Source organism: Triticum dicoccoides, chromosome 7A, assembly GCF_002162155.2.
Source record: "Triticum dicoccoides isolate Atlit2015 ecotype Zavitan chromosome 7A, WEW_v2.0, whole genome shotgun sequence".
Classification (NCBI taxonomy): domain Eukaryota; kingdom Viridiplantae; phylum Streptophyta; class Magnoliopsida; order Poales; family Poaceae; genus Triticum; species Triticum dicoccoides.
Genome location: NC_041392.1, coordinates 349,958,840 through 350,030,928, shown reverse-complemented (window position 1 = coordinate 350,030,928; position 72,089 = coordinate 349,958,840). Strand labels below are relative to the sequence as shown.

Genomic DNA, 72,089 nt, shown 5'->3' with positions numbered 1-72,089 from the left:
CTTTGGGTTTACGACTAGCCATGTCAGCCCGGGCTCCTTATCATATGGATGCTAGCGACACTGTCATATACGTGTGCCAAAAGGCGCAAACGATCCCGGGCAAAGGTAAGGCGACACCCGTGGGAATACCGTGCGTGAGGCCGCAAAGTGATATGAGGTGTTACATGCTAGATCGATGTGGCATTGAGTCGGGGTCCTGACAGCGTTGGTATCAGAGCTTGACTGCCTGTAGGATTACCAAGCCAAACTGGTCGAAGTTGAGTCTAGAAATTCTTAGTTATATGTAGGGGAATTGATTGTGGATGGAACGTAAGGCTCCTTTTACTCCTTATACATCATGCCCTTCTGATCTGAGTCATCTTATCTTTCCTACGGGGTTAAGGAACTAGGTCTTCTCATCTATCTATCAGGATCACGTGTTACTAATCCGTAGACTTATAGATTGTTGGACTTAAGCCTCGTTTCAGTTCCTAGTACTTCTGTATGTTAATTATTGATCTCGAAACCTTGATATCGTGCTTCTGAGTGGTTATGCCACCATTTTTGCGAATGTCTCAAATCCTTTCTGAGCATTTACAGCCGTTATGCTGTCCGAGTCATTCCAGGTTTCTAAATAGTCTAATGCATTTGCAAAATCCTTTTCCTCTGGTTTCGATGCTCCTTTATGCCAGCTCAATCACACTAATTTTTGAGTTGAGGTATTCTATTGCCTTGACATTATGTTGGAGTTACTATTATGGCCCTAGGTGTTTAGGGAGTCACCTAGTAATCTAGCAATGTTTTGTGATCCCAGTGTGATGATTCTGGCTTTTATTCTCGAAAGCATCCCGTGATGCTACTTAGTAATAGGTATTCTATTCCTGGGTTCTTAAACCCGATATTCACTCTACTTACATCATGTTGATAGTGTTTCTAGTTCCCTTAGGATATTAGTAACCTTTGCGATAGTCCTTAAAGTCCGTGGTATATCGTTCTTCCAAATATCATGAACCATTATGGCAGAAGTTTGTTGGATCAAAAGATCACAACAGGCCCTCTATGAGTTCTCCATGCTATATTGTGACTCTGCCAGCTCAACCTTTCTGCATGGGTTATCCGGAAGAATTATGTTGAACTTTGTTCGGCATACCAACCCATGTATCCACAACTCAGAAAGTTATATGTTCCTTTGAGTTGTCCCTCTTTAGTTGTCTACAGACCTTCGTCTATCAATTGATAGTCAAGAGTATGCGTGCGTTCGTTTATCGATGCCTATTACTCTTGTGGTCCGTCAAGCCATTCTATCGCGGAATGACTAGGAGAAACAAACTCCAGTACCTCATCCATATCTAGGATTGGGTCAAAGTAGTTGTACTCTGCAGATCAAGTTGCTAACCCAACTTTTGTTCTGTTCTACCTTGGAGTATTACCATCTTTATATCAAGAATTTCATGAGAATTGCACCATCTTTTGTGAATTCTTGACATAGTGATACTTCTCGCCATCCTTTTTCATTCCTCGGTTCCGTGTTGTTGCAGTCGGAGTGCCGACCAGTGAATCATGATGTGTGAACTCAATACTCCTAGCAACCCCATTGCTTGGTAGTTAATGGACAATAATCTTATTCTTAGTATGTTGGTTATTGAATCACCATTCTAAGATTGATCGTGCTACCTAGTCCTTATTTTGGTGCACCCTTCGATTGATGAGTTAGGATCTTGTCAAGTCCTCACTCATTTGATCATATCATCTTGCCCTGAAAAGCAAGATTGTTCTCGAGCTTAGTAACATATCGGTGGTTCGTGATTTTCCGCAGATCTTCTCGAAAGTACTACCAGGTTGTCACCTGACCGCTATGTTGAGCTCGTGATCAAGTTGGTTTATTGTGAACCACCCTTTCTCCAAAAATATGTGTTGGATATCCCGGAGCTAGTTGGTTAAGCTAGACAACAACTTGGAGAGTTGGAGGATAAAAGCTTGCCTGACTTAGTTCGTTCCAAAGGGATAATCTTGTGTAGTGTGTGTTGAAGAAAGATGATATCTTCATCGATTGGTCCCTGTGATCAGTTGCTGGACCTATTGTCTTATCAATCCTTTGATTTGAGTGTGGGCTATCGTCAAATCAAATCAGTACCAATGATGCTCGTAATGTTGTCTTATTCGTGGTTGATCCCTCGAGCATACACCATTACATCTTGGTCTGACCAATGCTATCACCGTGTTCACTTAACTATGGAATTCCTTTTAAAAGGAAACCTAGATGAATTGTTGTTGGGCCCATTGACAACATCCTTATCTCCTCCATGGTCTTGTTGGACAATAAGTTAGTGTTGGAAACTTTTGAAAGCATTATCTTCATGCTAGCTCATGAAGTATTTGTTTGATGAAAGGAGTGACTTCCTCTTATACACGTGCATTTGGTGAAAGTTGCCGCCGTGAATTTGAGAAAGTTAGTTTTGCTTCCTCTGGAATCATCCCAAGTTAGTCATGCATATGTGCGAAGTATTCTATGGTTTGGAGACTTGCAACCTTCATTCCATATGTGTTCCGAGCACACCAAGCCACTGATTGATTTGTTCAAGGAGAAGAAGTTTCTTCTTAAGAGCATGCCTTATGCAAGGACTTCAATATCCTCGATTATGGTTCCCACCTGAACTCGTTAGTGTTTTGTTGTAAGACTACCATGTGATAATGTTTTGTCTAGGACAACGTGTTCACGTGTTTGTAGCAGAACCAACTCATGTTTTGGAGCTTGCTATCGTAGTTCATCTCCCGAGAATCCCGCAACGTCATCTCATCGATTTGTGTTGCAAACTTTCATTTTTCTTCCTAGACTCGATGAGTCTGGAATATCCTGACACCAACCAGATCTGAATCTCAGGCAGATATGATGGTTGGAACATTTCCCAAGAACTATAATATTGGTCCCTCGATAACCGGTAAGGTGGATGTCGTGGCCAACACACCCAGCCGAAAGACCTATTATTGTAGTATCTTGATTGAAGAAGTTGGCCACCTTCCCATAAGGATTTCGTAGGATTTACCTCCGTAACTGTTCCTTATGGATTCTATTGCTCCCAAAGTCCGACCTTTTACTTGATGTTCTAGTTATCAAACCATATCTATGAATGGGTTACGCTAGCACATCAAGGAGAACATTAGAAGCGGAGTGCTAAATGTCTCTCGGTCGATCATCCAGATTTTATTTCCTTGGCCTCGCTAAGATGAAATCTGAGAAGTGTTATCTTCCTTTGCATCTGCATCATCCATCATCATTCATCATGGTAGCAAGTTGTGTTGCCAGGATCCTTGACACGGATGTTGGTAAAACCTTGATGAATATGGAAATGCTCAAGTTCTTGAGAGCACGCACAAGCGCTACGTGTTATCATCGGCACTAACTGGGATGCTCTCAGTTCCCTCGGCAATGCTATGACCTTCTCAAGCAGTGAATTCACTCTCTATTGTTGGGTTCTTCCCCAGTTACCAGAATCATTCCCAGCATTTGCATTTTGTTCCCAGCTTGCACCGCCAATGTGCCATTCTACCATGGGTCTCTTCCATTTCCGGTGATAAGCAAGAATCATCCATTGCGTTGTCTTCAACAAGGTAATCCACATCATCCAAGTCCGGGTATGCCATTCTACCGACCCCCTACAAACGATCGCTCGAGAATTGCCTTAGGCTGGCCTAAAGAGTTTCATTGATCTTTGAATCAAAGGTAATTCTTTTTGCCACTTAAGGAGATATTTCTACGAGTCACCTTCCCTAAGGTGCATCGTTATGGTATCATGGCAACTCAACTCCTTGCTACGTTGGCAATCGTTTACCACCTTCTTAAGTGTGGAATTATTGTCTACCTAGTGAACCTTCGTCATCTGCTTCACTCCATTCCCATGGATGTATGTTTAGTGTCTCAGCTCGAGAGAGGTTGCTATGTCTCATCCCGTGAGTTAATCCTGAGTTGTTCGATCTTCGAGAAGATCGACCCTTCTAGAGTCTCCTTCTTCTCTCCATGTCATGTTGGCAGGATTTCTCAGAGCAAGACTTCGAGACAATGATGGTGATCGAATCAACGTTCATTCGAAGCGCAACCTGGATCGTGAAGATTATACTAGTTTGCGTTTCCCCTTCATCCTACCCTACGCTTGAATCTCGAGACGAGATTCTTGTTTAGTGGGGGTGAGTTGTCACATCCCTAGCTTTACCCTGGCCTTGGACTAGCTTGGTTGCTGCATCATGTTTAAATTCAAATGAAATTTGAATTGAGGAATTTTCAAAGCCTCAGAATCCTTTAAAAAAAATGATCAAGATAAAAATTGCTTCAAATAAGTCCAAGAAAATGTTCTTGTTATCCTCTGGAAATATTGGCAAGAGGTAAAATCCAAACCAATATTTTCGGTATCTCAGAAACATTTATTTTGGGTATTTGAATTAAATCAATAGCTATTTGAATTGGACTTATATCTACTGTTAAATAAATATAGGTCCAATAATTCTGAAATATTTTTGTGGAGCATTGTTTTAATTCTTTTAGCTCCTAAAAATATTGTCAGAAGTAAAATAAATTGAATTGGTTTCAAAACCAAATTCAAAACAAACCTACAAAATAGAAAACAGAATTAAAACAAAAGAGAGAGAGAGAGAGAGAGAGAAGGACTTACCTGGCCTCACCCGTGCAGCCCACCAGAACCGGCCCAGCCCGCCACCGCTACTCCCCCCCCTGTCGTCTTCCTCTTGCCAGTGGGAGCAGCTGCGTGCTCGCACGCGCGCGGCCGAGGAGGCCACCTCCTCCCTGCCTGGCTGCCTCCTCCTTCCCTGGTCCCTCCCGCGACGCCACGCAGCCCCGACCCCCTCTCACTTCTCCCTCGCTCTCTGGACCTCCCTCCCCCTCGCTCCTCTGTTTCCCCTCCCGCGACCGAACGGAGCCGCCGCCACCGACGAGAGCCACCGTGGCTACCGGCCACCCCACGGCTCACCGACGCCCCAGGAAGCTCCGCCAGTCCTCCCTCTACCTCCTCAACGAGCCACGAGGCCCCGGACGTGCCACAACACCACCCTCGATGCCTTCTTCAACCTCGGGACCGCCGGCCATCTTCGTCAAATTCGCCGGCTCCGGACCGTCCCCGACCTCGCCGAGCGTCCCCTCGTCATCGCCGTGAGTCACTGACCCTCTCCCCTAACTCAGCATGCTCCCCTCCGTGCCGTAGCGCTGTTCCCCACGAGCACCGAAGCCACCGTCCGCCATTGCTGCTGCACGCATAGCCTCCGTGCTCCCCTGGCCTCACTGAGCTGCTCTTAGTGCTCCCCATGTCTAGCAGGTGCTGCCCAGCCTCTCCATTCGCTCACTGACGCACCGTAGCGACGCGCCCGAGCACCACCGAACACCATCGCCGCCAAAGCTCGTCGCCGGCATGAGTTCCGGCGACCCCACGACCTCCCACTCGGTCCTCTGGATGCGCGGGAGCAAGGGCCATCCCCTGGTGCCCTCAGCGCGCCAAACTGATGCCTCTAGCGCAAGTCCGGCGTGCCCCGCCGTGTTCTGTAGTCGCCGTCGGCTGGTCTCCGGCGTGCTGACGTGGCGTTGTCGTTAGGGGCTAATGACCCTGCTAACTAACCCTGTGACACTGACAGCAGGGCCCCACCTGCTAATTAATCCTAGATTAGTTTCTGTTTAGTTTTTAACTAATCCTAGTGGCCCCACGCGTCAGCTTTGACTAAGCTGACGTGGCTGTTGACTGGGCCCACATGTCAGCGACACTAATCAGCCCCAGTCACTGACCAGTGGACCCCACTGGTCAGGTTTGACCTGAACCTGCCCCGTTGACCTGCTGACGTCACTGTGACGTGGGGCTGACGCAATAAGTATTTTCTGGATTTAAAAATAATCAGGAAATTCCAGAAAATTGTATAAACTTCTAAAATTCATAGAAAATCAACCGTAACTCCAAATTAAATAAATTATATATGAAAAATTATCAGAAAAATTCAAGGAATCCATCTGTACCATTTTCATGCATGTTAGAACAACTTATAGGTGCTGTTTAGCACAAATCAATTAAATGGCATTTGAATAATCACATATGGAGTTTGAATTTGAATCTTGTATTCAAACCAACTTCATTTAATCTGTTGCTAGTTGCATTAGCCCAAAACACATTCATTTTGCCATGTCATGATCATGCATCATATTGTGCATTGCATTGATTGTGTTCCCTTCTGTGTTGCCGGTATTTGTCCCCTCTCAATAGACGTGATACCGATGATGCGATCGTTGACACTGATGAAGACTCAATGCTATCTTTAGAAGTGCCAGGCAAGCAAAACCCCCTTGTTCATTCCGATACAATCCCACTCTCTCGCTCCTGCTCTCTTTTAATGCATTAGGACAACACCGATTCATCTGTTACTTGCTGCGGTAGCTGAACCCCTTTATCCTTTGCATGACCTGTCATTGCCACAGTAAATAGATGAAACCCACTAGCATGAGTAGGAGTTGTTTGAGCCCTGTTGTGCCTACTCATTCATGCTTGTTTGTCATGCCTGCTACTGCTTAGAGTTGAGTCAGGTCCGATTCATCGGGGATGAATCAGAGGCGTGTGAACATGTCCTACTGTGTGTGAGCTAAGTGTGTGAACACGTTTTGGTAAAGGTAGCGGTGAGAGGCCATGTAGGAGTACATGGTGGGTTGTCTCATTGCAGCCGTCCTCAGGAACTGAGTTCTGTGTTTGTGATCCATGATTCAGCTACTACCACGCATTGGGCCCGAAACCAATGGACCCTCTCGGCTTCTTGATCACCCTTGTCCTCTGTCCAGGAGTTGCAAGTAGTTTCTGGTGTTTGTAGTATGCTGGAGGCCGTGCGCAGCGCTGACCGTAGGGGTGGGCTGTGATGCGGTAGGCACGTGGCCGGGTAAACCGGGCGCCCGTTTGGTGTCACGGAACCCTGTTCACATCGTTTGGGGCTGTGAGCGAAACTCCGGCCGGATCTCCTCATGGATGGAACCCGAATAGGCGATAAACCTGGACTAGAGACTTGAGTGTTTAGGCAGGCCGTGGCCGACACCCATGTTGGGCTTCCGCTTGAAGGTTGCCGAGTACATGTCGTGTAAACGGCGGTAAGTGGTGAGAGCGTGTGTGAAGAAGTACACCCCTGCAGGGTTAACATCATCTATTCGAATAGCCGTGTACGCGGAAAAGGACTTCTGGGTTGCTTATATCAGTTCATAGACAAGTGAAAGTGGATACTCTAAAATACGCAAGATAAGCGTGAGTGCTATGGATGGCGTTCTCGTAGGGAGACAGGAGTGGATCCATAGTGGTGTATTGATATGGTGAATATGTGGACTCGTGTGCGCCACCTCAAAAGAGTTACTCGCAGTCGTAGTTCAGGATAGCCACCGAGTCAAAGCTGGCTTGCTGCAGTTAAACCCCATCATCCCCTTTGTTGATAATGATGCATATGTAGATAGTTTTGATGTAAGTCTTGCTGGGTACATTTGTACTCACGTTTGCCTATTTATGTTTTTGCAGAGAGACTTCGGTCTCGCTAGTAGTTCCACGTGGACTTCGACGTTTAGCTTGATACCTCAGCTACGATCTTGTGCCCTCGGCAGGATCTGGTAGATAGTCAGGCTTCTCAGCCTTTTTCATTTATAGATGTCTGTACTCAGACATGATAGCTTCCGCTTGTGCTTTGATTTGTATGCTCTGATTGTTGGGTCATGAGACCCATGTTTGTAATATCTCGCTCCTCGGAGCCTATTGAATAAATTACTTGAGTCGTAGAGTCATGTTGTGATGCCATGTTGTATTTGCACATATCGAGCATATTGTGTGTATGCTGTTGAAATGCTTGGTATGTGTGGGATCTGACCATCTAGTTGTTTATCTTTAGTAGCCTCTCTTACCGGGAAATGTCTCCTAGTGTTTTCCACCGAGCCATGGTAGCTTGCTACTGCTCCGGAACACTTAGGCTGGCCGGCATGTGTCCTTCTTCGTTCCTGTGTCTGTCCCTTCGGGGAAATGTCACGCGATGAATACCGGAGTCCTGTTAGCCCGCTACAGCCCGGTTCACCGGAGTCCTGCTAGCCCAGTGCTACAGCCTGGATTCACTCGCTGATGACCGACACGTTCGATGTTGGGTCATGGATGCCTGTCCCTGTAAGTTTGTGCCACTTTGGGTTTACGACTAGCCATGTCAGCCCGGGCTCCTTATCATATGGATGCTAGCGACACTGTCATATACGTGTGCCAAAAGGCGCAAACGGTCCCGGGCAAAGGTAAGGCGACACCCGTGGGAATACCGTGCGTGAGGCCGCAAAGTGATATGAGGTGTTACATGCTAGATCGATGTGGCATTGAGTCGGGGTCCTGACAGTTGCCCAAGCCTTATGGCCTGCCCACTCCATGCCCGAGGGCCTTGGAGAGCTTGCGGAGAAGTTGAAGGGAGCTCGGCGGCGCTTCCGGTTGTGGAAGATATCGGCCTGCCAACAAGGCACTAGGGAGGCCTGGGCCATGGTGAAGACCCATTTTACAAAGTCTGACCCAAACCACATGGCCGAGGTCGGACCAGTGGGGCCTGACGGGAAGGAGATCCCTGTAAGCTTAATATACGGCCAAGTAGAGTTAGCCGCAAAGTATTCCCAGCAGGACTGTAAATTAGACAGCCTGTTAGATGGTATAGAGGAGGAATACAATCAGTCAGAATGACTATGTAATTTTGAATTGACATGTGTAATTCCTTCTAGCCGGATTGTAAATCGTTTGTCGTTGCCGACCTTTTCGCTTCAACCTCGGGACCTGACGGTCCGGAGTGTGTCCGAATACCATAGCGGTTATATAAGAACCGGGGTATGTGTGGAGACCAGGCGTAGGGGTCATTAGTGCTTTATCAGACAAGTGCCCAACTAGTTATGTTATATTACATGGTTAGTAAGAAACATCTTCCAGAGAGAATAGTTCCGTTAAGGGTTCCTTTCGCTAGGAGGCATGCCCTAAAGTGCATGTCTGGATTGCATGAAAAGACGCATAAAAAGCATCTGGGGGCGCATAAAATGAGTAAAAAGATAATCTTTTATTTCACCGACTGAATATTCTCTTAAGAACGCTAGCTTTCGGCTTCACCCAGTCTGAGGTACACATCCGGCTGACCCGGCAGTAACAATCGCAGAGGTGCTCCCTTTACCGCCTAGCCGAACAATCGGGAACGTAGGGGTAAGCACAGGAGCCAGGCAACCCAGCTTGGCCAAAACTTAAGTCATATCAATGCATATGATGGTGAAGAAAAAGGTACATGCGGAAGTTTGACGCATGTGTTGGGCGTGAAGCCCGTATAAATAAGCTTCTGTTAAAGAAGCCCCCAGGTTTAATGAGCGCGAGTGGCGCGTCACTAGATGAGCCTTTAAGGGCTATAAAAGAAAAGAGGGGAAGGAGAGAAATGTAAAAAAATGCAAAAAATGGACAGAGGAAGGAGATGAACACAGAGTCCGGCGCTAGGCATAGAATCTTCGGAGACGGGTGGCGTTCCACGGGTTCGGCTTGAGTCGGTTATCCGGCGCATCTCGCAGGCGGTACGCCCCACCAGTCGGGACTTGGTCGATTATGAATGGACCTTCCCACTTGGGCTTGAGTTTGTCCTTTTTCTTATCCGGCAGGCGTAGAACTAGTTCGCCAACATTGTAATTTTTGGCTCGTACTTCTCTACTTTGATATCTTCGGGCCTGCTGTTGATAAAATGCGGAACGGGCTTTTGCCATGTCAGGCTCCTCCTCCAAGGCATCCAAGTTGTCTTGCCGATCGAGCTCGGCTTCTCTTTCTTTGTACATGCGCACTCTAGGTGAATCATGAATTATGTCGCAGGGCAGAACTGCCTCTGCGCCGTACACCATAAAAAATGGTGTGTATCCGGTGGTGCGATTTGGCGTGGTCCGCAGCCCCCATAGCACGGAGTCGAGCTCCTCTACCCAGTGCGTGTTAGATTCCTTGAGGGACTGCACTAGTCTGGGTTTAATGCCGCTCATGATAAGACCATTTGCGCGTTCGACCTGGCCGTTGGTTTGTGGGTGATAGACGAAAGCATAATCGAGCTTGATGCCCATGTTTTTGCACCAGAGTTTTACCTCATCGGCAGTAAAGTTTGTACCGTTAACGGTTATGATGCTGTGGGGGGCGCCATAATGGTGTACAACCCCGGATATGAAGTCTATCACAGGTCCGGATTCGGCCGTTTTAACAGGCTTGGCTTCTATCCATTTGGTGAACTTATCCACCATGACCAGTAAGTATCTTTTCCTATTGGTCCCACTTTTAAGGGGTCCGACCATGTCAAGCCCCCAGACCGCAAAAGGCCAGGTGATGGGTATAGTTTGGAGTGCGGTGGGTGGGATATGGCTTTGGTTGGCAAAAAGTTGGCAACCAGCGCATCGTTGGACTAGGTCCTGAGCGTCTGCCCGATCCGTCGGCCAATAAAAGCCTGTACGGAAACCCTTGCTAACAAGGGACCGAGCAGCGGCGTGGTGACCACCGAGTCCGGCATGAATTTCAGCCAGAAGGTTCCTCCCTTCCTCTTCGGAGATGCACCTTTGAAGGACTCCGGTAGTGCTTTTCTTATAAAGCTCTCCCTCATGGACTCTATAGGCTTTAGATCACCGCACTATGCAGCGGGCCTCGTTTTGGTCCTCCGGGAGTTCCTGCCTAGTAAGGTAGGCTAGGAATGGTTTTGTCCACGGGGCGATAACCGCCAGTATTACGTGGGCTGAAGGTGTAATTTCATTGGCAGAGCCGCCAATTTGTGTCAGATTGTTCGGCGTCGAGTGGTGCAGCTGGGTCCGGGCTGTTATTTACGGGTTCCCCCTCCCATGCTACGGATGGCTTGAACAATCTTTCCAAAAAGATGTTTGGGGGGACTGCATCGCGTTTTGCTCCGATGCGTGCCAGGACGTCCGCTGCTTGATTGTTTTCTCGGGCTATATGGTGAAACTCCAGCCCTTCGAACCGAGCTGACATTTTTAGGAAGGCGTTGCGGTAAGCTGCCATTTTTGGGTCCTTGGCGTCGAAGTCTCCATTTATTTGGGATATCGCGAGGTTTGAATCCCCGCGTACCTCTAGGCGCTGGATACCCATGGATACTGCTATCCGGAGACCATGTAGGAGGGCCTCATATTCGGCTGCATTGTTGGAATCCGTGTACATGATCTAGAGCACATATTGGACTGTGTCTCCTGTGGGGGACGTCAGGACAACGCCAGCCCCCAGTCCGGCCAACATTTTGGAGCCGTCGAAATGCATAATCCAGTTTGAATATGTGCCGTACTCTTTAGGGAGCTCGGCCTCCGTCCATTCTGCGACGAAGTCGGCCAAAACTTGCGATTTAATAGCTCGCCGTGGCTTATAGGTTATATCGAACGGGAGAAGCTCGATGGCCCATTTTGTAATCCGGCCCGTTGCATCGCGGTTGTTGATAATATCGTTTAGTGGCACTTCCGAGGCTACTGTTATGGAACACTCTTGAAAGTAGTGTCATAGCTTCCGGGATGCCATGAATACCGCGTATGCAATCTTCTGATAATGTGGGTACCGTGATTTGCATGGAGTGAGGACAGTGGACACGTAGTATACCGGCCTTTGAAGGGGGAATTTGTGTCCGTCCGTTTCCCGCTCGACAACGAGCACTGCGCTGACAACTTGGTGTGTTGCTGCAATGTACCATAACATTGGTTCACCGGTGATTGGCACGGCCAGGACTGGGTTTGTTGCCAATATGGCTTTTTATTCATCAAGTCCGGCCGTGGCGGCATCCGTCCACTCGAAGTGTTCGGTGCGCCGAAGGAGGCGATAAAGGGGTAGTGCCTTTTCTCCCAAGCGGGAGATGAAGCGGCTTAAAGCCGCCACGCACCCGGTTAATTTTTGTATTTGTTTAAGGTCCTTTGGGACATCCAATTGTGACAAAGCTCGGATCTTGGCTGGGTTTGCTTCAATTCCTCTACCGGATACAATGAAGCCCAAGAGCTTTCCGGTTGGAACGCCGAAGACGTATTTTTCTGGGTTGAGCTTGATGTCATATTGTCGGAGGTTATCGAATGTAAGCCTCAAGTCATTTACTAGGGATTCGACATGTCTTGATTTGACGACCACATCATCCACATACGCCTCCACTGTTTTGTCGATCTGGTTTGCCAGACATGTCTGGATCATGCGCTGATATGTTGCTCCGGCATTTTTTAGCCCGAAGGGCATTGTGTTGAAGCAGAATAGGTCGTATGGTGTGATGAATGCTGTTGCAGCTTGGTCTGATTCTGCCATCTTGATTTGATGGTAACCGGAGTATGCGTCGAGGAAACACAACAAATCGTGTCCTGCGGTGGCATCGATAATTTGATCGATGCGGGGGAGGGGGAAGGGATCCTTTGGGCAAGCCTTGTTAAGGTCTTTAAAGTCGACACACAGGCGCCAGGATTTGTCCTTCTTTGGTACCATCACCAGGTTTGCTAGCCAGTCCCGATGTTTTATGTCTCTGATGAATCCGGCCTCCAATAGCTTGGCTAGCTCCTCTCCCATAGCCTGTCTCTTAGGTTCGGAAAAACGCCAAAGGGCTTGTTTGACAGGTTTAAATCCTTTTAGGATATTTAAGCTGTGTTCGGCCAGCCTGCGTGGGATCCCTGGCATGTCTGAAGGGTGCCAGGCGAAGATGTCCCAGTTCTCTCGTAGGAACTCTCGTAGTGCGGCGTCTGCATCAAGGTTCAGTCGTGCCCCGATTGAAGCTGTTTTATTGGGGTCCATTGGATGGACCTGGAATTTGACAATTTCGTCGGCTGGCTTGAAGGATGTGGATTTGGATCTCTTATCGAGTATCACATCATCCCTGTTAACCGTGGAGCGCAGCGCAGTCAGTTCCTCGGCCACTAAGGCTTCGGATAGCACCTCAAGGGCTAATGCGGCCGTCTTGTTTTCGGCGCGGAGTGCTATGTCCGGATCACTAGCTAGAGTGATAATTCCATTCGGCCCGGGCATCTTAAGCTTCATGTACCCGTAATGGGGTATTGCTTGGAAGATTGTGAATGCTTCCCGCCCTAGTAAAGCGTGATATCCGCTCTTAAATGGGGCCACCTGAAACGTGACTTCTTCGGACCTGTAATTATCCGGCGTGCCGAACACCACATCTAGTGTGATTTTCCCTGTGCAGCGCGCTTCCAGACTGGGGATTATTCCTCTAAAGGTTGTGCTGCTTCGTTCGATGCGGTTCTAGTCTATTTCCATTTTTTGAAGGGTTTCCTCATAAATGAGGTTCAGTCCGCTGCCTCCATCCATGAGCACCTTGGTGAGGCGAAAGCCGTCCACTATGGGACTGAGGACCAATGCGGCTGGTGCTCGGGCTGTTCGGAATCTAGGTTCATCACTTGCGTTGAAGGTAATAGAAGTGTCGCTCCATGGATTTATTGTTGCAACATGATAGACTTCGGCGAGGCTGCGGAGTGTTCTTTTTCGCATATTGTTTGATGCGAAAGTCTCGAAGACTGTGAGAACGGTACTGGTGTCCTCGGGCTGGCTTTCTGCGGCCTCCAGAATTAAGAGGTCCTCGCCAATTTTGGCCACCTGCCGGAGTATCCAACATGCTCTAAGGCTGTGAGTTGGTGTGGCGTCCTCTGTACTGTGAATTCTACAGGGTCCATCAAGCCACCTTTCTAGTACGGTTCCATGCCCTGTAGAGGGTTTTGGCTTTTTGGTGTTCATCCCGGGTGTCCTATGATGATGCACCCTCTTAGTTCGGATGGGATTACTATTCAAGGCCGGATTATCCCAAAAATTTATTTCGGTTTTCTAGGCGCTTTCCATCGCACAGTATTTTTGTACTATGGACGCCAAGTCAGCGAAGCGTGTAATATCACGACGACTTATGGCGTTAAGGATTCCCTCGTCTGTGCAATTACTGCAGAAAATTGAGATTGCGTCTCCTTCGCGGCAATCCTTTATCCTGTTCATAACCAGGAGGAATCTGGCCCAGTAATGATGTACTGTTTCCTCGGGCCTCTGCCTCATTTGGGAGAGATCGCTTATGTTCGGGTGGGTGGGTGTCGTTGAATCTGAAACCTCACCCAATCCAAGATTCGGAGGCCGAAGAGTTTCCGAACTCTGAAGTTCGGATTCTTGGATGTTGTCCAACGAATCTAGCCCGTTGCTTGATCCCTAAGCTCGGGTCTTAAGTTACATCCTCCTCTCTGCGGGTATCCGGTTTGGAGGAGTCGGGAATTCGGACATAGCTAGTCCTTCAAATAGATGAAGGGTCGCCGCGCTGCGCCTCTACCACGGCAACATGGTGGGTGACTTGGGGAGAGTTAATTTCTCTTAGATCGGGTTTAAGCCCAACCTGGTCGTAATCCGTAGCAACCCCCAGGGAGGCGATGCGATCCAAGAGCTCGTTTACGGAAGAGAGCTCCATTGGATCTAGCTGCTCGACGAGCTCCGAGCTGACGTGTAGGTTGCTTTTGATGACCCGAGAGGTCACCGTCGGTGCAACAGCCGAACAGGCGGTCATGAGGAAACCGCCTAGCCGGAGGGTTCGGCCGACAGCCAAGGCTCCCTTAGCAACGGCGCCGTCTTTAAAGACGGGAGGAGGCATCCTTCCTGATTGTGACAGCATAGAGGAACTCTCAATGAAAGCACCAATGTCGGTGTCAAAACCGGCGGATCTCGGGTAGTGGGTCCCGAACTGTGCGTCTAGGTCGGATGGTAACAGGAGGCAGGGAACACGATGTTTTACCCAGGTTCGGGCCCTCTTGATGGAGGTAAAACCCTACGTCCTGCTTGATTAATATTGATGATATGGGTAGTACAAGAGTAGATCTACCACGAGATCAAGGAGGCTAAACCCTAGAAGCTAGCCTATGGTATGATTGTTGTATATGGAGTTGATTGCCTACGGACTACAACCCTCCGGTTTATATAGACACCGGATAGGGTTAGGGTTACATATAGTCGGTTACAATGGTAGGAGATCTTGAATATCCGCATCGCCAAGCTTGTCTTCCACGCCAAGGAAAGTCCCATCCGGACACGGGAGGAAGTCTTCAATCTTGTATCTTCATAGTCCTGGAGTCCGGCTGAAGGTATAGTCCGGCTACCTGAACACCCCCTAATCCAGGACCCCCTCAGCCGGCCTATCTCTCCTTCTGTTGTGTTGTTCCTTCAGGACCGAGGTTGAAGACTTCCCATTCGCATTTATTTCGGTTGTAGATATCCAAGGTCCCACCGGCTCTAAAGGGAGCGGTGGCGGCGGCACGTCGACAACCTGCGATGGTTGGAGGGGCAGGTTGGTTCCCCAAAGACTAGTGTGCAATTTCCTTGTAAGTTGGGGTGCTTTGTACCACTCTTTAATTTCAATATAACTTTGTGGTCCTTTCTGAAAAATAAAAGTGTTTGAGAAAAATATAATAGCCTATTTGAAAAATGTTTAATGTGTATCATAATTTTTTTACTCGTATACACTCATAATGTACATTGTGTATTGAAAGAAAGTAGACATGTACTAAAAAGAAGAAACAGAGAAAGAACTAAAAAGACTAAAACCATTGGAAATCAAAGAAAAATGGTGAAGAAACCCCGAAATCCCCAAAAAACAATGAAAAAACAAAGAAAAATGAAACGAATAAAAACTAGAAGAAATCAAAGAAAACCCGGTTGAAACCGAAGAAAAACTAACAGCTACCGAGGAGAATGAAGGCCCTTCCTATAGGTCATTTTGCAAACGGGCGCCTGAAGCTGATGTGAGTTGTGCCACCCCATGTATATCTTTTCTTCTTCTTCTGTTTTAACGTTAAAAAATGCACCCACGGGAGTTTGAACTCACGCTCGGTTGCATCGACGCCAACATAGTTACCACTAGGCCATCGAATGACTAGTGCTTCATAACTTGCTTTTTTACTTTTATTTGTATCTTCAATCGTGAGAATCCTTTGGTTTTGGGAAGCTTCCCATGCCGGTTTTTTCTCGGTTCGCTGGTAGATTTTGGGGCGGTTTTATTCGGGTTTTCTTATTTCTTTTTTTAAATGTGTGTTCTTTTTTAATGATGAAGTGTTTTCAAATTTAGAACTTATTTTCAAGCGTGATGAATTGTTTTCAAATTCGATGGATTTTTTCAATTTCGATGAGCCTTTTTTCAACAATCAATGAACTGTCTTCAAATTCGATGATTTTTTTCAAACCCAATGGACTATTTTCAAAATCATGAACTTTTTTAAAAATTTGCTGAACTTTTTCAAAATCGATGAAAATTTTCTCACAATTGACATACTTTTTTCACTTTCGAAGAAACTTTTCATATTTTTGAACTGTTTTAAAATTTGTGATGTATATATTTTTGTGAATTTATTTTAGACAATTAATACCAGATATATAATACTCGCTTCGTCCCAAAATAAGTGTCTCAACTTTATACTAACTTTAATATAAAGTTGTACTAAGATTGTGACACTTATTTTTGGAAGGAGGGAGTATATATTTGTGTAGTACTGAAAGAAGGATCGAATAGATATTTTTTCTGGTCAGTGGAGAAGGAAGACAACTGGGTCTGGTGGTAGCAGTGGTAGCTTGTTGGTGGTCATGTCATGATTTTGAATATCTGTTCTCTCATATAATACCAGTGATCATAATTTTTTTGCTTCAGCAGGTTGCTAGGCCGGCCCAGTATGATGGCTCTACGAGCGCCAGCAATGCCAATATAGCAGGGGTTTTCCTATTTGCCGCCCGCTGCGGCAATTTGTCGGACCGACGCACAGAGGAGATCAAACGAGCATTCGGGATAGGCTGGCCTATTTAACATTTCAGTGGTTCCCAACTAGTTTTTTGCGGTTTTACGAACATTCTAGGAGGTTTTTGAACCGGTTTTCCTTTTTTTCCTTTTCCCGTTTCTTTTTCCTTTTATCTGATTCCTGTTTATTTTTTTCTTTTTTCCTTTATTGTTTTCCAGTTTATTTCCTTTTTTCAAAAACTGTTTGTGCTGCTAATAAATTGTTCAAAACTTCACAAAATGTTCTTGTTTACAAATTTTGTTCCTAAATTTTGAAAATATTCATGCTTTTAAGAAAATATTCGGAAGTTCAAAAAATGTTTCTTTTTAATTTTTGTTCAGAAAATCAAAATTGTTCTTGATTTTTAGAAATTGTTAGGAATTTGAAAAAAAAGGTTTGCTCTTCTAATTTAATTTGGGGGTTTACAAAATTTTACGAAAAATGTTCCTCTCTTTAGAATTTTGGTCATAAATTCAAAAAATGTTCGACGTTTTTTAAAAGAGTTCTGAAATTTGAGAAAATATTTGCTTTTTCCAAAGTTTGTTTGGAGTTTCAAAAATATTCAGAAGTACAGAAATGTTCCTGGTTTTTCAAATTTTGTTCAAAAATTCGAAAAATGCTCATCAAATTCAAAAAAGTGCATCTTTTCCTAAGTTGTTCACAGTTTCAAAAATTGTACACATATGGAAAAATTGTTCGCTTTTCAAATTGTTGTTCAGAGTTTCAATAAAGTTCCATTTTTTCCAAAAATATTCATGTTCTGAAAAAAGGTTAACGTTTTCAAATTTGTTAAAATATCTCCCCTTTTTCTAAATTTTGTTCAAGATTGAAAAATATTTGACATTTCCATAATTTGTTCGTGTTTTCAAACAATTTTCCAACTCGTAAAAATTTGCTCATGTTTTCAAATAATTTTCCAACTCATAAAATTTGTTCACAATTTTAAAATGTTTTGTTTCAATAAATATTCAAATTCCTAAATAAAGACGCGTTCAAAATTCCAAGTCATATTTAGATATGCCGTTCACAATTCTTATAAGCCATGATGCAATTTTTAGACACCAAACTTATGTATTCCACTGGTTGTATAGCGTTGCTTACTACGAGGAGGTGCCTAGTTTGAATCCTTGTGAGTCTATCTATTTTATCTTTCTTAGGAATTTCATGCGAGTCCAACTACTTAAATGTTTGGGCTGCTTATTGTTTATAAACGGTTGTCAGATCAAGTCGCTTGGTTCACGAAACAAGGAGTCATGCGGCGCGAGTTCGAACCCAACCCAGCACATCATTTTTGCTCACTGGATTGGTAACCTGGGACGGCCCGTTAGTTTGGCGCCTGTGCGAAGGCCTGCAAGTCTATCGCAGAATGCAGCAGATTGGAGTCTTGTATAGGAGCTTCCCAAAACGAAGGGAGCTCCTAGTTGGGGCTGTAAGCGCTGATTCCCGATATTGGCACACACTGCAACGCCCTCTTGGGCCAGCCCGCCAAGGAGCAGTTGAACTCGCGATCTTGATTGCATACCCGAGCTCACGTAACTACTAGAGCCATTATGGACTTGTGGCTAATAATTGCACCAGTAATATATGAACAAGTGTGCCCCTACTATTTACTGCACAAATGTCATCTATTGTATCACTTAGATTTTTAAATTATTCAAAAAATCATGAATTTGAAAAAGTTCTTGTATTTTGAAAGAACCTCATCATTTTTGAAGAAAAGTTCACAAACTAAAAAATGTTCATTGAATTTAAAAATAGTTCATCGCTTTTGGAAAAGGTTCATCGATTTTGAAAAATAGTTCATGAATTTGAACAAAGTTCATTGTTTCTGACAAAAAGTTCATCGAATTTGAAAATAGTTCATCGTGTTTGAAAAAAACTTCACCAATTTGAAAAAGGTTTTTTTATCATTTATGCCTATAACACCCGGATAATTAAGCTACAGTAATCTTGCATTAATGATGCCATGTCACCACGATTACTGTGGTTAATCTCGCGTTAGCTCAAAACCGATTCAAAATTCAAATAGAAAAATCAATTCAAACAAATAAAGTTTTCAAATGTTAAAACTAAAATGTTCTTAATGTGTCAAATAATTTATAGATAATTATGGTGGAGAAATTAACTTTTATAAAATATTTAAATGCCCTAAAATAACCAAAACAGTGGCTAAAACAATTAATTAAATGTTTTTTATTATAAAAAATTGCAAAGTATTTTAATTTTTGTATCAAACTTTTTCTGGCAGAGGCATATTTTGTAACACTAATTTAGGAGCCATTGATAAAACTAAAAGAAATTAAAACTAAAAAAAGAAAAGAGCAAAAACCTTCCGTGCTAGTGGGCTCTATTGCAATACGGCACTAGGCCCAGCCCAACTGGGGTCATCCCCAACCTCAGCTACAGGGAGGCGGGGTTCGCGGTGACCATCCGTCGGCCGTGGCTGCGCCATGACGCGTGCCAGCCATCCCCCGGCTCCCTTGGAGTATAAGGCCGACGCCCCCGCGCCCGTCAATCAAACCCTAGCGATATTTCCCTCTCCCACTTTCCTCGTTTTCGATCTGGAGCTCGTAACCAAGCAGGGCATCGATGTGCCGCCATCGTTCCCATGTACCGAGGACCCCCATGCCACCCCTTGATGTCCACAGTCCTCCCCGCGCTCGTCCATGCTGTCCCCACCCACCAGCTCGAGCCGCGGGGGTCTTCGTCGCCGGGCGCCTCCCTCCGCTTCGGCCGCCGTCGTCCCGCCGCGTCGCCCCGCCTCTCCGGTACACCCCGGCCTCCTCGAGCCTCTCCAACCTTGCCCACGAGCTGGTGGTGAGGCCCCCATCCGATTCCCCGGCTTGCCCCTGAAGGAAATATGCCCTAGAGGCGATAATAAAGTTGTTATTTATATTTCCTTATATCATGATAAATGTTTATTCTTCATGCTGGAATTGTATTAACCGGAAACTTAGTACATGTGTGAATACATAGACAAACAGAGTGTCCCTATTATGCCTCTACTTAACTAGCTCACTAATACAAGATGGTTAAGTTTCCTAACCATAGACATGTGTTGTCATTTGATGAACGGGATCACATCATTAGAGAATGATGTGATGGACAAGACCCATTTGTTACCTTAGCATATTGATCATTTAGTTTTATTGCTATTACTTTCTTCATGACTTATACATGTTCCTCTGACTATGAGATTATGCAACTCTTGAATATCGGAGGAACACCTTGTGTGCTATCAAATGTCACAACATAACTAGGTGATTATAAAGCTGCTCTACAGGTGTCTCCGATGGTGTTTGTTGAGTTGTCATAGATCGAGATTACGATTTGTCACTTTGAGTATCGGAGAGGTATCTCTGGGCCCTCTCGGTAATGCACATCACTATAAGCCCTGCAAGCAATGTGACTAATGAGTTAGTTACCGGATGATGCATTAGGAACGAGTAAAGAGACTTGTCAATAACGAGATTGAACTAGGTATGATGATACCGATGATCGAATCTCGAGCAAGTAACATACCGATGACAAAGGGAACAATGTATGTTGTTATGCTATTGGTTATTGACCGGAGATGTGTCTCGGTCATGTCTACATAGTTCTCGAACCCATAGGGTCTGCACGCTTAACATTCGTTGACGATTTGTATTATGGGTTATGTGATTTGCTGACCGAAGTTTGTTCGGAGTCCCGGATGAGATCACGGACATGACGAGGAGTCTCGAAATAGTCGAAGGTAAATATTGATATATTGGAAGGTTATATTCGGACACCGGAATGGTTCCGAAGTGTTTCGGGTATTTTCTGGAGTACCGGGACGTTACCAAAAACCCCGGGAGAGTAATGGGCCTTAATGGGCTTTAGGGGAAAGGAGAGAAGGGCCTCAAGGGGTGCCCCCCATGGGCTGGTCCGAATTGGACTAGGAGGGGGCGCCCCCCCCCCTCTTTCCTTCTCCCCTCTTCTCCCTTCCCTCCTTCTCCTAGTTGGAATAGGAAGGGGGGGCGAATCCTACTTGGATCGGGAATCCAAGTAGGACCCCCCCATGGCGCGCCTCCTCTTCCCCCTCCTTTATATACGTGGGAAGGGGGCACCCGAAAGGCACACCAAGTCTTCTCTTAGCCGTGTGCGGTGCCCCTCTCCACAGTTACACACCTCGGTCATATCGTTGTAGTGCTTAGGCGAAGCCCTGCGCCAGTAACTTCATCATCACCGTCAACACGTCGTCGTGCTGACGAAACTCTCCCTCGTCATCAATTGGATCAAGAGCTCGAGGGACGTCATCGAGCTGAACGTGTGCTGAACACGGAGGTGCCGTACGTTTGGTTCTTGGATCGGTTGAATCGCAAAGACGTTCAACTACATCAACCGCATTACTAAATGATTCCACTTTCGTTCTACGAGGGTGCGTGGACACACTCTCCCCTCTCGTTGCTATGCATCACCTAGATAGATCTTGCGTGATTGTAGGAAATTTTTTGAATACTGTGTTCCCCAACAATGGCATCCGAGCCAGGTCTATGCGTAGATCTTATATGCACGAGTAGAACACAATGAGTTGTGGGCGATAATAGTCATACTGCTTACCAACAACATCTTACTTTGATTCGGCGGTATTGTTGGATGAATCAGCCCGGACCGACATTACATGATCGTGTTCATGAGACTGGTTCTACCGATGTGCTTTGCACACAGGTGGTTGGCGGGTGTCTGTTTCTCCAACTTTAGTTGAATCGAGTTTGACTACGCCCGGTCCTTGTTGAAGGTTAAAACAGCACACTTGATGAAAAATCCTTGTGGTTTTGATGCGTAGGTAAGAACGGTTCTTGCTAGAAGCCCGTAGCAGCCATGTAAAACTTGCAAAAACAAAGTAGAGGTCGTCTAACTTGTTTTTGCAGGGCATGTTGTGATATGATATGGTCAAGACGTGATGAGATATAAATTGTTGTATGAGATGATCATGTTTTGTAAAAGTTATCGGCAACTGGAAGGAGCATTATGGTTGTCGCTCTATTGTATGAAATGCAATCACCATGTAATTGCTTTACTTTATCACGAAGCGGTAGCGATAGTCATAGAAGCAATAATTGGCGAGACGACAACGATGCTACGATGGAGATGAAGGTGTCAAGCCGGTGACGATGGTGATCATTACGGTGCTTTGGAGATGGAGATCAAAGGCACAAGATGATGATGGCCATATCATATCACTTTTTTTGATTGCATGTGATGCTTATGCTTTATGCATCTTATTTTGCTTAGTGCGGCGGTAGCATTATAAGATGATTCCTCACTAAATTTCAAGGTACAAGTGTTCTCCCTGAGTATGCACCATTGCTACTATTCATCGTGCCGAGACACCACGTGATGATTGGGTGTGATAAGCTCTACGTTCACATACAATGGGTGCAAGTCAGTTTTGCACGTGCAGAATACTCGGGTTAAACTTGATGAGCCTAGCATATGCAGATATGGCCTTGGAACACAAAGACCGAAAGGTCGAATGTGAATCATATAGTAGATATGATCAACATAGTGATGTTCACCATTGAAAGCTACTCCATCTCACGTGATGATCGGACATGGTTTAGTTGATGTGGGTCACATGATCATATAGATGACTAGAGTGATGTCTATCTAAGTGGGAGTTCTTAAGTAATATGATTAATTGAACTTTAATTTATCATGAACTTAGTACCTGATAGTATTTTGCATATCTATGTTGTTGTAGATCAATGTCCCGTGCTACCGTTCCCTTGAATTTTAATGCGTTCTTAGAGAAATCTAAGTTGAAATATGATGGTAGCAATTACACGGACTGGGTCCGTAACTTGAGGATTATCCTCATTGCTGCACAGAAGAATTACATCCTAGAAGCACCGCTAGGTGCAAAACCCGCTGCAGGAGCAACTCTAGATGTTATGAACGTCTGGCAGAGCAAAGCTGATGACTACTCGATAGTTCAGTGTGCCATGCTTTACGGCTTAGAATCAGGACTTCAAAGACGTTTTGAACGTCATGGAGCATATGAGATGTTCCAGGAGTTGTAGTTAATATTTCAAGAAACTGCCCGAATTGAGAGATATGAAGTCTTGATGTCTACTACACAACCTTCTTATTATAGACGTTGTTGCGCCTCCAAGTGTAGAGGTTTGTAGGACAGTAGCAAATTTCCCTCAAGTGGATGGCCTAAGGTTAATCAATCCGTGGGAGGCGTAGGATGAAGATGGTCTCTCTCAAACAACCCTGCAACCAAATAGCAAAGAGTCTCTTGTGTCCCCAACACACCCAATACAATGGTAAATTGTATAGGTGCACTAATTCGGTGAAGAGATGGTGATACAAGTGCAATATGGATGGTAGATATAGGTTTTTGTAATCTGAAAATATAAAAACAGCAAGGTAACAAGTGGTAAAAGTGAGAGTAAACGGTATTGCAATGCTAGGAAACAAGGCCTAGGGTTCATACTTTCACTAGTGCAAGTTCTCTCAACAATAATAACATAATTGGATCATATAACTATCCCTCAACATGTAACAAAGAGTCACTCCAAAGTCACTAATAGCGGAGAACAAACGAAGAGATTATTGTAGGGTACGAAACCACCTCAAAGTTATCCTTTCTAATCGATCTATTCAAGAGTCTGTAGTAAAATAACACGAAGCTATTCTTTCCGTTCAATATATCCTAGAGTTCGTACTAGAATAACACCTAAAGACACAAATCAACCAAAACCCTAATGTCACCTAGATACTCCAATGTCACCTCAAGTATCCGTGGGTATGATTATACGATATGCATCACACAATCTCAGATTCATCTATTCAACCAACACAAAGAACTTCAAAGAGTGCCCCAAAGTTTCTACCGGAGAGTCAAGAAGAAAACGTGTGCCAACCCCTATGCATAAGTTCACGAGGTCACGAAACTCGCAAGTTGATCACCAAAACATACATCAAGTGGATCACGTGATATCCCATTGTCACAACAGATAAGCACATGCAAGACATACATCAAGTGTTCTCAAATCCTTAAAGACTCAATCCGATAAGATAACTTCAAAGGGAAAACTCAAGCCATCACAAGAAAGTAGAGGGGTAGAAACATCATAAGATCCAACTATAATAGCAAAGCTCGCGATACATCAAGATCATTCCGAATCAAGAACACGAGAGATAGAGGGAGATCAAACACATAGCTGCTGGTACATACCCTCAGCCCTGAGGGTGAACTACTCCCTCGTCGTCATGGAGAGCGCTGGGATGATGAAGATGGCCACCGGAGAGGGATTCCCCCCTCCGACAGGGTGCCAGAACGGGTCTAGACTAGTTTTCGGTGGCTAGAGAGGCTTACGGCGGTGGAACTCCCGATCTAGGTTTCTTTCTGGAAGTTTTGGGTTATATAAGAGGTGTTGGAGTCGGGAACAAGTCAGCGGGGTCCCCGAGGCGGCCACGAGGTAGGGGGGCGCGCCTAGGGGGTAGGGCGCGCCCCCACCCTCGTGGTGGCCTGGGGACTCTTCTGGTCCATCTCCGGTACTCCGTGGGCTTCTTTTGGTCCAAAAATGATCTCCGTGAAATTTCAGGTCAATTGGACTCCGTTTGGTTTTCCTTTTCTGCGATACTCAAAAACAAGGAAAAACATAAACTGGCACTGGCACTGGGCTCTAGGTTAATAGGTTAGTCCCAAAAATCATATAAAATAGCATATAAATGCATATAAAACATCCAAGGTTGATAATATAATAGTAGGGAAAATCAAAAATTATAGATACGTTGGAGACATATCAAGTCTCCAATAAGTTCTATAACTTGAAGATGGAGGACAATAGTTCTGTCAGTGAACATATACTCAGAATGTCTGGGTACCACAATCACTCGAGTCAACTGGGAGTTAATCTTCCTGATGATAGTGTCATTGACAGAGTTCTTCAATCACCGCCACCAAGCGACAAAAGCTTCGTGATGAACTATAATATGCAAGGGATGGATAAGACAATTCCCGAGCTCTTCCCAATGCTAAAGGTTGCGGAGGTAGAAATCAAGAAGGAGCATCAAGTGTTGATGGTTAACAAGACCACCAGTTTCAACAAAAAGGGCAAAGGGAAGAAGGGGAACTTCAAGAAGAATGGCAAGCAAGTTGCTGCTCAAGTGAAGAAGCCCAAGTATGGACCTAAGCCCGAGACTGAATGCTTCTATTGCAAAGGGACTGGTCACTGGAAGCAGAACTGCCCCAAGTATTTGGCGGATAAGAAGGATGGCAAAGTGAAAGGTATATTTGATATACATGTTATTGATGTGTACCTTACTAATGCTCGTAGTAGTGCCTGGGTATTTGATACTGGTTCTATTGCTCATATTTGCAACTCGAAATAGGGGCTGCAGATTAAATGAAGATTAGCTAAGGACGAGGTGACGATGCGCGTGGGAAATGGTTCCAAAGTCGATGTGATCGACGTCGGCACGCTACCTCTACATCTACCTTCGAGATTAGTTTTAGATGTGAATAATTGTTATTTGGCGCGAGCGTTAAGCATGAACATTATATCTGGATCTTGTTTGTTGCGAGACGGTTATTCATTTAAATCAGATAATAATGGTCGTTCTATTTATATGAGTAATATCTTTTATGATCATGCACCCTTGAGAGTGGTCTATTTTTGTTGAATCTCGATATTAATGCTACACATATTCATAATATTGAAGCCAAAAGATACAAGTTTAATAATGATAGTGCAACTTATTTGTGGCACTGTCGTTTAGGTCATATTGGTGTAAAGCGCATGAAGAAACTCCATGCTGATGGGCTTTTGGAATCACTTGATTATGAATCACTTGATGCTTGTGAACCATGCCTCATGGGCAAGATGATTAAAACTCCGTTCTCCGGAACAATGGAACGAGCAACTGACTTATTGGAAATAATACATACTAATGTATGCGATCTAATGAATGTTGAGGCTCACAGTGGGTATCGTTATTTTCTGACCTTCACAGTTAATTTGAGCAGATATGGGTATATCTGCTTGATGAAAAATAAATCTGAAACATTTGAAAAGTTCAAAGAATTTTAGAGTGAAGTGGAAAATCATCGTAACAAGAAAATAAAGTTTCTACGCTCTGATCGTGGAGGTGAATATTTGAGTTATGAGTTTGGTCTTCATATGAAACAATGTGGAATAGTTTCACAACTCACGCTACCTGGAACACCACAACGTAATGGTGTGTCCGAATGTCGTAACCACACTTTATTAGATATGGTGCGATCTATGATGTCTCTTACTGGTTTAGCGCTATCGTTTTGGGGTTATGCTTTAGAGACGGTTGCATTCACGTTAAACAGGGCACCATCTAAATCCGTTGAGACGACACCATATGAATTGTGGTTTGACAAGAAACCCAAGTTGTCATTTCTTAAAGTTTGGGGTTGCGATGCTTATGTGAAAAAGCTTCAACCTGATAAGCTCGAACCCAAATCGGAGAAATGTGTCTTCATAAGATACCCAAAGGAGACAGTTGGGTACAGCTTCTATCACAGATCCAAAGGCAAGATATTCGTTGCTAAAAATGGATCCTTTCTATAGAAGGAGTTTCTCTCGAAAGAAGTGAGTGGGAGGAAAGTAGAACTTGATGAGGTAATTGTACCTTCTCCCTTATTGGAAAGTAGTTCATCACAAAAATCAGTTCCAGTGATTCCTACACTAATCAGTGAGGAAGCTAATGATGATGATCATGAAACTTCTAATCAAGTTACTACTGAACCTCGTAGGTCAACCAGAGTAAGGTCCGTACCAGAGTGGTACGATAATCCTATTCTGGAGGTTATGTTACTTGACCACGACGAACCTACGAACTATGAGGAAGCGATGATGAGCCCAGATTCCGCGAAATGGTTTGAGGCCATGAAATCTGAGATGAGATCCATGTATGAGAACAAAGTATGGACTTTGGTTGACTTTCCCGATGATCGGCAAGCCATAGAGAATAAATGGATCTTCAATAAGAAGACTGACGCTGACGGTAATGGTACTGTCTATAAAGCTCGACTTGTTGCAAAAGGTTTTCGACAGGTTCAGGAGTTGACTACAATGAGACCTTCTCACCCGTAGCGATGCTTAAGTCTGTCCAAATCATGTTAGCAATTGCCGCATTTTATGATTATGAAATTTGGCAAATGGATGTCAAAACTGCATTCCTTAATGGATATCTTAAAGAAGAGTTGTATATGATGCAACCAGAAGGTTTTGTCGATCCAAAAGGTGCTAACAAAGTGTGCAAGATCCAGTTATCCATTTATGGACTGGTGCAAGCCTCTCGGAGTTGGAATATACACTTTGATAGTGTGATCAAAGCATATGGTTTATACAGACTTTTGGAGAAGCATGTATTTACAAGAAAGTGAGTGGGAGCTCTGTCGCATTTCTAATATTATATGTGATGAAATATTGTTGATTGGAAATAATACATAATTTTTGGATAGCATAAAACGATACTTGAATAAGAATTTTTCAATGAAAGACCTCGATGAAGCTACTTATATATTGGGCATCAAGATCTATAGAGATAGATCAAGACGCTTAATTGGACTTTCACAAAGCACATACCTTGATAAAGTTTTGAAGAAGTTCAAAATGGATCAGTCAAAGAAAGGGTTCTTGCCTGTGTTACAAGGTGTGAAGTTGAGTCAGACTCAATGTCCGACCACTGCAGAAAATAAAGAGAATGAAAGTCATTCCCTATGCCTCAGCCATAGGTTCTATCATGTATGCAATGTTGTGTACCATACCTGATGTGTGCCTTGCTATTAGTTTAGCAGGGAGGTACCAAAGTAATCCAGGAGTGGATCACTTGACAGCAGGCAAGAACATCCTGAAATACCTGAAAAGGACTAAGGATATGTTTCTCATTTATGGAGGTGACAAAGAGCTCGTCGTAAATGGTTACGTTGATGCAAGCTTTGACACTGATCCAAATGACTCGAAGCCACAAACCAGATACGTATTTATATTGAATGGTGGAGCTGTCAGTTGGTGCAGTTCCAAGAAGAGCATCGTGGTGGGATCTGCATGTGAAACGGAGTACATAGCAGCTTCAGAAGCAGCAAATGAAGGAGTTCATATCCGATCTAGGTGTAATACCTAGTGCATCGGGTCCAATGTAAATCTTTTGTGACAATACTGGTGCAATTGCCTTGGCAAAGGAATCCAGATTTCAGAAGAGAACCAAGCACATCAAAAGATGCTTCAATTCCATCCGCAATCAAGTCAAGGAGGGAGACATAGAGATTGGCAAGATACATACGGATCTGAATGTTGCAGACCCGTTGACTAAGCCTCTCTCACGATCAAAACATGATCAGCACCAAGACTCCGTGGGTGTTAGAATCATTACTATGTAATCTAGATTATTGACTCTAGTGTAAGTGGGAGACTGAAGGAAATATGCCCTAGAGGCAATACTAAAGTTTTTATTTATATTTCCTTATATCATGATAAATGTTTATTATTCATGCTAGAATTGTATTAACCAGAAACTTAGTACATGTGTGAATACATAGACAAACAAAGTGTCCGTAGTATGCCTCTACTTAACTAGCTCATTAATCAAAGAAGGTTAAATTTCCTAACCATAGACATGTGTTGTCATTTGATGAACGGGATCACATCATTAGAGAATGATGTGATGGACAAGACCCATCCGTTAGCTTAGCATAATGATTGTTTAGTTTTATTGCTATTGCTTTCTTCATGAGTTATACATGTTCCTTTGACTATGAGATTATGCAACTCCCGAATACCGGAGTAACACCTTGTGTGCTATCAAACGTCACAACATAACTGGGTGATTAGAAAGATTCTCTACAGGTGTCTCCGATGGTGTTTGTTGAGTTGGCATAGATCGAGATTACGATTTGTCACTCCGTGTATCGGAGAGGTATCTCTAGGCCCTCTCGGTAATGCACATTACTATAAGCCTTGCAAGCAATGTGACTGCTAATGAGTTAGTTATGGTATGATGCATTACAGAACGAGTAAATAAACTTGCCGGTAACGAGATTAAACTAGGTATGATGAAACCGACGATCGAATCTCAGGCAAGTAACATACCGACGACAGAGGGAACAACGTATGTTTGTATGCGGTTTGACCGATAGAGATCTTCGTAGAATATGTAGGAGCCAATACGAGCATCCAGGTTCCACTATTGGTTATCGACCGGAGATGTGTCTCGGTCATGTCTACATAGTTCTCGAACCCGTAGGGTCCGCACACTTAACGTTCGATGACGATTTGTATTATGAGCTATGTGATTTGATGACCGAAGTTTGTTCGGAGTCCCGGATGATATCACGGACATGATGAGGAGTCTCGAAATGGTCGAGAGGTAAAGATCGATATATTGGAAGGTTATATTCGGACACCGGAATAGTTCCGAAGTGTTTCGGGTATTTTTCGGAGTATCGGGAGGTTACCGGAACCTCCCGGGAGAGTAATGGGCCTTAATTGTCTTTAGGGGAAAGGAGAGAAGGGCCTCAAGGGGCATCCCAAAGTCACACCAAGTCTTCTCTTAGCCATGTGCGGTGCCCCCCCTCCACAGTTACACACCTCGGTCATATCGTTGTAGTGCTTAGGCAAAGCCCTGTGCCGGTAACTTCATCATCACCGTCAACATGTCGTCGTGCTGACAAAACTCTCCCTCATCCTCAACTGGATCAAGAGCTCGAGGGACGTCATCGAGCTGAACGTGTGCTGAACACGCAGGTGCCATACGTTCGGTGCTTGGATCGGTTGAATCGCGAAGACGTTCGACTACATCAACTTCGTTACTAAATGCTTTCGCTTTCGGTCTAGGAGGGTACGTGGGCACACTCTCCCCTCTCGTTGTTATGCATCACCTAGACAGATCTTGCATGATGTAGGAAAAAATTTAAATACTGCATTCCCCAATAGCCCCCTCAGTTCACTTCGTTAGCCGTCACTCCCATGCTCGTTGTGGTCACCATTGCCAGACTTCGCCCTGTTCGTGCTCACCCCGCGTCGGGCTCCCTTGCCTCACCCCTCTGGCCCCACTCCCTGGCAAAGCTCCGCGCCCAACCGTGCATGCTGCTACTCCTAGCCGCCCTCCCTTTTGCTGCTGCTTGTTGCTACTCCTACGTTACTGGGGCTCTGCGTTGCTGCCTTGTCGTTGCCCTGCTGGTGCTAGTGCTGCTCGCTGCTGCTTTGCTTGTTGTTGCTAGCAAGAGATAACATGATTTAAAGATCTCTTTTAGTGAGTGGAAAGTCGAGGAGGCTTGATCCTCGCTTCCGTTGCAGCCAGTTTGGGTTCATGTCACCGGTGTCCCACCCCCTCTCTGCCATTTCCTTGGTCTGTGGGCGGTTCGATCCGTAACTGGTTCAACTCGGGATGTTGACTTGTTATGCTTGTGCCGTCACGGTATTGTGTGAATCCGAGTTGCTGTGATTTCTTCAAATATATTCGTCAAGAAGGAAGGAAGTAATGAAGACTCGGTCTCCACTGATGTTTACGTCAAGCTTAATGGATATGAGTTCCGATATGTGCTGGAGGAGGATGAGTTTGTCCCTGAGGTTGACTTTGTACCACGTATTTGGGAATGCCATAATGATGACCATGATGATGGTGCTAACCGAGATGAGAATATGTCGGACAGGGATGCTAGCAAGAGAGCCAAAACCACTCAAAATGATAGTGGAAGTACATCGTCACGGTCTGGAAATTTCAGTGTCGGCACCATGGAGCACCTTGATGTGGTCGTCCCGAGCTCGACCCATGCTGCACCACACACAGATGGTCAAAATAGTTCTTTAGCACGCATACAGAAGTCTGTGGAGCTACCGGGTGCTGCACCCATGCATATGCAGCCAGCCACAGATGAGACTGCTACGGGATGGCCTATGGCTGCACGTGCTCTCATGCAGGGGCATGCGGCTGTGGGTGTGTGCGCACAACATGCAGTGCATGCTGCCGCCCCAACACCGATGCTCGGGCAGCTGATCATGGGCGCGGCTGCACTGCCGGCCGAGCAGGCAGATGTTGCTGCCTCGGATCGCTTGCGAGGCTCCTCGACGTCGTCCGCGCCAGCTTCTCTAACACGTTCCCCGGTCGCCGTGGTTCCACTCGGTCCAGCAGCGGCTCGTGTGCATGGATCGGCCACTTCACCCGTTGTGGTTGTTCTAGTTGGAACTGCGGCGCGTCCCTCTACACCGACATCTGGAATAGTTTGGACCCCGACAACTCAGCCGAATACACCGACGGGGACCATGTCTAGAGGGATGGCTTCCCCTCTTCGATGTAGTAACCGTCATGACACATCCGCCGATGGTTCCTCTACAACTGACAAGCACTCTCTAGTGAAGGCGATGCGCCGCTAGGCCTTGAGGAATTTGGACCCCATAGCAGGTACCTCGTCCACTCAATCTTTCCTTTCTTTTCTAGATACTCGTATTACTAGTAGCTTAAAGAACATTGGTGTATCTATGGGAAAGGACGATAATGAAATTAACCTGTCGGTTGAGGCACTTAAGCAATGGAGATTAACCATTTAAAGGTTTATTCAAAGTGTAATAACACCCTACCTAACCCCGAAACCGAGGAGGATGACGAAGCGGTTGCCAAATATGATGGTCCGCTGATCTCCCACTTGGTTGGTGAGGTTACCGAGGTTGGTTTGGATGATGCAAGACCTAGGTCCATGTTTTGTGACTTCACAGCGCCTTCACGGAAATCAAAATCGCAGTCCTCTAAAAGAAACAAAAGGCGCCCAAGAAGGCGAAAATCTCCACACCAATCCGAGTTTCCACATGAGAGGCATGTTTTGGAATAGCAGAGGTCTCTCAGACTTGGCTAAACATAAACCCGTCGGTGATTGTGTGCGAGAACACGAGCTGGATTTCATGGCAATTTTCGAGGCTGGTAAATGTGACTTCCACCCGCTCGTCCTCGATCACCTATCAGGTGGTTTCGACTTCACATGGCATAGTCTACTAGCTCGTGGAAGGTCTGGAGGAATCCTTCTTGGGATACAAACCACGTCTATGGACTTGTTGGCCTTTTCGACTGGTGAATTTCATATGAAATTTCATTTACGAAACAGGGCTGATAATTTTACATGGAGTCTGGTCGCAGTCTATGGGGCTGCCCAAGATGAGCATAAATCTGCTTTTCTCCGTGAACTGGTGAACCTGGCTAAGGATAACCCATATCCAGTGCTTATTGGAGGGGATTTTAATATCCTTAGGTACCAAGAAAAAAAATAATGACCGCTTCGACACTCATTGGCCTCCTCCTTTCCACTATGGCCCATTAAGGCCCATTGACGGTTCCGATAACCCCCCGGTACTCCGGTATATGCCCAAACTCTCTCGAAACCTTTTCGATGTCAAAACATAGTCATCCAATATATCAATCTTTATGTCTCGACCATTTCGAGACTCCTCGTCATGACATCCGGGACTCCGAACTACCTTCCGTACATCAAAACACATAAACTCATAATACCGATCGTCACCGAACCATAAGCATGCGGACCCTATGGGTTCGAGAACTATGTAGACATGACCGAGAAACGTCTCCGGTCAATAACCAATAGAGGAACCTGGATGTTCATATTGGCTCCCACATATTCTACGAAGATCTTTATCGGCCAAACCGCATAACAACATACATTGTTCCCTTTGTCATCGGTATGTTACTTGCCCGAGATTGATCGTTGGTATCTCAATACCTAGTTTAATATCGTTACTGGCAAGTCTCTTTACTCGTTCCGTAATGCATCATCCTGTAACTAACTCATTAGTCACATTGCTTGCAAGGCTTATAGTGATGTGCATTACCGAGAGGGCCTAGAGATACCTCTCCGATACTCAAAGTGACAAATCCTAATCTCGATCTATGCCAACTCAACAAACACCATCAGAGACACCTATAGATCATCTTTATAGTCACCTAGTTACGTTGTGACGTTTGATAGCACACTAAGTGTCCCTCCGGTATTCAGGAGTTGCATGATGTCATAGCCATAGTAACATGTATAAGTTATGGAGAAAGCAATAGCAACAAACTAAACGATCATCGTGCTAAGCTAACGGATGGGTCAAGTCAATCACATCAATCTCTAATGATGTGATCCCGTTAATCAAGTGACAACTCGTGTCTATGGTTATGAAACATAACCATCATTGATTCAACGAGCTAGTCAAGTAGAGGCATACTAGTGACGCTTTGTTTGTCTATGTATTCACACATGTACTAAGTTTCCGGTTAATACAATTTTAGCATGAATAATAAACATTTATCATGATATAAGCAAATATAAATAACAACTTTATTATTGCCTCTAGGGCATATTTCCTTCAGTCTCCCACTTGCACTAGAGTCAATAATCTAGATTACATTGTAATGATTCTAACACCCATGGAGTCTTGGTGCTGCTCATGTTTTGCTCGTGAGAGAGGCTTAGTCTACGGGTCTACAACATTCAGATCTGTATGTATCTTGCAAATCTCTATGTCTCCCTCCTTGACTTGACCACGGATGGAATTGAAGTGTCTCTTGATGTGCTTGGTTCTCTTGTGAAATCTGGATTCCTTTGCCAAGGCAATTGCACCAATATTGTCACAAAAGATTTTCATTCAACCTGATGCACTAGGTATGACACCTAGATAGGATATGAACTCCTTCATCCAAACTCCTTCATTTGTTGCTTCCGAAGCAGCTATGTACTCCACTTCACATGTAGATCCCGCCACGACACTTTGCTTGGAACTGCACCAACTGACAGCTCCACCATTTAATAAAAATATGTATCCGGTTTGTGACTTAGAGTCATCCGGATCAGTGTCAAAGCTTGCATCGACATAACCGTTTACGACAAGTTCTTTGTCACCTCCATAAACGAGAAACATATCCTCAGTCTTTTTCAGGTATTTCAGGATGTTCTTGACCGTTGTCCAATGATCCACTACTGAATTACATTGGTACCTCCCTGCTAAAATAATAGCAAGGCACACATCAGGACCGGTACACAGCATTGCATACATGATAGAACCTATGGCTAAAGCATAGGGAATGACTTCCATTTTATCTCTATCTTCTGCAATGGTCGGGCATTGAGTCTGACTCAACTTCACACCTTTTAACCCAGGCAAGAACCCTTTCTTTGCTTTATCCATTTTGAACTTCTTCAAAACATTATCAAGGTATGTGCTTTGTGAAAGTCCAATTAAGCGTCTTGATCTATCTCTATAGATCTTGATGCCCAATATATAAGCAGCTTCACCGAGGTCTTTCATTGAAATTTTTTTATTCAAGTATCCTTTTATGCTATTCAAAAATCCAGTATCATTTCTGATCAACAATATGTCATCTACATATAATATCAGAAATGCTACAGAGCTCCCACTCACTTTCTTGTAAATACATGCTTCTCCAAAAGTCTATATAAAACCATATGCTTTGATCACACTATCAAAGCGCATATTCCAACTCTGAGAGGCTTGCACCAGTCCATAAATGGATCGCTGGAGCTTGCACACTTTGTTAGCACCTTTTGGATCGACAAAACCTTATGGTTGCATCATATACAACTCTTCTTTGATATATCCATTAAGGAATGCAGTTTTGACATCCATTTGCCAAATTTCATAATCATAAAATGCGACAATTGCTAACATGATTCGGACGGACTTAAGCATTGCTACGGGTGAGAAGGTCTCATCATAGTCAACTCCTTGAACTTGTCAAAAACCTTTTGCAACAAGTCGAGCTTTGTAGACAGTAACATTTCCGTCAGTGTCAGTCTTCTTCTTGAAGATCCATTTATTCTCTATGGCCTGCCGATCATTGGGCAAGTCAACCAAAGTCCACACTTTGTTCTCATACATGGATCACATCTTAGATTTCATGGCCTCAAGCCATTTTGTGGAATCTGGGCTCATCATCGCTTCCTCATAGTTCGTAGGTTCGTCATGGTCAAGTAACATGACCTCCAGAACAGGATTACTGTACCACTCTGGTGCGGATCTTACTCTGGTTGACCTATGAGGTTCGGTAGTAACTTGATCTGAAGTTTCATGATCATCATCATTAGCTTCCTCATTTACTGGTGTAGGAATCACTGGAACTGATTTCAGTGATGAACTAATTTCCAACAAGGGAGTAGGTACAATTACCTCATCAAGGTCTACTTTTCTCCCACTCACTTCTTTCGAGAGAAACTCCTTCTCTAGAAAGGATCCATTCTTAGCAACGAATATCTTGCCTTCGGATCTGTGATAGAAGGTGTACCCAACAGTCTTCTTTGGGTATCCTATGAAGACACATTTCTCTGATTTGGGTTCGAGCTTATCAGGTTGAAGCTTTTTCACATAAGCATCGCAGCCCCAAACTTTAAGAAATGACAACTTGGGTTTCTTGCTAAACCACAGTTCATAAGGTGTCGTCTCACGGATTTAGATGGTGCCCTATTTAACGTGAATGCAGCCGTCTCTAAAGCATAACCACAAAACAATGGCGGTAAATCAGTAAGAGACATCATAGATCGCACCATATCCAGTAAAGTACGACTACGACGTTCGTACACACCATTACGTTGTGGTGTTCTCGGTGGCGTGAGTTGCGAAACTATTCCGCATTGTTTCAAATGAAGACCAAACTCGTAACTCAAATATTGCTTCACGATCAGATCGTAGAAACTTTATTTTCTTGTTACGATGATTTTCCACTTCACTCTGAAATTCTTTGAACTTTTCAAATGTTTCAGACTTATGTTTCATTAAGTAGATATACCCATATCTGCTCAAATCATCTATGAAGGTGAGAAAATAATGATATCTGCCGCAAGCCTCAATGTTCATTGGACCACATACATCAGTATGTATGATTTCCAATAACTCTGTTGCTCGCTCCATTGTTCCGGAGGACGGAGTTTTAGTCATCTTGCCCATGAGGCATGGTTCGCAAGTACCAAGTGATTCATAATCAAGTGATTCAGAAGTCCATCAGAATGGAGTTTCTTCATGCGCTTTACACCAATATGACCCAAACGGCAGTGCCACAAATAAGTTGCACTATCATTATCAACTCTGCATCTTTTGGCTTCAATACTATGAACATGTGTATCACTACTATCAAGATTTAGTAAAAATAGACCACTCATCAAGGGTGCATGACCATAAAAGATATTACTCATATAAATAGAACAACCATTATTCTCTGATTTAAATGAATAACCGTCTCGCATTAAAAGAGATCTAGATATAATGTTCATGCTCAACGCTGGCACCAAATAACAATTATTTAGGTCTAAAACTAATCCTGAAGGTAGATGTAGAGGTAGTGTGCCGACGATGATCACATCGACTTTGGAACCATTTCCCACACGCATCGTCACCTTGTCCTTAGCCAATATTCGCTTCATCTGTAGCCCATGTTTCGAGTTGCAAATGTTAGCAACTGAACTAGTATCAAATACCCATGCACTATTGCGAGCATTAGTAAGGTACACATCAATAACATGTATATCAAATATACCTTTCACTTTGCCATCCTTCTCCGCCAAATACTTGGGGCAGTTTCGCTTATAGTGACTAGTCCCTTTGCAGTAGAAGCACTCAGTTTCAGGCTTAGGTCCAGACTTGGGATTCTTCACTTGAGCATCAACTGGCTTGTTGTTCTTCTTGAAGTTCCCCTTCTTCCCTTTACCCTTTTTCTTGAAACTAGTGGTCTTGTTGACCATCAACACTTGATGCTCCTTCTTGATTTCTAACTTCGCAACCTTTAGCATTGCGAAGAGCTCGGGAATAGTCTTATCCATCCCTTGCATATTATAGTTTAGCACGAAGCTCTTGTAGCTTGGTGGCAGTGATTGAAGAACTCTGTCAATGACACTATCATCAGGAAGATTAACTCCCATCTGAGTCAAGTGGTTGTGGTACCCAGACATTCTGAGTATATGTTCACTGACAGAAATATTCTCCTCCATTTTGCAGCTGTAGAACTTATTGGAGACTTCATGTCTCTCAATCCCGACATTTGCTTGAAATATTAACTTCAACTCCTGAAACATCTCATATGCTCCATGACGTTCAAAACATCGTTGAAGTCCCAGAACAAAGCCATAAAGAATGGCACACTGAACTATCAAGTAGTCGTCAGCTTTGCTCTACCAGGTGTTCACAACATCTGGTGTTACTCCTGCAGCGGGTTTGTCACCTAGTAGTGCTTCCAGAACGTAATTCTTCTGTGCAGCAATGAGGATAATCCTCAAGTTACGGACCGAGTCCGTGTAGTTTCTACCATCATCTTTCAACTTAGCTTTCTCTAGGAACGCATTAAAATTCAACGGAACAATAGCACGGGCCATCTATCTACAACAACATAGACATGCAAAATACTATCACGTACTAAGTTCATGATAAATTAAAGTTCAATTAATCATATTACTTAAGAGCTCCCACTTAGATAGGCATCTCTCTAATCATCTAAGTGATCATGTGATCCATATCAACTAAACCATGTCCGATCATCATGTGATATGGAGTAGTTTTCAATGGTGAACATCACTATGTTGATCATATCTACTATATGATTCACGCTCGACCTTTCGGTCTCAGTGTTCCGAGGCCATATCTGCATATGCTAGGCTCGTCAATTTTAACCCGAGTATTCTGCGTGTGCAAAACTGGCTTGCACCCGTTGTATGTGAACGTAGAGCTTATCACACTCGATCATCACGTGGTATCTCGGCACGACGAACTGTAGCAATGGTGCATACTCAGGAAGAACACTTATACCTTGAAATTTAGTGAGAGAACATCCTATAATGCTACCGCTGAACTAAGCAAAATAAGATGCATAAAGGATAAACATCACATGCAATCACTACAAGAAATATGTCAACTTGTGACCCTCACTATTGGCTGCTGAAAGGTCTTAGTTTTTCATTTGCGACCCTTTTATGACCAAAAACGGAAGGTCAAAAGCTGGCGGTCGTAAACTGAAATTAACGACCTTCTTTGTGAGAAGGTCGTAGACCTTTACGACCAAAACAGAAGGTCGTTGAACCCATGACCTTTTGTTTTGGTCACTAGCTGTCTGCCCAGGCCATGTCGGATCTGACGTGGCAAAATTACGACCAATTAAAAAGGTCATTACTTAGAATTAGCCCGGTCCATTTCGGTGCTTTAGATGGGCCGAGCCCATTAATTCAGCCTTTCTATTTTTTCCTATCAATTTTTGGTCGACTTCATGGGCCAAGCCCAACGTTGCAGCCTTTTTATTTACAGGGTTGTGATCCTTTTTTGGTTTCTTTTTCAGGCCGCATCTATTTATCAATTGGGCCTCGGCCTTTTTACAGTCCATTTCCTTAGTTTTTAGGTTTTTTTCCTGTGAATATTATTTGGAAAATGGCCTTTTTATATGCCAAATACTATTAGGTCCCACTTGTCAGGTTCTAATTAAAGACAACCAATGTTTCAATTTCCACACAATTATTTCAGTCAGAACAGCAAACAAATGAGAATTATCAAACCACATGCCAATTTTGACTAATAGCACAATCTTTACATAATTCATTTCACCATTACATGTGATTCTATCAGAACATATAACTCCTACTACAAATACACTCCAGACTTCTTCACTTTTCTGGACTATCAGAACACGCCACTTCAAACTTGAAATTTCCTAGGCCTGGAGCTCCTGTAAAAGGGTGAACACAAAGTCATTTAGCATTTTCATTCCTGGAGTAGATATTCAAACCTCCAGGTTTAGTGTATAGACTATCTGGAAAATATATATTTAACAAAATTTCACAGAAATGCAGATTTATGGATCGAATGTATGATAAAGCAGCAGAAATGCAGATATATGTCTATGAAACAATAGGTCAACTAGAGATTCATGTCTACAATTTGCTAGATAAGAAAATAACAAGTCAGGATATAGAACATGGTTTTAATTTGTTCTTTGCATATTACATCAGTAGTTCTGTTGCAGGGTTCTGGTACATCATGATCTACATGCACATGAGATAGATGGACTTGGCGCACATGAGATGAGGGTGGAAGGAGGAGGAGCAGGGCATACCTAAGGTGTCCAGGTCCTGCAGCTCATCGGAGATGTTGCAGGCTCACCGGCATCGACAGCCACCGCAACAGCAAGCTGGGTGACATACAAACTGAAGTTGCGTTCATTCAGTTGCAAAACAACAAAGTTTGCTAGTTGCTGTCCATCAACAATCACACAAGCATCACTTGTACAGCAGCAGGAGCAAAATTGATATGAGTTAGAAGGAGCAGAGTTCAACTAGTACAGCCAGCAGAGCTCAACTAGTACATCGCAGTACACATGAACCATCTATTCCATGGCACAAGAGTAAAATCTTGCTATAACCAATAGATTATCCCCTAACATAAGCTAATTAGGCACCAATACACAAGGCACAGCAAGCACATACTAAATAAGCCACGACCATAATACATGAGTACTAAATAGATCTTGTATAACAGGTTTTTCAGTCATGAATTTTCAGAAGCAGAACTGGCATGTTTGTTGAAAGTGTTTATCATCACAGCCATGGTCAAACAGAACACATGAATCTAAAAGAATGACAATAATGAGACTGTCTCTTTTTGTCTCATATTAAGAAATTCAACCATGTTTTCCCTTGTCCTTCATGAATTAATCAGAAGCACGGGTAAGGTTCAAATCACTGCCACTAATCCAAAGAAATGGCAAACGCTGCAAAGGGTTGGCAAGTAAACCATTTCTCTATCCGCGCCCACTACATCCCCCTTAGACCAAGTGCAACAAAGAAGGATAATAGAAGCTAAGTGCAAACAGGACAAAAAGCAGAAGAATTTAAAAAATGTAACTTATGAGAAGAACAAAGTGCACAATTTTTTTCTCTCAGATGCCAACCACAAGGGTAGCACAGATGATGCACACATATCAACATGGCATCAGTTCAGACCGCCCGTCTGCTTGTACTCTCTTCATAGAGAAATATTTTAGACCACAAAATTATCAACAAAGATCAGAGCAACTTAAAAAATATGAACATATTTGTCCAGTTATTAGGTGTCCAAAAAGATGGTGTTTTATTCGGTTTTCATCATTGTCCAGCCATATTCTATACATAGTAAAAACAGAATAAAAAACTGAAAAATAGATGACATGTAAGTTCGAAAGTATTAAAAAAAATTACAGTCAAGCTGTTTAATTTGTCCTCAGAATTGCAGAATGACAGCATGGGCGCACTACGACCAATCAGTCCCGAAAGATGGTATGATTAACAGGTTTTTCATCACCGGACAAATAGAACAGTAACACAAACAAATAGGTCTACAAAATAGAACTTAAATTACTACAAAAAACAAAATCTGACAAAAGAAGACAGAAAAGGAACGACAATAATAGTAATACGTGAGAACATCCCTCACATCATTCACTTTAGCGACTCATCTTTTCAAGCATTCAATCAAATCATCTTTTCAAGCATGCAAGTGGTATCCAGAATTTGGATATAGGTAGTACGCTCATGTGGTGAATTTTGTGAATCTATACTCTGCATCTACCAAAAGGATCGCTCCCCTCACATGCAAATATAATTCAGTCCAATTGACTTTCTTCTCCCCTCACATGCATAAGTCAAGAGCAGACCATCTAAACAGGCGGATCAGACCTTCACCTTGGGAGGGAGGCGAGTGCTACCTGTTGCCGTGTCGTCGTCGAGCTCGGGTGGTCCTCCTCCTCCTCCTCGAGCAGGACAAGGTTGTTCCTCCCATACACTCCAATGGCCATCTTCTCCAAGGACATCTATAAGGGCAGAACACACCATTGATGCAAGTGTCACCAAGATAGTTTCAGTCGAAGTTAAAGCAAATGTAAACATGCAAACTAAGCCAAACCGAGGTGCATATTCATATGTGTGTGTATGTAGAGATGCAAGTGCGATCTGAATTTTGGGGAACCAAAGCGTGATTGTTGTTGTTGCTACTTTAGCAGCAACAATATCCTCAAAGTCAAACTGCGAAAAAAAAATCATTCATATGCAGCAGCCCAAACTCAACTTTGAGAGAGGACTCATTAACATTTTTTTGTTGGGTCAAATTTTTCACAAATTTAGATAGAAGGACTCCATAAGCTATCAGAATAAATCATAGAGAGGCTGGTCGAACTAGTTGGCGCACTCAAACGATACAAGAGAGCGGCCCGATGAACAACTAAGCAAGCATACACATCAAGTAAAACTACATCACCAATATTATGTAATTAACTGGAAGCTCTTGTTCATCATACCAGTACAAATGTACTACCCCGATGGATCCCATTCTTTCACCGAACAGATCACACGGAAGGATCGATCTCTCCATGCCAATGATCGTTCTCTTAATTTTTTTTACCGGTCCAGAGAAGCCCAACCAGCGTAGCACGGCACCGGAACAACCGGTAGAAGCCTAGCCAGTGTAGCGTGATACGAGTGACACTATGAGCGATAATCCAGCCAGCTGCCACAATAAGCTAGCAAGACATTTACACCATAATATGAAGCAAACAGAGCAATCCCTATGTACACAGAAATTGTACTGATTCCATTAAAACAATACTAGGTACGACTGGAGATGCATAAAGAACAACTAGGTACGACTCACCCTAGATGCATGCATGCATGCATCAGCATCCATACTTGCAGTGCATTTAGTAAAGAACAAATTACTATATTTACCAAAGTGTATAATAGCTTTGTGAAAAAGAGGATTGTATCAGCCATACACTTCTCCCTGGATCAATGTATGCATGCAATCCATCTAGGCCGAGCATGATGCTAATTCCTACTCATGTTGCTAGCACATATACATACATACACACCAAGAACGAATTCACAGGCACATAAATGAATATCCCCTGGATAGCATGGTAATGAACTACTCACATGCAATTTGATAGGACTAGTACTAGTGATAACAACCCAACGACATCCTAACAGCCACAACAACACGCACACTTCAACCGCCTGAATACTGGTGAATAGCAAAGTCTATCCATACTTGACACACGAGCAAATCAATGTCAAGTTCATCTCAGATGTGTGGTTCATGACAGCGGTAGCAGTTAACAAGATTACTGAGTTTTAATTTGTGGAAGCAATGAAACAAGCAATATAATGCCTATCTCGTTCACCACTAGAGTAATAGCAGTAGCAAATTCGGTCAAGCATGTGAGTAAGTAAAAGATGTAGATCAGCAGGGAATCAAACTAGTTCAAAGAAATCTATAACCAAATTTACAGTAACAATCATCTAGTATTAATCAATGGTTCTATTTTGATCCAAACTAGATGAATTCAAGGCTAATCTATTATGTGACAGTAGAGGAGTGAGTGCTATTGTACAGTTAGAAAAATGCTACACACAGAGTGGTACGTATATACATTCAGTAATAGGTGTAGAACAATAAACAGAGCAAGCAGGCGAGGTTGGTTGGTGAGTCAGACTGGCCCTGCAATCCGACGAACATGACGACATTGGGCTTGCCCTTCTTGGGGGTGAAGACCGGCTTCCTTGGATCTAGCATGTTGCAGAGCTCCGTGAAGACGGCCTGCAGCAGGAAAAACACAAGGGCATCAGCCTCCAACCGACCAGTCCCCCCTGGCACGCGCGTCCCTCGATCGAATAGCGCAGGAAATGAATTGAGGGAGGTGGAGCGGGCAGGACCTGCTGTATGATGCGCCGCTTGTTGGTGCCGGCGGCGAGGGTCTCGAGGTTGACGATCTTCCGGACGTCAGACTGCAGGAGCGCGGGGGAGATCTCGTTGAGGCACTCCCCGAGAACCTTCTCGTCGATCATCGTGGCATTGCCCATCTGCGCAAGCGCGCGGGAGATGCTCCTGCCCAGCTGCGCGAGCACCATCTTGGCTGGGCCCTCGGGGGGTCTGGCCTCGTCGCCGGCGGGGTGGGGTTCCGGCGGCGGTCAGGGGCGGTGCACGGCGCGATCTGGGAGCGGGGGTGGGGAAGGGGACGCGGACGGGAGGAGAACTGGCCGGGGGAGATGGGGAAGATTTTGGTTGGGGATGGGGATTGGGGAACGCGATGGGGATTGGGGACGGCATCTGCGGGACGTGATGGGCGTCACTACGGGACCAATCGAGGAAGGAGGTGGTGGCGGGACACGCCGCTGCAGGACGGGGAGGAGGTGGCGGCGGCGAGGAGATGAGGGAGGGGGTGGATCTGGCCGCCGCCATGGCCATGGCCGTGCCATGCAGCTAGGTTGGTGGGCGTCGAAGAGGGCAGAGCACAGTCGCCGTCGCCGCGCCGAAATTGGTGGGAACGCCACCCTCGAAACCCTAGCCGTGGGAAGGGGTTGGGGATGAGCTACCGGGGCCGTGAGAGGCGGATCTGGCCGGAGGGGAGGGAAGAGCGGAGGCAGGGGAGCTCGGATCTGGGCTGCGCGCCGGCGAGGCCCGCCGGAACATGCCGGAACAAGAGGCGTAGGTGGCGGTGACAAGGGTTTCGGGGGAGGGATTGTGAGGGAGTGAGGGGCAGAGAAAGAAAGGAGGCGGGGGTGGATGGAAAACGGCCACGAGTAGAGCTTAGGTGGGCTCGGGGTTGGTGTGGTCGGCCGAGGACTGCCGTTGGATCCGCGAGCATCCGACGGTGTTCCATGCACGATCCGCATGAGACGTTCACAGACCAATCAAAATGCAGTATCACGTTATGACCATTTAAATTGGTCGTATTTGGCTAAAAATAGCGTGTTAAAATCATATCAGCTATTTTATGACCTGAGAAAATTCAAAAAGGAAATGAAAAACCTTGTCATTGTGTCACCAAATGTGAATAAGTTTTCAGGAAAATTAACAAACATGAAATAAGATAAATATCTTTAAAAATATGTCATGAGAAATGAGTTTTTTGGTAAAAAAACATTTTCCTTTTTTCGAGTGCCCAAAATTAGTTTTTTTGTAAAGGACCTACCATATATTTGTTTCAAAATTGTACCAAATCAATTTCATAAAATACTAGGACATATTTAATGCACAATTGACCAAATGGTTGGGTGTAAAAAGTTTTGATCCACCTCTCGTGAAAAAGACAAATTTCCGCTGATTCAGTAGGAAGCGGGTCAAATTTGAACTGCAGCTGCCTCATAGTTTGTTCTTTATTTTTTCAAAAAATCATTTCTAGGTACATAAGTATCTATTTAATCAGAGAAACGTCAAAAAAAATTCAAGATTCAACCACTAGCTAGGAACGGTCAAACCCGCCGTTTTGATCGCATTTTGAAACGGGCATAAAAAATTCAAAAAAAATCAAAAAATTGGAAAACCTTCACATTGTGTCATTATATGTGACCAAGTTTCCAGGAAAAATATTAAACTTGTAATACGGCAATTATTTTAAAAATGTGTTCTCAGAAATGAGCTGTCATGCGTGAGGATTCACGGTTTTCAAGCCAAATGATCAATCTTATGGCCACATTCATGGCATAGTTTGTTCAAATGATCTCATATTGTGCTAAAGGGTGCATCTTGGAATTCCAAACAATGTTTCCTAAGGGCGTTTTCATTTTCTTTGCATGGAAAATTCATTTTCCATTTTCCGAGTGCCCGAATTGAGTTCTTTTTGTGAAGGAGCTACCATATATTTGTTGCAAAATTGGGCCATATCATTTTTATAAAATACTAGGCCATATTTGATTCACAATTGACCAAATAGTTGGGTGGCAAAATCCTTGATCCACCTCTGGTGAAAAAGACAAATTCTCGCCGATTTAGCTGGAAGCGGGTCAAATTGGAACTGCAGCTGCCTCATAGTTTGCTCTTTATTTTTTCAAAAAATCATTTCTAGGTACATAAGTATCTATTTAATCAGAGAAATATCAAAAATATTTAAGATTCAACCACTAGCTAGGAACGGTCAAACCCGCCGTTTTGATCGCATTTCGAAACAGGCATAAAAAATTCAAAAAATTCAAAAAATTGGAAAACCTTCGCATTGTATCATTATATGTGACCAAGTTTCCAGGAAAAATATTAAACTTGTAATACGACAATTATTTTAAAAAAGTGTTCTCAGAAATGAGCTATCATGCGTGAAGATTCAGGGTTTTCAAGCCAAATGATCAATCTTTTGGCCACATTCATGGCATAGTTTGTTCAAATGATCTCATATTGTGCACAAGGGTGCATCTTGGAATTCCAAACAATGTTGCCTAAGGGAGTTTTCATTTTCTTTGCACAGAACATTCATTTTCCATTTTCCGAGTGCCCGAATTGAGTTCTTTTTGTGAAGGAGCTACCATATAGTTGTTGCAAAATTGGACCATATCATTTTTCTAAAATACTAGGCCATATTTGATTCACAATTGACCAAATAGTTGGGTGTCAAAACGCCTTGATCCACATCTGGTGAAAAAGACAAATTCCCACCGATTTAGTTGGAAGCGGGTCAAATTTGAACTGCAGCTACCTCATTGTTTGCTCTTTATTTTTTCAAAAAATCATTTCTAGGTACATAAGTATCTATTTAATCAGAGAAACATCAAAAGTTTTCCAAGATTCAACCACTAGCTAGGAACGGTCAAACCCGCCGTTTTGATCGCATTTCGAAACGGGCATAAAAAATTCAAAAAAATCAAAAAATTGGAAAACCTTCGCATTGTGTCATTATATGTGACCAAGTTTCCAGGAAAAATATTAAACTTGTAATACGACAATTATTTTAAAAAGGTGTTCTTAGAAATGAGATATCATGCGTGAAGATTCAGGGTTTTCAAGCCAGATGATCAATCTTATGGCCACATTCATGGCATAGTTTGTTCAAGTGATCTCATATTGTGCACAAGAGTGCATCTTGGAATTTCAAACAATGTAGCCTAAGGGAGTTTTCATTTTCTTTGCACAGAACATTCATTTTCCATTTTCCGAGTGCCCGAATTGAGTTTTTTTCTGAAGGAGCTACCATATATTTGTTGAAAAATTGGAGCAAACCATTTTTCTAAAATATTAGGCCATATTTAATGCATAATTGACAAAATGGTTGGGTGTCAAAAGTTTTGATCCACCACTTGTGAAAAGGACAAATTTCTGCCGATTCAGCAGGAAGTGGGTCAATTTTGAACTGCATCTACCTTATAGTTTGCTCTTTATTTAAAAAAAAATCATTTCTAGGTATATAAGTATCTATTTAATCAGAAATACATGGTTTGGTGGCGATACATCGAGGTTTGGATGGTGGACGAGGGCCCCAACTCCAGAGCGCGTAAACTCGCATGCCCGCCATGTGGTCACCGCGTGACCGTGGCGTTGCCATGTGTTCTGGGCAGCCTAGGCATGTCTAGGGGGTTGGGTACTCCCCAGGCATGTGCTAGGAAGAAAATTACAACATAATATTCTCATGAGGAGACCGAACTATGCTCAAACATGAATTAGCAGCCAAGTGTTTGATTAGCGATACGGGAAATGCACGTGGCCAATGGGTGTGAGTTTTGGCTGAGGATGATCATCTACCAAGAAGACTGTCTTCATGATTTTTTAGCTCAAAAGGAGGAGCCTAGGTGGTACTTTCTTTGCAAAGTACCACAATGGACAGAAATATGAATGTTGAAGCTCGGCTCAAAATAATGAATGGATTGAGCTGAAATTTGGTGGGGTGGTTATTTGGGTATAGGAAAGCACTGTAGAAAATTGATACCATTTGGACATGCCAAAGTGGTACTTCCTTCACAATGCTATTCCCTGGATAGAAACTTGGGAAAATTAGCGAGAGAAATTGGATAAATGAAATGAGCTCAAATTTGGTGTAGGTAAGTTACATAGGTATGGTCATGCCCTGGTAAATTTTCAGATCATTTGGGTAAGCCTAGTAGTACTTACTTCACAAAGTTTCTCTCGAGATAGAAACTTTGGAAATTTCCTGAGAAAGATTTACCAGGAAAATGGAGATGAATATTATCATGTGGCAATGATTTGGGTATGGAAGACTGCCCAAAAAGTTTGAGGGTAATAGGAGGGATCTGGATAACACTTGCTTTGCAATGTGCCAATCTGGCCATAAAATATAAATTGAACCTGGGCTCACATAGATGATTTGACTGAGCTGCAATTTGTAGGGTGATAATTTGGGCATCTGAAGGAAATGTATAAATTTCATGTCATTTGGATATATAAAAATGGTACTTCCTTCACAATGCTTCTAGGTGGAAAAAAACTTTGGAAATTTTCCGAGGAAGATTTACTGGACAAATGGAGCTGAATTTTGTCATGAGGCAATGATTTGGATAGGAAAGAGTGCCCAAAATTTTTGAGGGCAATCAAGAATATATAAATAGCACTTCCTTCCCAAAGTATTGTTGTGAACATAATAGGAAAATGAATATTGTTGAATTATTTTTGAACTAGGCAAGGAAGGATTTTTACATATTTGACGAAGATATGACCCAAAGAATTTATGAGATTTTTTGGGGAATTTTGGGAATGACAGAAATATAGGTTGCTTCACAACCTAGGGCAAAAATTGACACATGGACATGGCACATAGGCAAAACTGATGAGATGGCGCCTAGTCATCACAACCCACCACAATTTACAAGGCTATGACAATCTATATTGGTCGTTAACAACTAGAGATAAGGCAGCGGACCAACGCTGTTTGCTTTATGACCATTTCGTGTAAGGAAATTACGACCTTTCTGACCAAAATGGTCGCAATGGTTTAGGGTTTGGAGCCCCCCGAACAGTTTTTGACCAATTGGTCTCAAATGGTCATAGATCTATGATCAATTCTTCCAGGGTCACTGACAGAAGGTCACTAGTTGGCACATTTCTTGCAGTGAATCAATATAAGTGATATGATATGGCCATCATCATCTTGTGCCTTTGATCTCCATCTCCAAAGCACCGTCATGATCACCATCGTCACCGGCTTGACACCTTGATCTCCATCGAAGCATCCTTGTCGTCTCGCCAACTATTGCTTCTACGACTATCGCTACCGCTTAGTGATAAAGTAAAGCAATTACATGACGATTGCATGTCATACAATAAAGCGACAACCATATGACTCCTGCCAGTTGCCGATAACTGTGTTACAAAACATGATCATCTCATACAATAAAATTTAGCATCATGTCTTGACCATATCACATCACAACATGCCCTGCAAAAACAAGTTAGACGTCCTCTACTTTGTTGTTGCAAGTTTTACGTGGCTACTACGGGCTGAGCAAGAACCATTCTTACCTACGCATCAAAAACCACAACACGGTATAGTGATTGCTTTTTGATCTTCAGAAAGAACCCTGTTCATTGAATCTGATTCAACTGAAGTTGGAGAAACTAACACCCACATGCCACCTGTGTGCGAAGCACGTCGGTAGAACCAGTCTCGCGTAAGCCTACGCTTAATGTCGGTCTGAGCCGCTTCATCCAACAATACCGCTGAATCAAGAATCAACTAGTGACGGCAAGCAATATTTATATACCCACGCCCACAACTCCTTTGTGTTCTACTCGTGCATATAACATCTATGCATAGACCTGGCTCGGATGCCACTGTTGGGGAACACAATAATTTCAAAAAAAATCCTACGCACATGCAAGATCTATCATCGTGATGCATAGCAACGAGAGGGTAAGAGTGATGTCCACGTACCCTCGTAGACCGTAAGCGGAACCATTATGACAACGTAGTTGATGTAGTCGTACGTCTTCACGATCCGACCGATCCTAGTATCGAAAGTACGACACCTCCGCGATCTGCACACCTTCGGATCGGTGATGTCCCACGAACTCTTGATCTAGTTGAGTGTCGAGGGAGAGCTTCGTCAGCACGACGGCGTGATGACGGTGATGATGAAGCTACCGGCGCAGGGCTTCGCCTAAGCACTACGACGATATGACCGAGGTGGATTATGGTGGAGAGGGGCACCGCACCCGGCTAAGAGATCAATGATCAACTTGTGTGTCTATGGGGTGCCCCCCGCCGTATATAAAGGAGTGGGGGAGGGGGAGAGGGCCGGCCTCCTAGGCGCGCCCAAGGGGGGAGTCCTACTCCCGGTGGGAGTAGGATTCCCCCTTCCCTAGTTGGAGTAGGAGAGGGAAGGAAGGGGAAGAGGGAGAGAAGGAAAGGGGGGCCGGCCCCCCTCCCAATTCGGATTGGGCTTGGGGGCGCGCCCCTACCTTGGCCGCCTCCTCCTCCTTTCCACTATGGCCCATTAAGGCCCATTGACTCCCCAGGGGGTTCCGGTAACCCCCCGGTACTTCGATATATGCCCGAACTCTCTCGAAACCTTTCCGATGTCCAAACATAGTCATCCAATATATCGATCTTTATGTCTCGACCATTTCGAGACTCCTCGTCATGTCCATGATCACATCCGGGACTCTGAACTACCTTCGGTACATCAAAACACATAAACTCATAATACTGATCATCACCGAACATTAAGCGTGCGGACCCTATGGGTTCAAGAACTATGTAGACATGACCGAGACACGTCTCCGGTCAATAACCAATAGCGGAACTTGGATGTTCATATTGGCTCCCACATATACTACGAAGAACTTTATCGGTCAAACTGCATAACAACATACGTTGTTCCCTTTGTCATCGGTATGTTACTTGCCCGAGATTCGATCGTCGGTATCTCAATACCTAGTTCAATCTCATTACTAGCAAGTCTCTTTACTCATTTCGTAATGCATCATCCCATAACTAACTCATTAGTCACATTGCTTGCAAGGCTTATAGTGATGTGCATTACCAAGAGGGCCCAGAGATACCTCTCCGATACTCGGAGTGACAAATCCTAATCTCGATCTATGCCAACTCAACAAAAACCATCGGAGACACCTGTAGAGCATCTTTATAGTCACCCAGTTATGTTGTGACGTTTGATAGCACACTAAGTGTTGCTCCGATATTCAGGAGTTGCATGATCTCATAGTCATAGGAACATGTATATGTTATGGAGAAAGCAATAACAACAAACTAAATGATCATCATGCTAAGCTAACAGATGGGTCAAGTCAATCACATCATTCTCTAATGATGTGATCCCATTAATCAAGTGAAAACTCATGTCTATGGTTAGGAAACATAACCATCATTGATTCAACGAGCTAGTCAAGTGGAGGGATACTAGTGACACTCTGTTTGTCTATGTATTCACACATGTACTAAGTTTCCGGTTAATACAATTCCAGCATGAATAATAAACATTTATCATGATATAAGGAAATATAAATAACAACTTTATTATTGCCTCTAGGGCATATTTCCTTCACATTGATGACCTTGACAAAATTGCAGAGACCCGCACTGTATCTCAAGAAGAGATTGAATTGAAAAATCAATCTAATGAGAAGGTTGCCCAGCTTTTGTGAGAATAGGAGATAAAATACTACCAGAGGTCCAAACCTGACTTCATCCTAATGGGGGACAGTAATACAAGATACTTCAATTGGTCGCCAACGGTCAACATAGGAAGAAATGTATTCATAGTCTCCAATAGGGTGAGGGGCGGATCGCAGGTCAGGAGGAGCTCAAAAAGTATATCACCAGCTACTACAAATCTTTGTTCGGGGCACCGGATGAAGGGAACGTCACCCTTGATGAGACCCAAACAGATGATATTCCACAAGTCACGGCAGAAGAGAATGATATCCTCACGTCACCTTTCTCAGAAGAGGAGGTGAGAGCGACGGTGTTCCAAATGGAACACAACAAAGCTCTAGGCTCTGATGGTTTTCGCGCAGAATTCTATCAGAATTTCTGGGATATCATCAAGGCTGGCCTTTTGGAGTTCTTCAATTGTCTTCATGCCGATCGACTTGACCTATTCAGGCTAAACTTTGGTGAGATTGTTTTGTTGTCGAAGATTAAGGAGGACGAATGGATACAATAGTTTAGACCTATATGCCTCCTTAATGTCAGCTTCAAGATTTTCACCAAAGTAGCCATGAATAGGTTAAACTTGATAGCTGACCGTGTTGTCCGGCCATCTCAAACGGCCTTCATGCAAGGAAGGAATATACTAGATGGTGTAGTAATCCTGCATGAGGACATCCATGAGATGCACCGTAAAAACATGAGTGGAGTGGTATTCAAAATTGACTTTGAAAAAGCCTATGACAAGGTCAAGTGGTCTTTCCTCCAATAGGCCCTAAGGATGGAAGGTTTCTCCGACAAATGGCGCTAGTGGATCCAAAATTTTGTCACTGGAGGAAGTTGAAGGAAATATGCCCTGGAGGAAATAATAAAGTTGTTATTTATATTTCCTTACATCATGATAAATGTTTATTATTCATTCTAGAATTGTATTAACCGGAAACTTAGTACATGTGTGAATACATAGACAAACAGAGTGTCCCTAGTATGCCTCTACTTGACTAGCTCATTAATCAAAGATGGTTAAGTTTCCTAGACATGGACATGTGTTGTCATTTGATGAACGGGATCACATCAGTAGAGAATGATGTGATGGACAAGACCCATCCGTTAGCTTAGCATAATGATCGTTTAGTTTATTGCTATTGCTTTCTTCATGACTTATACTTGTTCCGATGACTATGAGATTATGCAACTCCCGAATACCGGAGGAACACTTAGTGTGCTATGAAACATCACAATGTAATTGGGTGATTATAAACATGCTCTACAGGTGTCTCTGATGGTGTTTGTTGGGTTGGCATAGATTGAGATTAGGATTTGTCTCTCCATGTATCGGAGAGGTATCTCTGGGCCCTCTCGGTAATGCTCATCACTATAAGCCTTGCAAGCAATGTGACTAATGAGTTAGTTGCGGGATGAAGTATTACGGAACGAGTAAAGAGACTTGTCGGTAACGAGATTGAACTAGGTGTGATGATATCGACGATCGAATCTCGGGCAAGTAACATACCGATGACAAAGGGAACAACGTATGCTGTTATGCGGTTTGACCGATAAAGATCTTCGTAGAATATGTAGGAACCAATATGAGCATCCAGGTTCCGCTATTGGTTATTGACCGGAGATGAGTCTCGTTCATGTCTACAGTGTTCTCGAACCCGTAGTGTCCACACGCTTAACGTTCGATGACGATTGGTATTATGAGTTATGTGATTTGGTGTACCGAAGGTTGTTCGGAGTCCCGGATGAGATCACGGACATGACGAGGAGTCTTGAAATGGTCGACACGTAAAGATCAATATATTGGAAGGCTATATTCGGACATCGGAAAGGTTCCGAGTGATTCGAGTATTTTTTGGAGTACCAGGAAGTTACGGGAATTCACCGGGAGAAGTAATGGGCCTTATTGGGCTTTAGTGGAGAGAGGGGAGAAGGGCCAAGAGGTGGCGCGTGCCTCCCCCCTGCCCAAACCGAATTGGACAAGGGGTGGGGGCGCGGCCCCCTTTCCTTCTCCCTCTCCCTCTCTTTCCTTCTCTCATACTCCGAATAGGAAAGAGGAGGGGAATCCTACTTGGACTGGAGAGTCCTAGTAGGATTCCCCACACCTGGCGCGCCCCTTAGGGCCAGCCACCTCTTCCCTCCCCTCCTTTATATACGTGGCCAGGGGGCACCCCATAGACACACAAGTTGATGTTTAGCCATGTGCGGTGCCCCCCTCCGTAGTTTTCCACCTCGGTCATGTTGTCGTACTGCTTAGGCGAAGCCCTGCGTCGGTAACTTCATCATCACCGTCAACACGTCGTCGTGCTGATGCAACTCACCCTCGGCCTCAACTGGATCAAGAGTACGAGGGACGTCACCGAGATGAACGTGTGCAGATCGCGGAGGTGTCGTGCGTTCGGTACTTGATCGGTTGGATCATGAAGACGTTCGACTACATCAACCATGTTTCATAATGCTTCCGCTTTCGGTCTACGAGGGTACATAGACATACTCTTCCCCTCTCGTTGCTATGCATCTCCTAGATAGATCTTGTGTGATTGTATCATCTTTTTTTGAAATACTGTGTTTCCCAACAGTGATATCAAAGCCAGCTCTATGCGTAGATGTTATATGCATGAGTAGAACACAAAGAGTTGTGGGCGATAATAGTCATACTACTTACCAGCATGTCATACTTTGATTCGACGGTATTGTTGGATGAACCGTCCCAGACCGACATTACATGACCGCGTTCATGAGACTGGTTCTACCGACGTGCTTCGCACACAGGTGGCTAGTGGGTGTCTATTTCTCCAACTTTAGTTGAATCATGTGTGACTACGCCCAGTCCTTGTTGAAGGTTAAAACGGCACACTTGACAAAAAATCGTTGTGGTTTTCGATGCGTAGGTAAGAACGGTTCTTGCTAGAAGCCCGTAGCAGCCACATAAAACTTGCAGCAACAAAGTAGAGGACGTCTAACTTGTTTTTGCAGGGCATGTTGTGATGTGATATGGTCAAGACATGATGAGATATAAATTGTTGTATGAGATGATCATGTTTTGTTAAAGTTATCGTCAACTGGCAGGAGCCTTATGGTTGTCTCTTTATTGCATATGATGCAAGTGCTATATAATTGCTTTACTTTATCGCTATGCGATAGCAACAGTTGCAAAAGCAATAGTTGGCGAGGCGACCATGTGATGACACGTTGATAGAGATCAAGATGATGGAGATCATGGTGTCATGCCAGTGACGATGGAGATCATGTCGGTACTTTGGAGATGGAGATTAAAGGCACAAGATGATGATGGCCATATCATGTCACATATTTTGATTGCATGTGAATTGTGATGTTTATCTTTTATGCATGTTATTTTTCTTAGTACGACGGTAGCATTATGAGATGATCCCTTACTAAAATTCCGAGGTATAAGTGTTCTCCCTAAGTATGCACCATTGTGACAGTTCTTCGTGCTGAGACACCACATGATGATCGGGTGTGATAAGTGATAACCCACAAGTATATGGGATCGCAAAAGTTTTTTAGTGTAGAGTATTAAACCCAAATTTATTGATTCGGCACAAGGGAGCCAAAGAATATTCTCAAGTATTAGCAGCTGAGTTGTCAATTCAACCACACCTGGAAACTTAATATCTGCAGCAAGGTATTTAGTAGCAAAGTAATATGGTAGTAATGGTAGCGGTAGCAAAAGTAATATTTTTGGTTTTATAGTGATTGTAACAGTAACAATAGAAAATTAAATAAGCGAAGAACAATATGTGAAAAGCTCGTAGGCAATGGATCAGTGATGGATAATTATGTCGGATGCGATTCCTCATGCAATAGTTATAACATAGGGTGACACAGAACTAGCTCCAGTTCATCAATGTAATGTGGGCATGTATTCCGAATATAGTCATACGTGCTTATGGAAAAGAACTTGGATGACATCTTTTGTCCTACCCTCCCGTGGCAGTGGGGTCCTATTGGAAACTAAGGGATATTAAGACCTCCTTTTAATAGAGTACCGGACCAAATCATTAACACATAGTGAATACATGAACTCCTCAAACTACGGTCATCACCGGTAAGTATCCCAATTATTGTCACTTCAGGGTTAACGGATCATAACACATAATAGGTGACTATAGACTTGCAAGATAGCATCAAGAACTCACATATATTCATGAAAACATAATAGGTTCAGATCTGAAATCATGGCACTCGGGCCCTAGTGACAAGCATTAAGCATAGCAAAGTCATAGCAACATCAATCTCAGAACATAATGGATACAAGGGATCAAACCCTAACAAAACTAACTCGATTACATGATAAATCTCATCCAACCCATCACCGTCCAGCAAGCCTACGATGGAATTACTCACGCACGGCGGTGAGCATCATGAAATTGGTGATGGAAGAAGGTTGATGATGACGATGGCGACGGATTCCCCTCTCCGGAGCCCCGAACGGACTCCAGATCAGCCCTCCCGAGAGAGTTTAGGGCTTGGCGGCGGCTCCATATCGTAAAACACGATGAATTCTTCTCTCTGATTTTTTTCTCCCCGAACACAAATATATAGAGTTGGAGTTGAGGTCGGAGGAGCACTGGGGGGCCCACGAGGCAGGGGCACGCCTAGGGGGGTAGGCGCGCCCCCACCCTCGTGGACAGTGTGTGGGCCCCCTGGACTTTATTCTTTCGCCAGTATTTTTTATATATTCCAAAAATAATCTCCGTTGATTTTCAGGTCATTCCAAGAACTTTTATTTCTGCACAAAAATAACACCATGGCAATTCTGCTAAAAACAACGTCAGTCCGGGTTAGTTCCATTCAAATCATGCAAGTTAGAGTCCAAAACAAGGGCAAAAGTGTTTGAAAAAGTAGATACGACGGAGACGTATCAACTCCCCCAAGCTTAAACCTTTTCTTGTCCTCAAGAAATTCAGTTGATAAACTGAAAGTGATAAAGAAAACCTTTTACAAACTCTGTTTGCTCTTGTTGTTGTAAATATGTAAAGCCAGCATTCAAGTTTTCAGCAAAGATTATGAACTAACCATATTCACAATAACATTTAGGTGTCATGTTTACTCATATCAATGGCATAATCAACTAGCGAGCAATAATAATAAATCTCGGATGACAACACTTTCTCAAAACCATCATAATATGATATAACAAGATGGTATCTCGCTAGCCCTTTCTGAGACCGCAAAACATAAATGCAGAGCACCCCTGAAGATCAAGGACTGACTAGACATTGTAATTCATGGTAAAAGAGATCCAGTCAAGTCATACTCAATGTAAACTAACAATAATACATGCAAATGACAGCGGTGCTCTCCAACTGGTGCTTTTTAATAAGAGGATGATGACTCAACATAAAAATAAATAGATAAGCCCTTCGCAGAGGGAAGCAGGGATTTGTAGAGGTGCAAGAGCTCCGTTTTGAAATAGAGATGAACAATATTTTGAGCGGTATACTTTCATTGTCAACGTAACAACCGAGAGATCTCGATATCTTCCATGCTACACACATTATAGGCGGTTCCCAAGCAGAATGGTAAAGTTTATACTCCCCCACCACCAACAAGCATCAATCCATGGCTTGCCCGAAACAACGGGTGCCTCAAACTAACAACAATCTTGGGGGAGTTTTGTTTGCAATTATTTTGATTTGATTTGAGCATGGGACTGGGCATCCCGGTGACCAACCATTTTCTCGTGAGTGAGGAGCGGAGTCCACTCCTCTTGAGAATAACCCGCCTAGCATGGAAGATACAGACAGCCCTAGTTGATACATGATCTATTCGAACGTACAAAACAGAATGTTTATTTGAAGGTTTAGAGTTTGGCACATACAAATTTACTTGGAACGGTAGTAGATACTGTATATAGGAAGGTATGGTGGACTCATATGGAATAACTTTTGGGGTTTATGGAGTTGGATGCACAAGCAGTATTCCCGCTTAGTACAAGTGAAGGCTAGAAAGAGACTGGGGAGCAACCAGCTAGAGAGCGACAACAGTCATGAACATGCATTAAAATTAATCAACACTGAATGCAAGCATGAGTAGGATATAATTCACCATGAACATAAATATCGTGGAGGCTATGTTGATTTTGTTTCAACTACATGCATGAACATGCGCCAAGTCAAGCCACTCGAATCGTTCAAAGGAGGATACCACCCTATCATACCACATCACAACCATTTTAATATCATGTTGGCACGCAAGGTAAACCATTATAAACTCCTAGCAAATTAAGCATGGCATAAGAAACTATAATCTTTAATTGTCAATGCAAACATATTTCACTCATAATAGGCTGAATCAGGAACGATGAACTAATCATATTTACAAAAACAAGAGAGGCCGAGTTCATACCAGCTTTCCTCATCTCAATCAGTTCATCATATATCGTCACTATTGCCTTTCACTTGCACGACCGAATAATGTGGATAATAATAATAGTGCACGTGCACTGGACTAAGCTGGAATCTGCAAGCATTCAAATCAAGAGAGAAGACAAGGTAATATGGGCTCTTTGTTAGATCAACAATAATGCATATGAGAGCCACTCAACATTTTCATCATGGTCTTCTCCTCTCGACCCCCAAAGAAAAAGAAAAGAAACAAAACTATTTACACGGGAAAGCTCCGAACAAGCAAAAGAAGAACGAGAAATCTTTTTGGGTTTTCTTTTTAATTACTACTACTATAGGCATGGAAAGTAAACTAGCTAAAAGCTATAACTAATTTTTTTGGTTTTTCTTAAGGTTTTTCAAACACACAAGAAGAAAGCTTAAAAATAAAATAAACTAGCATGGATGATACAATGAAAAAGTATGAGCACCGACAACTGGCATGAGTGTGTGAACATGAATGTAATGTCGGTGAGAAATACGTACTCCCCCAAGCTTAGGCTTTTTGGCCTAAGTTGGTCTATGCCCAAGGATCAAAACTGCTCTCTCTAGTGTACCGAGGAGGGTCTTCGGGGTGCCACTGGTTGGCGATCTCCTCCGGATCCCACTGATAAACAGACTGACGGTGAGGATTACATAGTGGCTCCGGCTCTGGAGCTGATGTCAGGCACTGGTATGCCTGAACGGCCTCCGGCAAAATAAGGTACGTGCCTGCAAATATGTTGAACAAAGAGGGAGCAGGCAAGCTAATAGTCTCAAAGTGTTTCTTATCAAATATCAGTCTATAGTTAAGCATCTTCTTCTTATTCTTAACAATAAAATCATGTGCTACCATGCTCTTATAATCTAGAAAAATATGAGGCAGCAACTTTTCCTCTTTCACATAATGCCTAATAGGTATGTTAAAGTGTGCAGCAAGGTGCGAGGCGAAGATGCCTCCTAAGATGGGACCCTTCGTACGGTTCAGATTTAACCATTTAGCAACAATAGCGCCTAAACTAAAAGTGGTATCACGAAACAAAGCATGGCGCAAAATAACAATATTAGGGTCACTAAGATTTCCACAGTTCCCGCGACCAATTAAGCATCTATTAGCAAATATTGCAAAGTAACGTAGAACAGGAAAATGTACGCTAGTGATTCTTGCATCAAAAACTTTCCTCGTTTCCCCTACAACAATTGTATCAATAAATCCCTCCACATCATTATGATGTGGTTCCTCTATGCTGCCCTCAAAGCGTATCCTACACACCCGGCAAAAATCATAAAGCCGCATCTCCTTATGCTCATCATATAAATAAAGTTCCACCGAAGGTGGTGATCTCCTTGCATGGAAATGAAAATTTTGCACAAAAATATTGGTGAGTAAGAGATATTGTTCACGCTAGTCGTGGAGGAAGTCGGTGAGGCTTGCATTCTCAGCCAAACAATAAAAATCTTCATAAATCCCGGCTTCTCTCAAGAACTCATCACAAGGCCATTCACACGGCCGAACCTCCGCAGCATGAGGGAGATTATACTTGGGCTTCTTATTCTCTTCACTTTGCTTATCCTTCGAGCTTTGGCTCGATGAGCCCCTCAAAAATCTCTTCATCTTTTTCGAAGAACGATCCCCCAAAGCAGTTTTGTGAATGGAGCTTTGAGCAAGGAGATCGAAAATGGCAGCAAGATGAGCTAGAACTCGGGTTTGAGCTGGTCGGTGATTTTTTCTGGAGGAAGACGAAGTGTGTGGGTGCAAGAATAAGTGGATGGGACCCATGAGGCACGGGGCGCACCCTCCACCCTCGTGGGCACGTGGTGGGTCCCCCTGGTGTGTTCTTAGTGCCAAAAATCCTCAAATATTCTAGAAAAAATCATATTTCATTTTCAGGGCATTTGGAGAACTTTTATTTTGGGGGTATTTTTTATTGCAAGGATAATTCAGAAAACAGGCAGAAAAATACTATTTTGCTTTATTTAATATAAATAACAGAAAGTAAAAAGAGGGTACAGAAAGTTATGCTTTCTAACTTCATCCATCTCATGCTCACCAAAAGGAATCCACCAACAAGGTTGATCAGGTCTTGTTAACAAACTCATTTCAAATAACATGAAACCGGAGAAATTTCGAATAACACTAGGTTACCTCAACGGGATATGCACATCCCCAACAAAAAGAATATCATATTTCTTCTTGACAGTAGGAAGAGGAAATTCAAAACCTCCAATAGTGATTGTTGAAATTTTTCAATAGAATTGATATTGTGGAATTGAGGTTGTTTCTTCACAAAGTGTACCGTATGCTCATTACCATTAACATGAAAAGTGACATTGCCATTGTTGCAATCAATAACAGCCCCTGCAGTATTCAAAAAGGGTCTACCAAGAATAATAGACATATTATCGTCCTTGGGAATATCAAGAATAACAAAGTCTGTTAAAATAGTAACGTTTGCAACCACAACAGGCACATCCTCACAAATACCGACATGTATAGCAGTTGATTTATCAGCCATTTGCAAAGATATTTCAGTAGGTGTCAACTTATTCAAATCTAGTATACGATATAAAGAGAGAGGCATAACACTAACACCGGCTCCAAGATCACACAAAGCAGTTTTAACATAGTTTCTTTTAATGGAGCATGGTATAGTTGGTACTCCTAGATCTCCAAGTTTCTTTGGTATTCCACCCCTCAAAGTGTAATTAGCAAGCATGGTGGAAATTTCAGCTTCCGGTATCTTTCTTTTATTAGTAACAATATCCTTCATGTACTTAGCATAAGGATTCATTTTAAGGATATCAGTCAAACGCATACGCAAAAAGATAGGTCTAATCATTTCAGCAAAGCGCTCAAAATCCTCATCATCCTTTTTCTTGGATGGTTTAGGAGGAAAAGGCATGGGTTTCTGAACCATGGTTCTCTTTCCTTACCGTGCTTCCTAGAAACAAAGTCTCTCTTATCATAACGTTGATTCTTTGATTGTGGGTTATTAGGATCAACAATAGGTTCAATCTCTACATCATTGTAATTGCTAGGTTGAGCATCAACATGAACATCATCATTAACATTATCACTAGGTTCATGTTCATTACCAAATTGTGTCTCAGCATTAGAAATAGAAATATCATTGGGATTCTCAGATGTGTCAACAACAGGTTCACTAGGAGCATGCAAAGTCCTATCATTTTTATTTTTCTTCTTCTTAGAAGAACTAGGTGCATCAACATTAGTTCTCTAGGAATCTTGCTCAATTCTCTTAGGGTGGCCCTCGGGATACAAAGGTTCCTGAGTCATTTTACCCCCTCTAGTCATAGCTCTAACAACATTATCATTTTTCTTATTATTTAATTCATTGAGCAAATCATTCTGAGTCTTAAGTACTTGTTCTACTTGAGTGGTAACCATAGAAGCATGTTTACTAATAAGTTTAAGTTCACCTTTAACTCTAGACATATAATCACTCAAGTGTTCAAGCATATCAGCATTGCGTTTCAATTGTCTACCAACATAAGCATTGAAGTTTTCTTGTTTAACAATAAAATTATCAGACTCATCTAAACATTGGCTAGGAGACTTATAACGAGGAATATCACCTTCATCAAATCTATAGAGAGAATTTACCTTTACTACCTGTATCGGATTATCATGACCATGTATTTCTTCAATAGGTGGTAAATTCTTAACATCTTCAGCTTTAATACCTTTTTCTTTCATAGATTTCTTTGCCTCTTGCATATCTTCAGGACTGAGAAATAGAATACCCCTTTTCTTTGGAGTTGTCTTAGGAGTTGGTTCAGGAAGTGTACAACCATTTTCATTACTCAATATATTATTCAATAGCAATTCAGCTTGATCAACAGTTCTTTCCCTAAAAACACAACCAGCACAACTATCCAGGTAGTCTCTGGAAGCATCGGTTAGTCCATTATAAAAGATATCAAGTATTTCATTTTCTTGAGAGGATGATCAGGCAAAGCATTAAGTAATTGGAGAAGCCTCCCCCAAGCTTGTGGGAGACTCTCTTATTCAATTTGCACAAAAATATATATCCCCCTTAAAGCAGCTTGTTTCTTTTGAGCGGGGAAATAGTTAGCAAAGAAGTAATAAATCATATCCTGGGTACTATGCACACAACCAGGATCAAGAGAATTAAACCATATTTTAGCATCACCCTTTAATGAGAATGGAAATAACTTAAGGATAAAGTAATAGCGAGTTTTCTCATCATTAGTGAATAAGGTGGCTATATCATTTAATTTAGTAAGATGTGCCACAAAAGTTTCAGATTCATACCCACAAAAAGGATCAGATTCAACCAAAGTAATTAACTCAGGGTCGATAGAGAAATAATAATCCTTATCAGTAATAAAGATAGGTTAAGTAGCAAAAGCAGGGTCATATTTCATTCTAGCATTCAAAGACTTTTCTTTAAGCTTAACTAATAATTTCTTAAGATCATACCTATCATTGCAAGCTAATAAGTCTCTTGCAGTTTCTTCATCCATAACATAAACCTCAGGCACAACAGGCAATTCATATCTAGGGGGAGAATCTTCATCATCACTTTCATCAATATTGTCAGTTTCAATAATTTCATTCCCTCTAACCCTAGCAAGTTGTTCATCCATAAATTCACCTAGTGGCACAGTATTACCAAGCATAGAAGTAGTTTCATCATAAGTATCATGCAAAGCAGAAGTGGCATCATCAATAACATGCAACATATCAGAATGAATAGCAGGTGTAGGTGTCGCAAGTTTACTCGAAATAGAAGGTGAATCAAGTGCAGAGCTAGATGGCAGTTCCTTACCTCCCCTCGTAGTTGAGGGGAAAATCTTGGTTCTTTTATCTTTCAAGTTCTTCATAGTGATCAGCAGATATAAATCCCAAGTTACTCAAAGAATAGAGCTATGCTCCCCGGCAACGGCGCCAGAAAATAGTCTTGATAACCCACAAGTATAGGGGGGTCGCAACAATTTTCGAGGGTAGAGTATTCAACCCAAATTTATTGATTCGACACAATGGGAGCCAAAGAATATTCTCAAGTATTAGAAGCTGAGTTGTCAATTCAACCACACCTGGAAACTTAATATCTGCAGCAACGTACTTAGTAGCAAAGTAATATGATAGTAATGGTAGCGATAGCAAAAGTAATATTTTTGGTTTTATAGTGATTGTAACAGTAACAACAGAAAAGTAAATAAGCGAAGAACAATATGTGAAAAGCTCGTAGGCAATGGATCAGTGATGGATAATTATGTCGGATGTGATTCCTCATGCGATAGTTATAACATAGGGTGACACAGAACTAGCTCCAGTTCATCAATGTAATGTAGGCATGTATTCCGAATATAGTCATACGTGCTTATGGAAAAGAACTTGGATGACATCTTTTGTCCTACCCTCCCATGGCAGTGGGGTCCTATTGGAAACTAAGGGATATTAAGACCTCCTTTTAATAGAGTACCGGACCAAAGCATTAACACATAGTGAATACATGAACTCCTCAAACTACGGTCATCACCGGTAAGTATCCCGATTATTGTCACTTTGGGGTTAAAGGATCATAACACATAATAGGTGACTATAGACTTGCAAGATAGCATCAAGAACTCACATATATTCATGAAAACATAATAGGTTCAGATCTGAAATCATGGCACTCGGGCCCTAGTGACAAGCATTAAGCATAGCAAAGTCATAGCAACATCAATCTCAGAACATAATGGATACTAGGGATCAAACCCTAACAAAACTAACTCGATTACATGATAAATCTCATCCAACCCATCACCGTCCAGCAAGCCAATAATGGAATTACTCAAGCACGGTGGTGAGCATCATGAAATTGGTGATGGAGGAAGGTTGATAATGATGATGATGGCGATGGATTCCCCTCTCCGGAGCCCCGAACGGACTCCAGATCAGCCCTCCCGATAGAGTTTAGGGCTTGGCGGCGGCTCCGTAACATAAAACGCGATGAATCCTTCTCTTTGATTTTTTTCTCCCCGAACACGAATATATAGAGTTGGAGTTGAGGTCAGAGGAGCACCGGGGGGCCCACGAGGCAGGGGGCGCGCCCAGGGGTAGGCGCGCCCCCACCCTCATGGACAGGGTGTGGGCTCCCTAGCCTTGATTCTTTCGCCGGTATTTTTTATATATTCCAAAAATAATCTCCGTTGATTTTCAGGTCATTCCAAGAACTTTTATTTCTTCACAAAAATAACACAATGGAAATTCTGCTGAAAACAACGTCAGTCCGGGTTAGTTCCATTCAAATCATGCAAGTTAGAGTCCAAAACAAGGGCAAAAGTGTCTGGAAAAGTAGATACGACGGAGACGTATCAATTTGCTCTACGTTCACATACAACGGGTGCAAACCAGTTTTGCACAAGCAGAATACTCAGGTTAAACTTGACGAGCCTAGCATATGCAGATATGTCCTCGGAACACTGAGACCGAAAGGTCGAGCGTGAGTCATGTAGTAGATATGATCAACATAGTGATGTTCACCATTGAAAACTTCTCCATCTCACGTGATGATCGGACATGGTTTAGTTGATATGGATCACGTGATCATTTAGATGACTAGAGGGATGTCTATCTAAGTGGGAGTTCTTAAGTAAAATGATTAATTGAACTTATATTTATCATGAACTTAGTCATGATAGTATTTGCATATCTATGTTGTAGATCAATTGCTCACGTATAGCTTCCCTGTTTTATTTATGATATGTTCCTAGAGAAAACTATGTTGAAAGATGTTAGTAGTAATGACGTGGACTAGCTTCGTGATCTGAGGATTATCCTCATTGCTGCACAGAAGAATTATGTCCTTGATGCACCGCTAGGTGACGGACCTTTTGCAGGAGCAGATGTAGACGTTATGAATGTTTGGCAAGCTCGGATGACTACTTGATAGTTTAGTGCGCCATACTTTACAGCTTAGAATCAAGACTTCAAAAACGTTTTGAACGCCACAGAGCATATAAGATGTTCCAAGAGCTGAAATTGGTATTTCAGACACATGCCCGAGTCGAGAGGTATGAGACCTCTGATAAGTACTTTGCCTACAAAATGGAGGAGAATAGCTCAACCAGTGAGCATGTGGTCAGATTGTCTGAGTACTACAATTGCTTGAATCAAGTGGGAGTTAATCTTCCAGATAAGATAGTAATTGATAAAGTTCTCCTGTCACTATCACCAAGTTACTAGAACTTAGTGATGAACTATAATATGCAAGGGATGACGAAAGTAATTCCCAAGCTCTTCGCGATGTTAAAATCGATGAAGGTAGAAAACAAGAAATAGCATCAAGTGTTGATGGTTAACAAGACCACTAGTTTCAAGAAAAGGGAAAAGGGAAAGTAAGAGGAACTTCAAAGAAGAATAGCAAGCAAGTTGCTGCTCCCATGAAGAAGCCCAAAGCTAGACCCAAGCCTGGAACTGAGTGCTTCTGCTGCAAAGGAAATGGTCATTGGAAGTGGAACTGCCCTAGATACTTGGCGGATAAGAAGGATGGCAAAGTGAATAAAAGTATATTTTATATACATGTTATTGATGTGTACTTTACTAGTGTTTATAGAAACCCCTCAGTATTTGATACTGGTTTAGTTGCTAAGAGTAGTAACTCGAAACCGGAGTTGGAAAATAAACAGAGACTAGTTAAGGGCGAGGTGATCATATGAGTTGGAAGTAATTCCAAGGTTGATAAGATCACCATCGCACACTCCCTTTACCTTCAGGATTAGTGTTGAGCCTAAAATAAATGTTATTTGGTGTTTGTGTTGAGCATAAATATGATTGGATCATGTTTATTGCAATACGATTGTTCATTTAAGTCAAAGAATAATTGTTGTTCTATTTACATGAATAAAACCTTCTATGGTCATACACTCAATATAAATGGTTTATTGAATCTCGATCGTAGTAACACACATATTCATAATATTGAAGCCAAAAGATGCAAAGTTAATATTGATAGTGCAACTTATATGTGGCACTGCCGTTTAGGCCATATTGGTGTAAAGCGCATGAAGAAACTCCATGCTGATGGACTTTCGGAATCACTTGATTATGAATCACTTGATGCTTGTGAACCATGCCTCATGGGCAAGATGACTAAGACTCCGTTCTCCGGAACAATGGAGTGAGCCGCTGACTTATTGGAAATAATACATACCGATGTATGCGGTCCGATGAGTGTTGAGGCTCGCGGCGGGTATCATTATTTTCTGACCTTCACAGATCATTTGAGCAGATATGGGTATATCTACTTGATGAAACATAAGTCTGAAACATTTGAAAAGTTCAAAGAATTTCAGAGTGAAGTAGAAAATCATCGTAACAAGAAAAGTTTCTACGATCTGATCGTGGAAGTGAACATTTGAGTTATGAGTTTGGTCTTCATTTGAAACAATGCGGAATAGTTTCACAACTCACGCCACCTGGAACACCACAGTGTAATGGTGTGTCCGAACATCATGACCATACTTTATTAGATATGGTGCGATCTATGATGTCTCTTACCGATTTACCACTATCGTTTTGGGGTTATCCATTAGAGACATCTGCATTCACGTTAAATAGGGCACCATCTAAATCCGCTGAGACGACACCGTATGAACTATGGTTTGGCAAGAAACCAAAGATGTCATTTCTTAAAGTTTGGGTTGCGATGCTTATGTGAAAAGGTTTCAAACTGATAAGCTCGAACCCAAATCGGAGAAGTGCGTCTTCATAGGATACCCAAAAAACTGTTGGGTACACCTTCTATCACAGATCTGAAGGAAAGATATTTTGTTGCTAAGAATGGATCCTTTCTAGAGAAGGAGTTTTCTCAAAAGAAGTGAGTGGGAGAAAAGTAGAACTTGATGAGGTAATTGTACGTTTGTAACATTCCAAATTTCCAATTTAGAATGTTATACATTAGATCATCTATGCATATCATATTTTATTTTGCATTTTGGTTGATCCTAGAAATTCTACGCAACTCAATGACCCACGGAGAGAGTTGGGGATTTCGTTATTTTCATATTTGAGTTCTCTCAAATTTTGAGAATAGGATCATTTGATTTTATTTATTTTATCATCAATTATTTCTATTACAAAAATATAAGAGAGGGAATAAAATGACTTTCCCAAAATAAAGAAATATTGAGGATTTAATAATAAAATAAAATAAGATTTTATTTCAGAGTTTTTCGGTATTTTATATGAATTTAGGAAAAATGTGCGTTTTTCAAAATTGCATTTAGGTCCCAAATAAATGTTCACATTGTGCGGCTTGATTTTAGAAGCCCGTGAAAATTTATTTTGGAATTTTTGGAGTCCGTTTAGTATTTCTTTTTATTTTTCTTCCGAGCGGAATAATTTAAAAAAAGTGAACCGACCTAACCGGGCCGTGTCTGGATAGGACTCTGGCCCGGCAGGCTTTAAAAGCCGGGGCAGCCACCCGGGGCAAACCCTAGCCCGAGCCGCCCGAGCCGCCCCGCCCACGCGCCGTCGCCGCCGCCGCTGCCCGCCGCCGCCGCCGCCGCTGCCGAGGTTCGCTGTGCCTCGACTTCCGTGCCATCGGTTTTTTTAAAAAAATAGATCGGTTTTTCGTCGGTTTTTCCGATGGTTTTTTTAGATTTGTTTTTTTAAATAGATCAGTTTTTCTGGTTTATTTAATTAGCGAGCGTTCGTCCGTTCGTTCGTTCTAGCGAGCGTTCGTCGTTTTTCTTTTTCTCGGATTAAATCCGCGATTTTTCTGATCGCGATTCCTGATCCGATTTTCGTTTTAGTATAACTTTTCACTCGTTATCGGAATCAGGCGATTCAAGCGCCTAGAGTTTCCTCTCGAAACCCTCTATCCGTTTAACCAACTTAAACAAGATTTTGCTACTGTAAAATTTGCCCTAGATCCAGATTACTAGAAAGAAGTTGTTTTCTTTCGCCGTTTGACTTTCGTTACTTCGTTCGATTTGATTCTTTTTGCCAACCGAAGTTCTTAAGTTGAACCTTCTGGTTAGATCTCTTATTTGAGTTTTACCTGTGCATTAGATGAGTACTTATTGTATGCTTGTTTGTTTGTCTGCGATAGAATACCCGGAGTGCGCCGCTTGTTACTTCGAATCGTTAGGTTTCGCGGATCATCAGCAAGGCAGGTAACACTTTGATCATACCTTTTCTACTACCCAGTTTTATTGCATTAGATCAATCCTCAAACATTGCATGATTAGGATCTAATTAAATTGTGGGAGGGGAAGTAGATGAGGTAGTACCTATTACCTGTTATTATCAAACCTTTGGGAGTTACTTCTATGTTTGCTTATTATGCCATGCTATGCTAGTAGACGTGGATTGGGTGAGTGATATCCATGACAGATGTGAGATTGTTAATTAATGGTTTATCTAAGGTGGCAATTTAAACACACATCTGGATGGATTGAGGCACCTGGGTATTCCAGGACTTGCCTGTTTTCTTTTGGACCACTACCCAGGCTCAAAGGGATCATGAGACTATTCATACTAGAAACTTCCGTGTGCAGCCACAAGCTATTATGGGCTCTAGCATAGTTGACTAAGTTGTGCAAACTCTTACAGTGGTAGACTAGCAGATGTAGGGGATGTAGGTGGTACGGTCTACCCGATCGTAAGGTGCTAGCGCTTCTGAAAGACTATGTCTCGGTCATCCGTCTTCTCAAACACCATGTAGTGCGAGAAACCAAACGGAGGCGATCGAGTCTTGTGGGGAAAAGTGCGCAAACCTCTGCAGAGTGTAATAAACTAATCATGGTTAGCCGTGTCCTCGGTTATGGACATCTTGAGTATCTAGTACTTGGATTATCATGTGAATCTCAACATGTTACTCTAAATTAATTTTGATGGGTTATGTTTAAAGATGATGCTTAATTGGGATTGAGAATGCTGTCAACCATTCTCAATGTTTAACAACTACCATGATAGTTAAATAATTTTATTCCTTTGAAGTAGGGAAAAATTGGCTTTACGCAAAACTGTAACCATAGAGCTTTCCACCAGCCAAATATGCATATAGTATAGCTGTTTCATTCCATTACTCTTTATGTGTTACATTGCCAGCATATTCCATGTGCTGACCCGTTTTGGGCTGCAACGTTAATGTTGCAGACTTTTCAGACGACGATTAAGGAGTTTTTAGGTCGTGGTTCTATACTCAGTGATGCCGTTGGAGTTGATGGACTCACTTATCTTCCAAGCCTTCCGCTGTTATCGTATTTAGATGGCCTTAAGCCATACTTATTGTAATAAGTTCTCTTTTGAGACACTCAATGTAATAAGTGTGTGATTGCTACTCTGCTATAAATCCTCCGAGTACTGTGTGGTGTCATCATTACTGATCCAGGGATGACACCGGAGCACAGAGATCATACTGTTTGAGGGCGGGTCGCTACAGAGATGGTATCAGAGCACACGCTGACTGTAGGACACGACCACTAAGTTAGAGACCTAGATCACTATTCACTCTCTTCTCTTCTGACCTCTCATCTTTTCTACTCTTTAGGATGGCGGATGCAAGGAACAAGTTCACGCAACCGGATGAAGATACACCCTTTGGATGACACTTGAAGGAAGTCACTAGATACCTGAACATAGGAGTACCAAGCTTCACCGGAACCTACAACGCCACTTTACCTGAAGAAGAGCGCTGGATGATTCAAGTTCAAGTTCCAGGAAGGACGTTCATGCCAGTCACTGAGCCCATAGAGTTTTCTTTTGATGCACCAACTTGGAGTCTAGGAAAGAGCATGGCAGCTCACATCGCCATGGGACGCATTGGAGAAGTCTACCGCAAGGATCTCAAGGATACTATCTACCAAATTTGTGGGCGCCGATATGAACACTGGGAGATGATCAGCACCAGGAAGGATAGATCAATTGCAGCTTTTATCCAGAAGTTAAACCAGCACATTCAACGACAAGAGAACCAGATGTGCGCCGACATGATAGATCTGAAGAAGGCAAGGACAAGAATCAAGGAACTGGAGGAAGAACTCAAGGCTACACGTGAAGATTATGAAGAGGAAATTGAAGTATTGGTGGAGAATAATGACGATCTGATCAATAAGATTGGAATATTTATGGGAGGCCCTTCGCCAGTAGATGAATACGAAGAACCCAAGGAGATTAGCCCGGAAGACTACATCATCATCGACGGCACCGACTCGGAACCAGATAGTAGCGATGATGACTATGTTGATGAAGCTGGAGCAGATATCATGGAGTCTGCAACCGAAGAATATTTCTAGTAGACCACCTCATCGGTAGTAGTAGTCCACCATGTAAATATAGTAGTCCAAGCACTTTTGCGATAGTTAGATCGATTGTATGCCTTTGTTTGATTGAATGAAGTGAATTGTTTGCTTTTGCCTCATGTGCATATGGGTAGTGTTTTCTCTTTAGACCCCCTCTATTCTTATATCTCATCTTTTCTAAACCCTCAGATGCCTCCGAGACGTGACCCCGGATTTGCCTTTCCACCGGAGCTCACCCAGTTGATCCAGCAGCAGAACACGTTGATGCAGTTGCTAGTCCAAAATCAGAATCAGGGGAATAACAACAACAACCCACCACCACCACCACCACCTGTTGATCACTTAGCCCGTTTTCTTAGGCTGAATCCGCCGATGTTTTCCGGTAGCACCAAGCCGATAGTAGCAGATGATTGGCTCCACAAGACAGCTAGGGAGTTGACCACAACAGGATGCACAGATGCGGAGAAGGTGAAGTTTGCCGCACATCAGCTAGAAGGACCTGCAGCATCATGGTGGGAGAATTTCACCGCCACTTTCCCTGTCGACACTGTCACATGGGACCAGTTTCAGCAGGCTTTTCGTATTGCACATGTTTCAGCAGGAGCTATGGCCATGAAGAAGTGTGAGTTTCGCAACTTGCGCCAAGGGGGACAGACAGTTGGCCAGTATGTGGAGGAATTTAGTAAGATAGCACGTTATGCCCCAGATGACGTCGCTACGGATGCAGCTAAGCAGGAGAAGTTTCTGGAAGGACTGAATGATGAGTTGAGCATGCAGTTGATGGTAGCAACCTTCAACAACTACCAGGAGTTGGTAGATCATGCTCTTATGATTGAAGGGAAGCAACAGCAGATTGAGAACCGCAAGAGGAAGTATGGACAAGGAAAGTACAATTCAGGAGCTCAGCAGAAGCCATGTTTTACCCCTAGACCGGGAGGACATTTTCAGCATACCCATGGAGGAGGTAGCTCGCACAATCACAATGGCACCAAGAATGGTAATGGCAATGGAGGAAGCAACGGCCAGAACCGCACCAACCCCTCAACCCCAGCCAAGAAGGACCTGAGCCAAGTCACTTGTTTTAAGTGCCAGAAGACCGGACATTATGCCAATGAATGTCTTGAAGGCCAAAATGGCAATGGAAGTTCTGGGAAGAAGCCGAACCCTTTCAACAGGGGACAGGTGAACCACGTTAGCGTGGAGGAGGTTGAATCTCAGCCCGATGCAGTAATAGGTAAGTTTTTGGTTAAGTCATTTACTGCACTCGTTCTTTTTGATACTGGTGCATCGCATTCATACATCTCAAGGGGATTTGTGGATAAGCATAACCTACCAACCCAAGCCCTTAGGTCACCCATGTTAGTAACCTCGCCCGGAGCAGAGTATGTGGCTAGTCTATGGTGTGATCGGTTACCATTAAGGATTGGTAACTATGTTTTTCCCTCAGACCTAATAGTATTGGAATCCCAAGGATTGGATGTGATATTAGGCATGGATTGGTTATCAAAGTATGAAGGGAATATAGAATGTGCTAGTAAGTCAATTTTGCTTACCACCCCAGAAGGGAGAAGGATCAAGTATGTATCCCGGCATGTGCCAAAGAGGACTCAAGTAAATTTCCTAACAGGAGTTGTGTAGGAGGAAGTACCAGTGGTAAGGGATTTTCCTGATGTATTTCCAGAGGAGTTGCCAGGCATGCCACCGGATAGAGATATTGAGTTTTTGATTGAGCTATTGCCAGGCACAGGGCCAATATCAAAGAGACCATATAGGATGCCAGCAAAGGATTTGGTGGAAATTAAGAAGCAGATTAAGGAGTTACTGGATAAGGGATATATTCGCCCAAGTTCTTTGCCTTGGGGATCACCAGTACTTCTAGTGGAGAAGAAGGATGGATCGTTAAGGATGGTTGTTGATTATCGAGGATTGAATGAAGTAACGATCAAGAACAAGTACCCACTACCAATGATCAACGATCTGTTTGATCGATTGCAATGAGCTAAGGTATTTTCCAAGATCGATCTGCGATCAGGATACCACCAGTTGAAGATTCGAGAATAGGATATTCCGAAGACAACTTTTACCACCAGGTATGGGTTGTACGAGTATACCGTTATGTCATTTGGTCTGACTAACGCACCTGCCTATTTTATGAACATGATGAACAAAGTGTTTATGCAGTTTTTGGATAAGTTTGTCGTAGTGTTCATTGATGATATTCTGGTTTATTCGAAGAATGAAGAGGAACATAAGAAGCATTTGCGTTTGGTACTTGGAAAGCTCAGAGAACAACAATTATATGCCAAGTTCAGCAAATGTGAGTTTTGGTTGAAGGAAGTAGGATTCCTCGGACACGTTATATCTGGAGAAGGTATAGCAGTTGATCCCACTAAAGTTGAAACTGTGACCAAGTGGGAAGCCCCAACAACAGTTGGAGAGATCCGGAGTTTTCTTGGACTCGCAGGATACTATCGGAGATTTATTGAGAATTTCTCAAAGATTGCGAAGCCTATGACTGAGTTGTTAAGAAGGATACCAAGTTCATATGGACAGAGGAATGTGAGGCTAGTTTCCAGGAGTTGAAGAAACGCTTAGCTACCTCACCAGTATTAATTTTGCCAGACCAAACCATATGAGGTGTATTGCGATGCTTCACGTCGAGGACTTGGAGCAGTGCTTATGCAGGAAGGGAGAGTTGTTTCATATGCCTCAAGACAACTGAAGCCTCATGAGTTGAATTATGCTACGCATGATTTGGAGTTAGCAGCCGTAGTGCATGCTTTGAAAACATGGAGACATTTTCTCATTGGAAACCATTGTGAGGTGTAAACGGATCATAAGAGTTTGAAGTACACTTTCACCCAGAAGGAGTTGAATCTCAGACAAAGGAGCTTATCAAGGATTATGATATGAAATTGCATTATCACCCCGAAAAGGCTAATGTAGTAGCTGATGCATTAAGTCGTAAGAGCCATGTCAACACGTTAATGATGGGAGAAATACCAAGGGAGCTAGCAGAAAATCTTCGTGAACTATGTTTGGAAATAGTTCCGAGAGGCTATGTAGCAGCTTTGGAGATTCAGTCAACTTTGATGGATAGAATCAGAGAAGCTCAGAAAACTGACAAAGAGATTGCCGCTATAAAGGAGAAACTTAGCAAAGGAAAAGCTAAGGGATTTCGTGAGGATGAGCACGACACCCTATGGTTTGAAGACCACGTTTACGTGCCCAATGACCCGGAGATCAGAAAA

At 43.1% G+C, this 72,089-nt stretch overlaps 3 non-coding genes across 3 annotated transcripts; all 3 read right to left on the bottom strand.

Moving 5' to 3' along the window:
- Positions 1-39,262: 39,262 nt before the first annotated feature.
- LOC119334837 lies at positions 39,263-39,353 on the bottom strand. Its single transcript, XR_005161594.1, has one exon. It is a non-coding gene; the product is annotated as a small nucleolar RNA Z223 (small nucleolar RNA).
- A 53-nt stretch (positions 39,354-39,406) lies between these two features.
- LOC119334959 lies at positions 39,407-39,491 on the bottom strand. Its single transcript, XR_005161656.1, has one exon. It is a non-coding gene; the product is annotated as a small nucleolar RNA U36a (small nucleolar RNA).
- Positions 39,492-39,997: 506 nt separating this feature from the next.
- Positions 39,998-40,089, bottom strand: LOC119334822. The gene has a single exon (XR_005161580.1). It is a non-coding gene; the product is annotated as a small nucleolar RNA SNORD96 family (small nucleolar RNA).
- Between the last annotated feature and the right edge of the window lie 32,000 nt (positions 40,090-72,089).